General features: G+C 37.4%; 3 long non-coding RNA genes, 1 other non-coding gene and 1 pseudogene across 4 annotated transcripts; 1 reads left to right on the top strand and 4 right to left on the bottom strand.

The window, feature by feature from the left end:
• Positions 1-22407: 22407 nt before the first annotated feature.
• On the bottom strand, positions 22408-29068 carry LOC142458642 (uncharacterized). Its single transcript, XR_012786420.1, has 3 exons — positions 28971-29068; positions 23074-23127; positions 22408-22516 (listed from the first exon to the last, which is right to left on the bottom strand). It is a non-coding gene; the product is annotated as an uncharacterized LOC142458642 (long non-coding RNA).
• Positions 29069-30428: 1360 nt separating this feature from the next.
• LOC142460383 (U6 spliceosomal RNA) lies at positions 30429-30537 on the top strand. Its single transcript, XR_012786595.1, has one exon. It is a non-coding gene; the product is annotated as a U6 spliceosomal RNA (small nuclear RNA).
• An 18276-nt stretch (positions 30538-48813) lies between these two features.
• LOC142458373 (uncharacterized) lies at positions 48814-54627 on the bottom strand. The gene is made up of 3 exons (XR_012786414.1): positions 54533-54627; positions 53174-53227; positions 48814-48912 (listed from the first exon to the last, which is right to left on the bottom strand). It is a non-coding gene; the product is annotated as an uncharacterized LOC142458373 (long non-coding RNA).
• On the bottom strand, positions 51004-53085 carry LOC142460238 (heterogeneous nuclear ribonucleoproteins A1 homolog pseudogene; annotated as a pseudogene).
• A 2456-nt stretch (positions 54628-57083) lies between the features above and the next one.
• On the bottom strand, positions 57084-65794 carry LOC142458804 (uncharacterized). Its single transcript, XR_012786421.1, has 3 exons — positions 65740-65794; positions 62373-62477; positions 57084-57219 (listed from the first exon to the last, which is right to left on the bottom strand). It is a non-coding gene; the product is annotated as an uncharacterized LOC142458804 (long non-coding RNA).
• Positions 65795-72089: the final 6295 nt, after the last annotated feature.

Here is a 72089-nt window from a genome sequence, read left to right as displayed (position 1 = left end):
CTCTGAAAAGATTAGCTCCACCCAGTGCCTGAGAGTACTCAGGGTGTTTGTATTTGAAAAGTCTTACCTAAGGGGCCACTGTTGACAGATTGAAGGGGGAAAAAAGAACTCTGGATATTTGAAGTTTGAACAAGTGGTTTTGGTCAGAAACTGGAAAATACTGGAACCGTGAAGAAAACTCCTCCCTAGGACTGAACATTAAAGGGAGCCTGTGGCAGCCTGAAATGCTTGCTAGGTGACCACCTGGGTCCACTTGTTGAGTGGAAGTGGGAGAAATGCAGCAATAAAGAGACGGGTTGTATCTGGCCACTGACACCCATGGACTTGGTTTGCAGATACTAGAGAAGAGAGGAGAAGATGAGGGCAGTTTGACTGGTCTGATGTTCATGATCTAGCACAAGGGGCTAGGCTTGTTGAGAATTTGTGAGGGGGCCGTGGTCTAAAGGCACGGTGCCCAACGGGCACCCTGGTGAGGCTAAGTGAGGCAGCACACATTAAGTTAACCAGAACCTGACCAGATGAAAAGAAGATTTTTGAGCCTGTGAACTGGTGCCTATTGATGGCATGTCCTGATTTGACTTTGTTTATGGATGCAGATTTACAAGGTTTCAATTGGAATGAAGATTCTTCACATCAAAGAATGATTGTCTCCTTAGAGCACTGGGTGATGTAAGTGGGCAGTATAGAAATTGGATACCTAAAATGGGAAACATAAAGGCATGAAGTGCTGGCTTACAAACTTTCATAGGTGGGGGAATATATTCATAAGATTATAGGATTAAGGTATAGGTGTTCACATAAGGATAGAATATTGTTTTGTCACTTATAGACTATTATGTTTAAATGATGGTGGCACTTATTGAATTGTATGCATTTTAGTTTTATTCTATTAGGAACAGATATGATTTTATTATTGTTTGAAAATTGTATATAGCTAAAGAGTTGTATAAAAGTGTCAAATTGACAAGGGCTGGTCTGTGATAGTTATATAATCATTTGTCAATTTGAAAGGATTAAGAGTGAAGGGGTTGAGTCTAGCCTGTCAATCAGGTGATAACCAATGAAACCTCTCTATGGGCATGGCCTTCTCCTGAGGATTCTGGGAACTCTGGTATTCCTAGGAGGCAGGAGACACTCTCTTGTCTCACTCCCTACGAGATATCCCTGTGAAGAAGACACATGGAGAGAGGCTGCAGGAGGCATGTGGAGACCCCTGCCAGGGCTGAGATGCTTACACTGCCACTGGATCCACAAGACCTCCCACCCACTGTTCTGTGATCTTCCTGCATTCGGCATCATTGCATGTGTTTCATGAGTCTGAAGAGGACTTTATGAATTGTTATCGGACATCTGGGCTGGTCTAGGACTTGTGGACTTGATCTGGATGGGCTGGGATGTTTTCTCAATATTCAGCTGCTCTTGTATATGAAGTTCTTTCTTACACACATACATGTGAGTGTCTGTGAACTTGTTTCTCTAGTCTGCCCAGACTAACACAGTAAGTTTAAGTTGAAACTGAAGAAAATTAAAACAATTCCACTAAAGCCCAAATACGAGTGTATCTGTAAGCAAATGCTCATGTTCATGTGCACTGCATATATTCTTCTATAAAAACACACAAATAAGGCAAAGTTATGTATATTCCCTAAACATAACCAAACATGTGGTGGGATTGGTTTACTGGGCTTGAAGATTTAGAACAATAATATTGTGGGATAGCTTGTCAGATGACATACACAATTCCATAGTTTATAGTTTATGTTCTACATCTTACTCTTCTGAGTGGCCATCTAATATGCAACTATTGGCTTCTTCTTGTCTGAAACAAAGGAAACTTAATAAAACAGAAGATCCAAGGAAGAAACTACCCTGTAGGGCTGATAGCCTACATGAATCACACTCTCATCTCTCCTGAGATCAGAATTAGTTGCTCAACTACCATTAACAATCCAATTAGAGGCACAATAGATGGCCCTGAACAGAATGGGAGGAAAATGTAGAACAATACTCAAATTCTTAAAAAAAAAAAAAGACCAGACTTACTGTATCAGTGGAAGAGACTAAAGGTACTTGAGATAGTCATCCTGCTACTCTTTAAATTGAAAGTGAAACACTTTCTAGAGGCTTCCTTTCAGCTAAATAACAAATTATATTATAAAATAAACACTAGTACCAGTGAATACTAAGTTCCTTTAAAAAATCATTTATAGGAGACCAATAGGTCACCATTTACCCTAAAGCAAAGGTAAGTAGGTAAGGGAGGAGAGAGAAAGTAGATTAATGGAAGCAGAAGGAAGATGGAAATAATGAGAAGGCAAACACATTGTGGAAAATATAAGCATTGTTAAATGAGAACCTGTGTAAATGTTCACAATAAAACAGAATAAAATACCATTTAAAACAAAGAATGCAATAAAAAAACTGAATAACGGGCATAACACAACTATTGGCTGAAGTTGTACTTGAAATGCTGTCAAGTCAATTTAGTCATTAATTTACTGATATCCACACAATAGTTATGGAGCATCTTCTGTGTGTTAGACTACTGTTTACAGGGATCAGCAATGGATAAAACAAAAAATTTTGTATTTACAAAATGAAACATGATGTAATTTTACTTTAGGACTGAGTTCTAAAAATGATATCGTGATAGGTTTTTCATGCCAACATTGCACCTGTAAGAAAATATGGGTGGAGTTTAATGATCTTGTTAGGAATCATGACCAAGATAAACGGCTCTCCAAGGCTGGCTCCCCGCTCTCTCTCCTAGGTGGTTGGACCAGAGCGTTGCCTGACATAGCTGCCCTGCCTTAATATGTGTGCTGTGTTAACTGTGGGCCAACCCGTGGACCACAGTGGACGTGTTTCCTTGCTATGCTATGCTGTTCCACACTGCAGCACCACCCCACCTTGCTATGTCTGTTGTCTGCCAATCGACTCCACTCATCTTGTCACCACTCTAGACACTGCAGCTCCCCCGAACCACTTTGCATCCCTGCATCTTGAGTGAGGTTCCACCATGACCTGCTTTCCTATGCTGCATTACTGGCCTCTGCTAATCCTTGCCACTTCATCTTGCTCCGGTCTGCTTCCTTGGCCATGTGAGGCAGAAGGACCTTCGGTATATTAATGGTCCCATGGAAGTGAGTTGAACTGAGCTCACTGCTGCTGTGTGGACTAATTTGCTATTATATTCCTTTTTGCTATATAAACGTATCCATACAAATACGAGTATATTTACACAATTAAAAGTGTCCTGGTCTTGCTTCTCTAGAGAACCTTGCCTAAAACAGCTATTAAATGTTTTCTTTGGGTGCCACATAATCCTTATGTCAAAAATTCTCCCGCACTAGTTCTCAAGCAAGAGCTCTGCAAAAAGGCACTGTCGAAACCAGAGTGCTCACCATCAACTGGAAGGTGGTCTGTTAGATCTTTAAGCTCCTTTTCTGTGAGGTGAATTCCCAGGTTTTCTAAAATAGTCTTAATGTCATTCCGTTTAAGTTGTCCTCCTTAGGAAAGAGAAGGGGGTGGGACGTGAGGGAAATATTTGAAATACATTAATGATCTCTGTCATCATTATATATTAAATGATCTATTATTAGTTAAAAGCCAAGCAGGAAAAATAGAATAATTTTCTCAGTAATAGTATACTGTATTTGAACTTGTTAACAAAACTTTAGTTTAACATTGTATTAAAAACCCTAAATTCTGCCTTGAGAAGCTAAACCCAGGAAATAGTGAAGTTTTACCACTGAAACTAAAGATAATTAATTGAATACGTAGCAGAGAAAGTTTTAAAGAAGATTCTAAATTGCCAGAAAACTAGAACTTATTTATATCTGGTCTATCCATGCTGTGAAAATTGTATGATGATAAATTAATTTTGTTATTATTTTAAAGGAGAAAATTAGTTGTAAAGAAGAATACACATTGAACTCTTAAAACTTCTTAGGACAATTTCAAAGAGGGCTTTAACTGAACTTTTCTTGAAGTTGGTACATGAATTGGGGCTGAGAATCACACTCCAAAAAAAAACCCCACCTCAAATTCATTGCCATTGAGTCAATGCTGACTCACAGTGACCCTATACAACTGCCTCTGTGGATTTCTGAGACTGAAATTTCTTATAGGAATAGAAGACTTCTTCTTCCTGCTGTGGGGAAGCTAGTGGTTTTAAACTGCTTAACCTTATGGTTAGCAGCCCAATGTGTAACCAATATGCCACCATGGCTCCTCTCGGGCTGTGAATAAAACAGAAGAATATTTAATGTACACACACAAAAAAGCTAAAATAGGAGGCCTAAAGCCACTGCCATTGAATCATCCCAATTTAAAATAACTGTGCAGGACAGAATAGAACTGTTTTGTACAGCTTCCAAGGCTATAGGTTGTTTTTTTTAAAGAATTTTATTAGTAGCTCTTACAGATATTATTATAATCTGTAATTTAATTAGATAAAGTATTATTGTACAATTGCTGCCACCATTAATTTCAAACATTTTCTTTCTTCTCTAACCTTTGATATTAACTCCCCTTTATCCCCACCCTCCCACACCCTACTCCAGGAACCCTTATTATTATGTTATATATTATTACTAGCCGTATCTTACATCATCCAGTGCATCCACTCACCTACAATTCTGTTATTTGCTCCCCTAGAGCGGGGTTATACAGTCATCATTGTGATCGATTCCCCTTTTCCCCCTCTCTTTCAGTACCCTCAGGGAATTATTATTCCATTACTATTTCTGTAGGGTTTATCTATTTTGGATTTCATGCACCGAACAATCTTAATTATACAAATGAACATACACAGTTCTAACATGATTAATGAGATCAGACTAAGACCATACTAGTAAAGGGAGGAAATATCATGTGTTTAATTAGTGCTATACTGCATCCTGGATATATCATCCCTTCCATGTGGCCCTTCTGTGAGGGGTTGCCCAATTATCTTATAGGTGGGTTTTATTTCTTCTTTTGTCTACATTCCTTCACGTCAATTTGATTGCTTAATTTTGAACTTGTGCTACCCATTTCTGTAAAAACCTCATGATCACACAGACTGGTGTGCTTCTTCTATGTGGGCTTTGTTGCTTTCCTGCTAGATGGCTGCTTGATTAACTACAAGCCTTTAAGGCCCCAGATGCTATATCTTTTAATGGCTAGGTACCATCAGCTTTCTTCACCACATTTGCTTATGCACTCATTTCGTCTTCAGTGATTGTATCGGGAAGGAGAATATCATACAGTGCCACATTATTAGAACATATTGTTCTTATACTAAGATAAGATATAAGTATAGGCCCAAAGTCCATTAGCTTCTTTATTGTATATGTATATTCATATATTTATATATACATATATATAAACTTATACCTATATATAATTTTTACTTTCTTGTTCTTTCATATATTTCTTTTTTCCCTCCTGCCTTACTATCATGTTTACCCATCATTCACCTCTCAGTAATTCCTCTTGGATACATTTCAATTGATTAAACATGACCAGGAATGCTACACCTTCCTCACTATCAATTTTAGATTTCTTGCTATTCCCCAGTCCCTGTCGTTATTGGCTCACCATTTCCTTCCCCCTGTCTTCTCCTTTCCCATGCCCCCCTGGAACTGGCAGTCTTGTTGCTGTCTCTTTGTGATTGCGTATCCTGCCTATCTTAGATAGATAGACACCAAAAGAAAAAAAAACTAAAGGAAAAAGAGAGCGACCATACAAATAGTTCCAAGTCTAACTGTTGTCCTGACCACAGTAGAAGGTATCTTTTTATTAAATAGGGAGTAGGCCCTGCTATAATCCATCAGTCCATTCCCCCTTTCTTTCAGGGATCCATATCCAGAACCTACTTACCCAACAGCACCTATACCCTTTTAGTCCTCAGCATGTGTGTCCAAGAGGCACGCCTTCTACAAATTCCCATTGCTCTTCCTACAGTCAGGGATCAAGAGATCTGCTGTTCCCCCTCCTCACCCCCCACACCCCATTACACCTTTAGACTTTCGGTGTGGCCCCCTTGTGAGTACCCCCAACCAGTTCAGATGAGGTGCCAAGCACTGCTTCCGAGTCAGAAGTCTACCATCAGGATTCCTCAGGGACTTTGTGGCATTGCTCTCATTACTGCTCTGCTGCACTATCATCATGGTTTGCCCCCAGCTACAGATCTTTACAGAAGCAAACTGCCTTAGCTTTCTCCCTCATGGCAGCTAGTGAATTTGAACTAACCTTTTGCTTAGCCATCAGTACATAACCCATTATGTCCCCAGGCCTCTTTAAGAAGGAGACCTAACAAAAATGATAGGCCAAGCCCACTACTATTGGATATCTTATAGTGGCCATAACAAGGTCTCTGAGGCTGTGAATCTTTACAGAAGACAGCCTCAGCTTTCTCTGAATAGTGGGCTGGTGGGTTTGAATCTCTGACCTTTCTTCTAGAAGCCCAATACCTAATTCACAGAGTCACCAGGGCTCTTTAATAGGAGGCCTAGAGACTATACAAGATAGTTACAATGTCTTCATGGAATAGACCTCATAAACAGAACTACAGAGAGATTGAAAAATCAAGTTTCTGATGATCAATATCCCATTTCTAAGGTGATAATTAAGCTGGTGGAAACACACAGGAAGTGTTAGAAAAGGGGCACCATGGACCGCTTCCATATTGAATTCTTTGAAAAACATCCCTTGATCCTCTTCCATTGCTTAGAAACATCAAGAGGAATTCCTTCTGTGACTGGAGGGGGCAGGACCTCTAACTTTATCCTTCATTCTCCCTAATCCCTTCTCTTTTTCTGGAATAAGAACTAGGGAGACGTTGGGGAAATAAATAAACACATTTTGGCCACAAGCTTGTTCCCTCGTCCCCATTTTATCTGAACTGGACTTCAGCAAAAATATGTTGTCTTTAGAGAAACCATGAATTGGGTTGCTGTCTGGTAGATTTTGACTCAGAGTGACCCATGTGTGTCAGTCATAATGGCTGTGACCTTTTGGAAATATATTGTCAGGCTTTTCTCCTGAAGTCCCTGTGGGTGGGCCTGAACAATCAATCGTTGGTTGGTAGTGCTTAACCATTTGCACTACCACTCATCTGTCAGTTAGTTGTACTGTGTTTTGTGTGTTGCTGTGATCCTGGAAGTGATGCCACTGGTTTCAAATATCAGCAGGGGTCACCCAAAATGAACAGGCATCAGTAGAGCTTCCAGACTAAGAATGGACTAAGAAGAAGGTAGAGTCTACATCCACTTCTGAGGAAATGGGCACTGAAAACCTTATGGATAGCAAGGAAACATTGTCAAAGTTGGTGCCCCGAAGGTCCGAAGGCACTAAAAATCTGACCGAGGAATTGCTGCTTTCTCAAAGTAGAGTCAACCATAATGACAAGGATGGAGTCAAGTCTGCAGGAGTAAAGCCTTTAGGACCTTCATTAGTTGATGGGACACAATTCAAAATGAGAACAGCTGCAAACATCAATTAATAATTGGAATGTGGAATTTACAATGCATGAATCTAGGAAAATTAGAATTTATCAAAAATGAAATGGAAAACATAAAGATGGACATTCTAGGTGTTAATGAACTGAAAGAGACCAATATTGGCCATTTTGAACCAGAAAATCATCTGGTCTGCTGTGTTAGCAATGAGAGATTTAAGAGGAATGGTATTGTATTCATTAAAGGGCATTTCAAGATCCATCTTGAAGGACAATGCTGTGATAGGATAATGTCTAGCCATATACAAGGAAATACAGTAATACAACTATTATTCAAACTTATGCACCAACCACTTGAAATGGAAAAATTTGACTAACATTATCAGTCTGAGACTGATCAAATATGCAAGCAAGATGCATTGATCATTATCAGTGATTGGAATGGAAAAGTTAGAAACAAGAAAGAACAGTAGTTGGAAAATATAGTCTCAGTGATTGTAATGCAGCTGGAGATTGTATGATAGAATTTTGAAAGACTTCACGTGCAAAAGAATGAAACAGGACCCATACCTCACACCGTGTCCAAAAATGCGCTCAAGATGGAGAACTAATCATAAATCCTAGAACTATCAAGGCCACCAATGAAAAATATGGGCAAATACAAAGGACCCAATACAAATCATAAATAAATAAACTAACAACATAATGAAAATATGCTATAGAATAGGAAATAGAGGACTGGGACCTTGTAAAAAATGACATTTATGTAGCCTTCAGTATGGTGGCTCACAAAATCCTCACAAATGGATCAACAGGTAATATCATGATAAATGGAGAAATAATTGAAGTTGTTAAGCATTTCCTTTTGCTTGGATCCACAATCAATGCTTATGGAAACAGGAGTCAAGAGATCAAATGACTCATTGCACTGGGTAAATGTGGTACACAAAATCTCTTTAAAGGGTTGAAAAGCGAGGATGTTAATTTGAGGATTATGGTGTACCTGGCCATTATATTTTCAATCACTTTACGTGTATTTGAAAATTGGACACTGAATAAAAAAGACTGAAGAAGAATTGATACCTATGAGTTATAGTGCTGGGGAAGAATATTTAAAGTACCATGGACCGAGAAAGGAACAAACCAATCTGTCTTGGAAGAAGTACAACCAGAATGCTCTTTAGAAGCAAAGGCGGAGGGACTTTGTGTTATGTATATTGGACATGTTATCAGTAGAGACCTGTTCCTGGTAAAGTAGAGAGACAGAGAAAAAGAAGACTGTCAACAACATGGATTGACACTGACTGCAACAATGGGCTCAACATAATAACGACTGTGAGGTTCGTGCAGGACCAGGTGGTGTTTTGCTCTGTTGTACATGGGTTAGTTATGAGTCAGAAGTGACTCGACAGTACCTAACAAAATCAACAACCTCTATTTTAAGAGCCTTGGTGAGGCAATGGTTAAATTTTGGTTGCTAACCTCAAGGATGACAGTTTGTACCCAGCAGCAGATTTTCCAGAAAAATATTTAGTAAGCTGCTCTTGCAAAGGTTCTAGCCTAATTAATCTACTTTGTCCTATGGGATTGCTGTGTCAGAATCAACTTGACAGCAAACAGCAACATTTATATTTCAATTTATACTTTGGGGATTTAAGTTTTGAAAAATATTTGAGAACATGGCATCTTCTTCAGTGATAATAAGCAGGACATGTAAATAATAAGTTGAATTTATAATAAAAGATGATAACTTAAAAGTAAATTGATAGGAAGAGTGGCATCTTTAAAATTATGAGAATATAAATTTAAATATAAAATCTCAGACTGTGTTTGGCTCACCTTTGAAATTCTTCACACCATTCAGCAGTCTATTTTTATAAATCTTCCCAGTAGCTACAATGCAAAACATACTTTAAGTCACACAAAATATGATGTAACTTCATTATTTCAGGAAGAATTCTTATTATTTATTGAACAACTATGATTTTATCCCATTCTCCAGTTTAAAAAAATCAGAAGAGGAAATAAAAAGTATTTCAGTGTGACAAATAAGGCAATGTTTAACACCTGAGACCACTGTTCATAAGCTCCCTAGTGGAAATGATTCTTTATTTCTTTTTGAAACCTTTCTATCCAATCCTTTTAAAGTCTCTCAACCATCACTCAGGATAGTTTCGTCATTGGTCAGAGGGGAATATATTAAAATGATTTCTTATCCCTATGCCCTGATTTCGTTTAAAAGAACAAAATGGTACCTATATAATACAAAACTTATTTTTCTAATTGTTTTGAGTATTTTTTAAACAATTAAAAGAGATTCCCCCATAGTGTCATAAAACAGCTCTCAACAGAGGCATTTACATGACTCACCATCAACTGGCAGGGTTTGTAGCAGTTTCCTATGTTCTTTGTCTGTTAGCTCGATCCCCAGATTTCTCAGGATTTCTGGTACATTCTGCACATCAACCTTTTGTCCTTTGAAAATATGAAAATGCTATAATTCAAGAATTTTGTAGAATATGTAGTTCAAGTAACAAACTAATAACTTCTTAATAATTTTTTCTTGATTTGAAGAAATTCAAAGGTCTAAGATATATATATATCTGTATAGAACCAACACAGGACCATGTATAAAATTTGTTTCTTTAAAAATCCTGAAGAGTCTGATTTTCATAGGTTAAAGTAGAAGAGAACAAATTTTATTTTTCTCTGGCTAATTGGGATATTAGTACCAATGTATTTTTACTTTGTACCCAAACATACTATGTACACATTTCTCCTAACATCTGAAAATAGAGTGTTCTCTGTTAGTGTCCCTAGATCCAAAAAATAACCCACCAGACCATACAAACAACATATAAAACCTAAGATAACACTAACATATGGTGTACACAGACACAGTTCAAAGCTATGGCTCGGAGCTTCTGACAAGATGGCAGATCAGGCAGAAATGTTACCTGTATCCTCTACAAGAAATACACAAGAGACCAAATGAAATAGATATGGATAATAATTCTGGATCCCTGAGATTCAGAGGGAAGGAAGTGGATTAAATATAGACTAGGAAAAGAAGCTGAATAAAAGCTCTGAGAGGAGAGACAAAGAGAGCATGCTAATGGTCAGTGGGCCTGACACAATACAACCATTTCATCCTTTGCGAAGGGTTTCATCATGACAGCAGTCTGGCAGCATAAATGCCCACATCACTGACTGACTACCAGAAAGGCAGGAACCTCCCCTTTCTCTCACACCCTCCACATGACCAGAAGTATGGCCAGTCCCACTCTCACCCACCCAAGAGCTGGTGACACTCTACTCTGAAGAGGTCTGCTCTGCCTAAGTCAAAACTCACTCCCATGGTTCAATGTTTAGTCAAACCATAGTTAGGTCAATAAAACATCAAATCATCACCGCTGAGTCAAGGCTTGCTCATAGGGACCCTATAGGACAGGGTAGACCTGGCCCTGTAGTTTTCAGATACGGTAAATCTCTATGGGAGTACAAAGCCTCATCTTTCTCCTAAGGAGCAGCTGGTGGTTGCAAATTGCTGACCTCGTGCTTAGCAATCCAACGTATAACCACTATGCCACCAGGGCTCACACGCCTTCGAATGATCAACCATTTGAGGTCAGAAGGGCTACACTTACTCAAGGACAACGTTCAAAGGGGTTTGGAAAGAAGGAGCAATGAGAACAGGAAAATGAGAATAAGAGGGATAAAAGATGTTTTATTGCAGTCAATGAGATAAAATATGTATGGATTGTTGAAGAGAAAACTGCTCTACTTTGTAAACCTTTAGTCAATTAAATAAAATGAAAAAAGAAAATTCTGGCTTGATCCTGCGTGCAATTCCAGTGGACAGAGCTTGGCAAAGCCACTCCTGCTGTTTGGGGTGTGACCTCGCTCTTCAACTACTGACTGAAAGACTCAATACTGAATGCAAGTTTCTCTTTTTGTCTTTTTTTCATAAATGAAAACTCTTCTTCAGTTAGTAAAAACAGATCTTTGGTAAAAGTGCTGTGAAGTGAACGTTTGAAAATTGCAGGATGGAGTAGGGAGCGGGGAGGGTGGGGGAAAAATGAGGAACTGATGCCAAGGACTCAAGTAGAAAGCAAGTGTTTTAAGAATAACGAGGGAAACAACTGTACAAATGTGCTTGACACAATGGATGGATGTATGGATTGTGATGAGTTGTATGAACCCCAAATAAAATGATTAAATTTAAAATAAATAAATAATAATACATAATTTGGTAAAGTCTAAAAAATGGACGATACTTTTATTAATAAAAAATTCCTTCCCAATATTATGCAACTTATTGTTCATTTTGACAATAAAGAAGGAATCCTGATGGCACTGTCAGGTGAGTGTTGGATTACCACCAACAAAGTTGGTGGTTCAAATAACCAGCCACTCCATGGGGGAAAAATAAGGGTACATTCTCCCTTTAAGATATACAAGGGGAATCCCCTAAAACGGATTATTTCCAAAGTTATGTATTCAATTATTTTTTTACAAAACAATTTTACCACCTTCAAAGTACTCTCCATTACACTTAATACATTTATCAAATCTGTGATTCCATTCTTGGAAATATTCTCCAAACTCATCTGTTTGGATGGCTGACAACATTACCCTTGTTTTTTACTTCACCCCTTCTATGTTCTCAAATTGCTGTCCTTTCATGTCCCTCTTCATTCACAGAAACAGAAAGAAGCCACATCAAGCAAGGTCAGGTGAGTAAGGTGCATGAGGCAAGAGAAACATGCTGTTTTTTGCCAAACCTGGCACACTGAGATGGCTGCATGACTAGGTGCATTGTCATGGTGGCAAAACCACTGGTCTGCCACAAATCAGACCATTTTTGTCACACACATTCTTATGCAATTTTTTCAGAATCTCTAAATAGGATGCTTGATTGACAGTCTGATCTGGTAGAATGAACTCCAAATGCACTGAGTCGACATTTTTGTCTGTTCAGGAAGTTGACAAATGTCCAGAATGAGATTTGTCATCGATCCACATTTCACCTGTTTTGAAACAAGGAAAGAACTCATACACTTGAGTTTTTCCCAGAGTGCTGTTCTTGTAAGCTGTGTTCAACAGCATAAGTTTGTGTAGCATTTTCCCCAAGCAGGACACAAAATTTCACAGCTGCACACTGTTCTCTTAAATCGGCCATCAAATAAAACAAGGTTAAAGCAAAACTGCTTTTATGAAAAATTCACTATGACCAGAAAGAACCTTCCTAGCCAATATCACTGGGGGCACTAACTCAGAGTGAGTTGCTTGATGCTCACTTACAGGGAAAAATGCATACTAGAAAAGTTCTTCTCTACCCAGTGAAGTTCTGGTTTGCTTGTTTTTTGGTACCCCTAGTGGAGCCTAAAAAATTTATATAAAGGTTGCTCAATGTTGGAAGTGACTAGGTAGCTGTGGGTTTGGGATTAACAATAAAGAGGGTTATCTCATCTTACTTGATCTATTTTAATTTAGAAGTCAGATGATATTGATGTGAATGATGTTAGCAAAAAACTCCAGAAGGGTCGTAAGTTCTTAGTAAGTTTTAGAAATTTTGTGAACTAGATAGTTCATAACAAATTAAAGTTAGTGGGAATTCTATAACGCTCATTGTGTTCATGTGGAAGCTGTCCATAGATCAAGAGGCAGTCAGTCAAACAGAACAAGGGGATACTGCGTGGTTTAATATTAGGAAAGATGTTCGTAATAGTTAAGGTTTTAAGTCAACTTGGAAGGGCCAGGATTCTCAGTGGTCAGCTAAATGGTCAGGGAATTAGAAGGTACATGATTGGAAAATCAATGACAAGGAGGCAAGGAGAAGAAGAATGTGGATAGATCTCTTCAAATGGGTTAAAAAAAGTGAAGCCATGTGTGCTTTATGTGAATGTTCACCAAAGGGTTACATTGGCAGGGGAGGATTTTAACAAACAAGTAGATGGGATGACACCTTTTGTGGAAACCAGTCATCTTTCCCTGGCATCTGTCATTGCGCAATAAGCTCACACACCAGGCGGTCATTGTAGCAAGGAACATGGATTACTCATATATGAAGAAACTCATAGCGCCAGGATTAGAGGAAGATCAACAATTTGTGTTGGAAGAAGTACAACCAAAATTTTCCCTAGAAGTAAGGATGATGAGACTTTATCTTATTTACCAAAGACATGTTATCAGGAGGAATTAGTCCCTGGAGAAGGACATCAGGCTTGGTAAAGTAGGTCAGTGAAAAGAAGATACTCTTTAACAAGATGAAATGACACAGTGGCTGCAGCAATGAGCCCAACCATGGTAATGATTGTGAGGAAGGCACAGGACCAGGCAATGTTTCATTCTGTTGTGCACAGGCTAACTATGAGTCAGAACTGACTCGATGGCGCATAGCAACATTTAATTATGATACCCAAAGGCAAACTGCAGTGTATTAGAAACAAGTGCCTTATTAGAAAGAGGTAATGGTCAAAATTAACAAATCAGGAAGATAATATGAGGAAAATACTATTTTTAAATTTACTACAGCAAATAGCGTGGAATCTCGGTTTTTCTGTACTTTCGCTTACCTGTGAAAGCCTTTAATCCATCCAATAGTGAGCTCATTCCAACATTCCCATGTTCTGCAAGAAGAAATGCAAATAATAAAAGAAATAGCTAGGAGACCAAGGCATAATATGAAACAGGAATAATTTACATACCACATGATGTTCCCTACTTTTATCTTCTTTTTGAAAATGAATCAGAAGAAAAATATTATTAAGAAAATTATAATTTCATAAGAAATTATTTCTGTAAGAAATCAAACGCATTGGTCATGTGATTCAAAAACCATCTCTTTTCAAGGGTCTGCTTTTTAGTTCTTAGAATTTGAAGAACATTTCCTTACTTTAAGGCCACTAGAACAGGGATTAAATTTGGTATATGAGCCATCACAAAAAATGAGGTTTGAACAAAACTGCTTTTAAATGAAAAAATTCAATGTGATAGGAGAGAACCTTTCCAGGTGACGCTACTGGGAGCACTAACTCAGAGCAAGTTGCTCCATGCTTGTCTGGCGGGAAAAATGCATATGATGAAAGCTCTTTTCTGTGGAGCTTTTCCCCAGGTTTTGGGGGTACCCCCTCAGATGTATTAAATGTCTTACAATTTTGTCACTTATGTGCGCTTAGTTATCCACCATGGTAGTCAAGATACTGAACACTAACTCCGCAAGGATCTCTTCTGTTGCCCTTTTATAAGAACGCCCGCTTCCTTCCTGAGTTCCTTCATCTCTAACCCTCAACCCTACCTCCCATAAACTACTCATCTGCCCTCCATTGATAGAATGTCCAAAAATGTCATGTAAATGGAATCCTGCGGTATGTAACCTTTTGAAATCGACTTTTTTACCCAGCACAATCCTCTGGAGATTCATCCTAGTTTATCAATATCAATAGTTTATTTCTGTTTATAAAGAGTAAATACAGAGGGTATAGATGCACCTCCTCTTGTTTAACATTTACCTGCTGGGGGATATCTGGATTGATTCTAGTTTGAGGCTCTCACATATAAGTACAGTGTTTGTATGCTTGTATGTAAATATAAGTTTTCAATTCTGTAGAATAAATGTTTAGAAGTTTAATTGCTGAGTTATATGGTAGTTACTATTTAATTTCTAAAGAAATTGCCAAAATGTGTTCCAGAGTGTTTATACTATATTACACTCACAGCAGTGAGTATAAGTGATCCAGTTTTTCTAGCATTCTTAACAGCATTTAGTGTTGTGACTATTTTTAAATTTTAGTCAATTTGATAGAATTGTAGTTGAGTCAGTTCCAATTCATAGCAGTCTTGTAGGCAGAGTATCATAGGATTCGAAGGCTGTAAATCTTTATAGAAACCAAGTTAGGCTGGTGGTTTTGAACCGATGATCCTTTGATTGGCTTTGAGCTGCATATAGTTTATATATGGTACCTCCATAGATGTATTAAAATAGTTTATTATGATTTTAACTGATACTTCTATGGGGCTAAATATATTGAACATCTTTCATGTATTTATTTGCTATCTACTTTGGACATGCTATCAGGAGGTACCAGTCCCTAGAAAAAGACATCATGTTTAAAAAAAAGAAAGAAAAAGACATCATGCTTGGCACAGGGACTGTAAAAGAGGAAATTCTCGATACAGTGGTTGCAACAATGGGCTCAAACATGACAATTGTGAGGAAGGCACAGGCCTGGGCATTGTGTTTTGTTCTGCTGTACAAAGAGCTGCTATTATTTGAAACTGACTCAATAGCACCTGACAACAACAATTTTATAAAATGTTCCTTTCATGTCTTCTGCCCATTTGCTAATAGTACTATTTGTATTTTATATTGTTGAGTTTTGAGAGTTCTTTGTGTTTCCTAGATACTAGTCTTTTGTTGCATATGTGGTTTGCATATATTTCCTACCTGTCTGTAGTTTGTATTTTTATCTTTTGGGCATGAGTTTTCACAAAGTAAAGTATTTCAGTTTTGGAGAGGTTCAATTTACCTCATCAGTTTTTGATGAGGTTCATAGTTCAACAAACTATGAAGAGCCTTGAGAAGAATGGGAATTACAGGACACCTAATTGTGCTCATGTAGAGCTTGTATTGAAGCAAGAGGTAGTTGTGTGAACAGAGCAAGGGAGTGCTGCTGGTTTAAAATCAGGAGAGGTGTGCGTCTGGGTTCCACCTTCTCACCACACTTATTCAATCTGCCTGCTGAGCAAATCATCAGAGAAGCTGGATTATATGAAGAAGAATGTGGCATCAATATTGGAGAAAGACTTATTAACAACCTGTAATATGCAGATGAGGAGGACTTGAAGCATTTGCTGATGAAGATCAAGGATGGTAGCCTTCAGTGTGGATTACTACAACTCAATGTAAAGGAGACAAAAATCCTTACAACTGGACAAATAGGTAACATCATGATAAATGGAAAAAAATGAAGTTGTTAAGGATTTGTTTTGCTTGGATTCAAAATTAATGCTTATAAAGCAGCAGTCAAGATATCAAACTCTTTGCATTAGGAAAGTTCTCTTTAAAGTACTGAAAAGCAAAGAAGTTATTTTGAATATTAAGGTGTCCCTACCCAAGTCATAGTATTTTTCATTGCCTTATATTCATGTGAAAGTTGAACAAACATTGAATAAACAAGACTGAAGACGAATCAATGCATTTGAATTGTGGTTCTGGTGAAGAATATTGAAAATATCAGGGGCTGTTAAAAGGACAAATGCGCTTGTCTTAGAAGAAATATGGCCAGAGTGCTCCTTAGAGGTAAGGATGGGGAGCTTTTGCCTTACATTCTTTGGACATGTTGTCAGAAGAGATCAGTCCTTGGAGAAGGACATCTCGCTTTGCAAAGTGTAAGGGCAGCTAAAAAGAAGAAGGCCCTCAATGAGATAGATTGGCATAGTGGCTACAACAATGGGCTCAACCATAGGAACGACTGGGGATGGCACTGGACTGGGCAGTGCTTTGTTTCTGTTGTGCATAGGATTCTATGGGTCAGAACTGATTTGATGGCATCAAACAAAAATTTACTAAATTTTTCCTTTTCTAGATTATTTTAGTGTAGGATGTTTTTTAAAATTAGTTTGTAAAGATAACATAAACCCATTGTCTCCCTTTTACATCTCCTCCTGCACCATGTCCCTCCCTCCCCAAACTCTAATTCTACTTGCTGTCCCTGTAGGTTCATCAGTTCTGGGTTTCATCTACTGAAACACAGAAAAACATGTACACAACTTGATAAGCGTGACCTCCAATGACATAGTACCTCTGAGATACACCCTAATATGAACAGACAGAAACAAAACAAATAAAAAATACAGAAAGTGTTGAATACCAGTTCAGGGACAGCGTGCATCAGAGGAGAAATCAACTGACAAAGTTTTAACTGTTGAAGCCAGATTTATGCCTTTGATCTTCTATTCTCATCTCTTCATTTCACTCTGTTTCGTAACCACTTTCCTCCTATCCCTCAAGAGTGGATCAGAGGGAGTTCACTGGAGCCTTATCTCCCATGTATTTCCTACAAATTAATCTTGGGCTCCCACTGTCATCACAATTTTTTGACCCCTCCTTCAACTTCAGGTTATATGACTCACAGTCCTCCGGTGACTGCTGAGGGCGGGCTTCTTCCACGTGGACTTAGTTGACATCTCACTTAGATGCTGCTTGTTTGGAGACAAACCTTTAAGACTCCAGATGCTATTTTATCTGATAGCCAGGCACCATTTAATTTCTTTGCCACATTTTTCCATAGCACCTGCAAGAACTAATTGTTCTTAAGTGGAGCTAGGATTTAGTGTAAACCCAAAACCCATTCCTGGATCTATGCTTTTAAAAAATTATTAATTGGTAGTCAATGCATATATCACTCCATAGTTCAATCACATCAAGAAGATTGTGCAAGTGCTTCCACAATCAGTTTCTAAACATACCTTTTCTTCCTGGACTCCTTGGCATCATCCACCTCTTTCCCCACCCCCACCCCCACCCTGAAACCATTATTATACTTGCTGTCCCTATAGGTTCACCAATCCTGGGTTTCATTTACCGAAAAATAGAAAACATATAACACAACTTCAAGAGGGTGACCCCTAATGACAACACTTCTGAGATACACACTAATATGAGCAAAATCAAACAGGATGTCTGCCACTGGTTGGCTGGAAAATACACATCTTTTAAAAATATTTTATTGTGGGCTCATATAGCTCTTATCACAATCCATTGTGTCAAACACATTTGTACATGTGTTGCCATCATCATTTTCAAAACATTTTCTTTCTACTTGAGCCCTTGGTATCAGCTCCTCATTTTTCCCTCCCTCCCCCACCCTCCTTCCCTTATGAACCCTTGATGATTTATAAATTATTATTTTTTCATGTCTTATACTGACCGACACGTCTCCCTTTACCCACTTTTCTGTTGTCCATCCCCCTGGGAGGGGGTTATATGTAGATAATTTGATAGGTTCCCCCTTTCTCCCCGCCCACCATCCCCTTCCCCTCCAGTTACTCTCATTATTGGGTCCTGAAGGGTTTATCTGTCCTAGATTCCCTGTGTTTCTAGTTCTTATCTGTACTAGTGTACATCCTCTGGTCTAGCCAGATTTGTAAGGTAGAATTGGGATTATGATAGTAGTGGGGAGGAAGAATTAAAGAACTAGAAGAAAGTTGTAGGTTTCATTGGTGCCATACTGCATACTGACTGGCTCATCTCTTCTTGTGACCCTTCTGTAGGAGGATGTTCAATTGTCTACAGATGGACTTTGGGTCTCCACTCCACACTCCCCTCATTCACAATGATATGAATTAATGAATATCTTAATAAAGCAGGTAGAGCATTCCAGTGGGTATTTATTCTTTATAACTTTTTATTCACATTCTACATTTTACTCTCTATATTCCATATTTATATTCTTTCTATAAAATATACTTTTGTATTTCCAAATATTATATTTGAAAACATAATAAATGTATACCAACCAAAACCCCACTACCATCAAGTTAATTTTGATTAATAGTGCCTTTATATATGATATCTGACACTATTAATCTTTATGGAAGCAGACAGGCTCATTTTTCTCCCATAGAGCAATTGGTAGGTTTGAATCAGTGATGCTGTGGTTAACAGTCCAATGCTTTAAACCACATTACCACCAGGGCTCCTAATAAAGGTTTACATACTATCTGAATCAGTGGTTCTCAACCTTTCTAATGCCGTGACCCATGTTGTGGTGAACCCCCAGCCATAAAATTATTTTTGTTCCTACTTCATAACTTTTTAATTTTGTAATTAGTAATATTGCTAGTTATGAATTGGGTGACCCTGTGAAAGTGTCATTTGACCCCCAAATGGGTTGCGACTCACAGGTGGAGAACCGCTGATCTAAATAGTACAAACTATGAAAATAAATGGATACTTTTACAATGATCTATTCTGTAAATTCTATGTACCTTACACAAAGGGGAAATAATCAATGGCAACAGTGACACTAAATGCTATATAAATTAAATGAGTAGGTTTTAGATTAGAACTGAGACCAAAGAATTTTTCTAGAAGGTCTTATCCTGCTCATTTGAGATGGTATTACTTTGTGGTTCATTGCACTTCAGACTCGCCAGCCCGCTCAGAGGCAGCTGAAGCCAGGCATGTTAGCCCTTGGATCATGGAGTTTGGCCCAGGAGATGAGAATACTGCCACAGCATGGAGGAAACAGGTCATGCATGTTGCTTGGATCTTTCCTTGCTCTTGGCCTGATTGTGGTTGGCAAGTTCTGTTAGGACTTCATGGCAAAAGGAGTGTGTACCTGACCTGCCATTCCTTCTCGCCCCTTTCTGCTCTTCTTGACTAAAGTTAATTAAATGCACGAAGTTGGGTTAGTAGCAGTGATAATGACCATTTTAACAGATAATTGTTGGTATTTAAAACACTCCTCAACTTTCACATTTTTCCTTCTCATTATCATTTTGTATACTTTTCCCCTCTTACTTCATTCCATTCCATTTTCACTCTTCCTGTTTGTTTCTTCCCACAGCTTTTTCAGATCTGGTAGTGATTCTGAACAAACTCTCACCCTTGCTTAATGCTCAAGTGAAGTCAGTTACATCATGAGCTCATGAAAATGATTTTTAAAACACTATTTATTTGTCCTTAATTGTTTTTGGGGTCTTTACATATATTTCTAATTGCCTACCTATGCTAAATAAATGTTTTCAGAGGTTGATTAACTATTGACCAAAAAACTCCAAAAAATCCACCCAAACTCACCATTACCAAGTCTATTCCAATCCATAGAAACGCTATAGGGCAGGTTACATGTGCCCCGAGGGTTTCCAAGCTGCACCGCTTCAAAACACAAAACAAAAATCCCCAAAATATTCCCACCTAAGGTTATTAGAGTATTTTGAAAAGTGTTTGGGATATTTATATAACTATGCACCACCCAAAATGTTGCTGTTTTGTATAGATCACAAGTACAGCCTTCCTTAACTCCTTCTGCTATTTGTCATCGTTGTTAATTAAAGAGTCAAGTATGTATTGCATGAAAACATGACCTTTTTCTCTTAGTTTAAATAAACTCCAAGGAAACTGAACTTACAAATCACCTTTCTGTTTACCTAATATCTACTTTAGCAATATATTTTTATGCCCTTCTGATTCAAAAATTAAATAAAAGTATGTTTTATCACTGTTAAAAAAAGAACACGACAGAACTCCTGCTATTGAGTCAATTCCAACTCAGTGGCCCTATAGGGCAGGGTAGGACTTACCCCTGTGGGTTTTTGAGGCTGTGAATCTTTATGGGAGTAGAAAGCCTTGTCTTTTTCTTGCAGAGCAGCTTGTGGTTTTCAACTGCTGGACCTCAAGTTATTAGCCCAACATGTAACCAACTACATCACCTGGACTCCTCTGATTCATATTTTTTATAAAATCCAAGGTTTCCTGAGTAGCTAGAAAATATCTTAAACGCTCACCATCAAGGGGCAGGTTCCTTTTCAGATCATGGATTTCTTCTTCTGTGAGTTTCAATCCCAGGTTTCTCAAAAGTAGATCCAGCTTATTTACAGCAACCATTGCTCCTTGGGAAAATGGGGAATGTGAGCAAAGGTGAATGTATCCAAATCTCTTAATTTCTTTATTCTCCAATTATCATTTTAGCATAACAACCAAAGCTCTAGCGTTCTCAAGAGCAACAATGGAGTGCAAAACAGAACCTCTTTGCTTAGTTTGAGCTTGGTGACAGGCTTACACAACACGCATTCTTAAAGGAACGGAATCAGTTTTTTAACAATTTTTAACAATAGGAAAAATAAGTTAACATTTAACACAAGTAGGCTCATTTTCATTTACAAAATTAGTTGTTCCAACTTTTAACAAATCCCCTGAATCTAACTAAATCTCCTTTAGTTTTAGTGTTCACACAAAGACTCTGCTTTTGTGGAAATTTTCAAAATATTCCAAGTGAATGTACTTTGCTAACAGACTTACATAGGAGGATAAGAACGGTATCAATATTTAAAAGAGGTTGGCAAGATTTAAAATGTAATATCTAGGAAATGTCATCTAGCTTTTCATTAGGCTTTTAACTTACCATAAAAAGGCTTCAAGTCACCCAGTAATCTGTTCTTATGGACTTTCCCGTTAGCTACAAGAAACATGAATCAAGTCAAGTAATGTGGAAATTCAGCGATGCCGTAAAAGTCATAATTTAAGGTAAAGAGGATCTGTAATTTTACATAGAAAATATCCTATTACTTTTTTAAATGGTGTTGCCAGTCATTCAATGTAGTCCTTTTATGCAATTGTTGATACCTAGGAACATTATTGCTGGCAATATCCAATACCTTAACACACACTGATTTTTTTAATTCTTTCAGTTTTCTCATTTCTCTCTCTTTTTTTCTCTATCTCACAACTCCCAGTTAGCCTTTAGATTTCCTTCTTACTGGAATCAAGAGCTACAAAAGATATTTCTTAACTTTGATAGTAGGGTTTGTGAATAATGAAAAAACTGAATCTCAAATTAAAATATCCTTAATCAATAGATTTTTTAATGAAAACTTGGATTGGTCAATTTTTCCTTTGAGATTATGTATAATCATTGGCTTAATAAATTTATGCACATGCATAAACTTGGCAGTATAAAATAGATGTCCTTTTTTATTCTGCCAACCTTCGATTCTTGTTTTTTAATTGCTTAGCCCTCTTTCTGCTCTTCTCTTTTTTCAATTTCAGCCTTATCAATGTAGACACAAACCCCTTGGTAACTCATATTAACAAACTGGAATGTATTTTCATATTAGGCATATGTGTATATATATTTAAACACACTCATGTATTCCAATTGATTTTTCTATACCATTAAATTAGAATGTTTATAGAAAGTCTGACAAGGAAAATAAAAAATATATAAAATAAGTACTTACCATTCATTGGTAGATTTTTTATCATCTTCACAAGTTCCTTATCTGAGAATATTATTCCTATTTTATCCAGAATATCTCCTATATCACTGACATCAACTTCTCCTCCTTCAACATAATAAAAATGATCACAGATTTATATATTTAAAAACAACTAATACCTTTAAAGCTACAAAGAAAAATCATTGATAACTATTAGCTGCAACTATAACAGCTGCATAAGCAAAAGAAAACAAACAAACCTCTAAGAACTGTCCTTCATTATCAATAATTATCATAAAATAAAGTTCTTTACTCTTAGGAACATAATATACATACTGATATAATTTATATAAGTCATATTTTAAGTATATGATCTAAATATTTTTAGGATTCTATTTCTCTACCCGTTTCTTGATATGAGAATCTTTATCTTTATGAAAATTTTGTTGTATCATCTGTTGTGTTAGTTTAAGTTTCACATTCAGGAACAGTATCTATTATTGGCAAATGTTTCAGAAACAAAAGAATATAGTGCTAAAATGTAAATAAGAATATCTACATATATTATAATTTCTGGCATTTATATGAAGATATTTATCAATACAAAGGGGAAAAGGCAATAAAAAAGATAATGAAGGAATGATGAGACTATATTAAAATATAATTTAGTAACTTGTATTAACCTGTAATTGTTTCCACTGCATCCATCAATTTATTGAGACCAAATTTCCCACTAGCTGTAAGAAAAAACATCAAAATTAGGATACAAAAAATACTATTAAGAATTAAGCAGATTAAATTAAGAAATAGATTTTACCCATATTTTAACTAACCAAAAAATGTATGTGTAATGGATGACAAGAATTCATTCAATAGTAGCTAGTGCATTGACCCAAGAACACCTCCTCTGGTCTTAATAACAAAGAAACCCATTATCATACAGTCTATTCCAACTCAGAGTGACAGTATAGGACAGGCTAGAACTGGCACATAGGGTTCCTAAAGCTGTACTCTTTCCCCCACACCTTTCTCCCACAGAGCTAGTGGGTTTGAACGGCCATTTTTCCATTCATACCAAGCACATAACAAGGGCTCCTTTCTGTAGCTTGGGCTGAAGGAATGTTAGAATGGGTTAGTTGTAATGTTTTGATTCTCAGTCAAACCTTCCTTATAACTAATACAAGCAATAAGTTTTCCCAGTATTTATGTTGAAGGAGATACTTGATTTTTCACTATTACTATCTTTTAATAATTTTTTATTTAGTTACTTCAACTACTACCATGGAATGACTAGTAATATGTATAGGTTTTTCAATCTTTGGTTATTAAAATATCTTTAAAATTTGGATACATATTTCTACAGTGGTTACACATTGGACTGATAACTGAAAAGTCAGTAGTTCAAAACCACCGGCTGCTCCACAAGAGAAAGATGAACTTTTATACTCTCCTAAAGAGTTATAGTCTTAGAAATCCACCAGGAAAGTTCTATCCTGTTCTATAGGGTTGTTGTTATGAGTTAGAATCGGTGAGTTTTGAGGATTTGGAGGGTTTTTTTGCTTCAAAAAAATCTCTTTTAAAATATTAAAAAAGTAAAGTTGTTACTTGATAAATAAGGTGCACTACACCCAAGTTATAATCTTTTCAATGGCCTTATATGCATGAAAAACTTGACAATGAAAAAGAAAGAATTAATACATAGGAATTGTGGTTTTTACAAAGAATATTGAATAAACTATGTACTCCAAGAAGAAAGAACAAATCAATTTTAGAAGAAATACAATAAAAATATAATCACTTACTTTGGACACATCATCAAGAAAAAATAATCACTAGAAAAATTATGTTTGGTAAAGTAGGTATTTGGTGAAAATCAGAGAAACCTACAATGAGCTGGATTAACACAAGGGCTGTAACATGGGCTGAAACACAGTAATAGCTGGTACTGGCAACATTTTGTCCTGTTACACATAAAATTCCCGTCAGTCAGAACCAGCTCCATGAAAGCTAACAACAACTAGAAAAATAATTTTGGGGAAGCAAAAAAGCCCACATGGAAAAAGCACACCGGCCTGTGTGATCACGAAGTGGGGATGGGATCAGGTACCAGAAGACCAAAAAACAATTACATTGATGTGAAAGAGAGGGGTCAGAGTGGAGACCCAAAGTCCACCCATTGATAATTGGACATTTCCCTCACAGAAGGGACACATGGAAGGGATAATTCATTCAGGGTGCAGCATAGCACCAATGAAACACACAATATTACTCTACTTCTTTACTGCTTCTCCCCAACCCCACTATCAAGACTCCAGTTTCTTTACTGCTTCTCCCCAACCCCACTATCAAGACTCCAGTTGTACCTCATAAATCCTGCTAGACTAGAGTATGTACAGTGGTACAGATAAGAGCTATTGTTACAGATAAGGACTATTGACACACAGAATCCAGAACAGATAAACCCCTCAGAAACAGTAATGGGAGTAGTGATTCCATGAGGGTACAAGGAGTGGGGAAATAAGAGGAACTGATAGCAATAAGGGGGATGAATAACATAAATGTGAGTGAAGGGACACAGCAGTTGGTATAAGATATAAATAATAATAATAATAATATAACTTATTAAGGACTCAAGAGGATGGTAGGGTGAAGGAGGAAGGGAAAATGAGGGGCTGATATCAAAGGGTTCAAGTAGATCCACAAGTAGAAAAATAATGCTTTGAAAATAATTATGGAAACAGATACAAGTTCACTTGATATAACTGATAGATTGTTATAATATCTGTAAGAGTCCCTAATACAGTGATTTAATATTAAAAAAAGAAAAAAATTTAACAAACCATTAGTCGAACCTAGAGAGTTATTAAAACAGAGATGTCCCAATATCAGAGAGGATAGCCAACCACATCAGAGTCAGCTACATAATTAACAAAGCCTAGGGCAAACTTATTTTCATCAGTAAAAGTGCTTCAAGACCTAGTCACTTTTAGCAAATAGAGTTGTGTCATCTGTGTATTGCAAGTTGTTAATAAACCTTCATCCAATCATGATGCCACATTCTTCTGACATACATTTTTCCTGATTTTAAACTATGCCATATGCCTGCTGATGAAGATCAAAGATTGCAGCCTTCAGTATGGATCACAACTCAATGTAAAGGAAAACAAAATCCTCACAATTGGACTAGTTGGGACCATCACGATAAACAGAGAAAAGATCGAAACTGCCAAGGATTTAGTCTTCCTTAGATCCACAATCCAGACTCATGGAAGCAGCAGACAAGAGATCAAATGATGCATTTCACTGTGTATATTTGCTGTATAAGATCTCTTTAAAGTGTTGAAAATCAAGGCTGCTACTTTGAGGTCTAAGGTGTACCTGACCCAAGCCATGGTATTTTCTATCACCTCATATGCATGTGAAAGTTGGGCATTAACTAACTTGAACACTGAAGAAGAGCTGATGCTGAGTGAAGAATAGTGAAAGTGCCATGGACTGTTAAAAGGACACACACTTCTATCTTGGAAGAAATACGGCTGGAGTATTCCTTCAAAGCAATACTGGTGAGACTCTGCTTTACATATTTTAGATAAGTTGTCAGGAGAAACCAGTTACTGCAGAAGGACGTCATGCTTGGTAGAGGGGCAGTGAAAAAGAGGAAGGCTCTCAATGAGATGAATTCATACAGTGGCTGCAACAATGAAGTCAAGTGTAGGAACAACGGTAAAGACAGCACAGTACTGGGCAGTGTTTCTTTCAGTTGCACATAGGTTACTGTGGGTCAGAACCAACTGTGCAGCACTTAACAACAACAACAGTGCAAAATGAACGTGCAGAACCTCTTCTTCAAAAAGCAAGAAAAATTCTTTTTCTTTCTTTAGTTATCCTTTCTCAGTTGTGGCATTTTAAAATTTTATATTTGATGTTGAGCTTTCTAGAGCACAAAGTAATTGTACCCAGTGCAGATTGTCACAAAAGCTTACTGGTTCTACTTTATACTCTTGGGTTCACCAGCTTTAAGGCTACTTATCCTACCTGTTGCCAGAGAGACACACCTAAGAATCAAATCGGGCATCTCCTCTTCATATGAACCTGTCACCTTGACAGAATCAGTGGTTGACTCCCAGTAGTGTAACAAGCTTCATATTGGGCCACACTAAGTACCTGAATGGAGGACAAAGGGCTTGACTCTAAATACACAGTAGTCCTGCTAGCCCAGAGCAGTAACAGCTTCTGTCATGGTCTTCTACATGTACCTCACACCAGCATTGCCTGTTGGGGGAAAGGGCAGCAATGGCTACTAGTTGTATGTTTCATTGTTGCTACATCGCACCCTGACTGGCTCATCTCCTCCCCGAGACCCTTCTGTAAGGGGATGTCCAGTTGCCTACAGATGGGCTTTGGGTCTCCACTCCGCACTCCCCCGGCTCATTTACTATGGTACGATCTTTTGTGCTGATGATGCCTGACACCTGATCCCTTCGACATCTCGTGATCGCACAGGCTGGGGTGCATTCTTGGGAATCTTATGGGAGAGTTCTACTTTGTATTGTGGTGTCTATTAAGTGGAATTGACTTGATGAATCGGGTTCAGTGCAAAACTAAAGCCATAAAGACTTAAATTCCAAGCATGACACACTTCTAAGCTTTAAGTCTTATACAACTGCACTGGTTGCACACCATGAAGATGGCCTGATTCATAAGATTATACCCTGAAAAAGAGAGAAAGAAGGTCCACGGTAAAATAGAAGGCAAATGACTGATTCTTCAAAAGTTTCAAGAGGAGGACTAATGAAACAAACTATAATCTTTTTTCCTTAGAGGTTCAATAAAATGCTGGATGACCTTTTTTTGTATAGTGGAAAGCCAATGAAACAGAATGAAATAAAAAGCAATGAATAGTAAAGACATATTCAGTGAGTAGGACGTGATACTGAGACTGAACGGGAGTTTGTGTGTTAGGGTTCTCTAGAGAGACAAAACCAGATTGCTAATAATTATATATATATATATTTATATTTATATTTATAAAGATAGATTGATATATAACACAAGAAATGAACTGTTAAATTATATAGATAGATTGATATATAATACAAGAAATGAACAGTTAAATTATAAGGCAGTACAAATGGCTCAGTACAACTCACTCCTGTGAGAGAGTTATGAGACACTGGCAGTCCTTCAAGTCTTGAGGGCTGCCACGTAGTTCTCTGTAGAGAGAGCTTTCTAAGACTTAATTTTAGTGACAGGTCTAGCGGAAATAATGGGTGGTGAGGGTGTTTGCTGGGTGCTCTCAACAACATCTCTCTCAGGCAATGCTACTGATGCAGCATATCAACTTGAATAGTTTGGCTAATCTGCTTAGGTGTGGGTTGTGAATTAATACTTTCAGCTGGGAGGGGTGGATTTATTGACTGGGGTGGGTCAATTGTTTCTAAGGGCTCAATATCCTCTTCTTCTGGATCATCAGCCCATATGTTCCCATCCCATGTTTCAGGGTCCCAACTTTTCCCAATCAATGCCTTTACTTTGGTTTCAGAAACTGCTCTAGATCTGCAATTCAAAAAACCCATGCCTCTATCTGGAGACCAGACTCAGATTGGGTAAAGGAAGCAAAGAAGCCTATGTTCTGCAGTAGAGCAAGTTTTCCCACCATGGAATTTTTCCAATTATGGCAGAATATTAAGTACTCAGTTTTAAACATGGTAGGTAAATATAGCAGGAGTGTTAGACACACTAATCTAATTCAGAAAGAAGAGGTCTAAAAATCTTCAGCATAGAATTAATAGGTGAAAATATTCCCCTATGAAAATGTGTAAAGATAAAATGAGTAATGGCCATTTTAGCATAATACTGTTCACGGAATAACTGTTCACTGGAGATATTGCCAATATGTAGCCTCCCTCCTTCACCATTTCACTCCAATTCCAAATTTTTATTCTGTCTCATATCCATTTCCTAAATTGAGAGTGGTCTTGGTTATATTCTAAGCAGTACTAAAAACACAGATTGGCAAGAGTTTATGGCTCTTGATTTCTGAAAAAAGACTATCTTCTTTTATAATGGAACTATTTTCCCACTTATGAGCACTTGGTGTTAAAGACAGCTAAATACCCATCACTACTCTTATTTTTGTCTCATAATGTTGAAGTTTAAATGGTCTTCTAACCTACTCTCTTGGTAGTTAGGGGTAGTCATCGGACTAGTTCTCTCAAAAGGAATGGTGGTGAAAGCAGGTGTCACCTCACCCCTGCCCTTTGTGCTCTCTTCTATAGACCATCAGGTAGAGGCAAGCCATGAAACCCTAGAAAGACCCCAAAATGGAAAACCCATGACCCACCAACCACACATGCTCTGACCTTGAACTTTTTATAAGAGAGAAAATAAATCTCTACTGTGTTTGATAATTATATAATGAATAAAATTTTAAATTACTCAAAATAACACTTTGAGATTGACTCCTTTCCTAATCTTTACAAAATGATTTAAAAAGACAAAATCAAAATACCACTAGTTAATTCTGTGGTACCTGTCCAACATGTACTTTCTATGACCCATTGTTAGCTACAAACCTCACCCGTAAGCGGCAGGTTTTCTACCAGAGAGTCACGCTCTTTTTCTGTGAGTTCAATCTCCAGGTTTTTCAGAACAGTGTCTAGGTTATTGACTTTAACCAATCCTCCTTAGGAGAGAAACCAGGAAGAAACATAAGAAAAATTTAATGATGAACATATTCAGGTTTAAATTTTATCTTATATGAATTTTAATATGATAAATATAAATAAAAGAGAAACATACTCTTATTTAAGGAGCCCTGCTAGCATAGTGGATTAAGAGTTGGGCTACAAACTTCAAGTTCAGCAGTTCAAGCCCACTAGCCAGTATTTGGAGAAAGATGAGGCTTTTGGCCCCTATAAAGATTTGCAGCCTTGGAAACCAAAATGGGCAGTTCTCCTTTGTTATATCAGACCACTTTGGGTCGCTGTTAGTCAGAATTGACTCAATAGTAGTGAGATTAAAAAAAACATACTCTTATTTGCATTAGCAAATAGGGGATACAATTCAGCAAGTCCTCTTAAATAATATCAAGAAAAATTTAAATTAACATGTCCCACAATTTCTCATGAGTATATTTAGGTTTGACAGAGGCTACATCTACATATGTTTTTATCTGCATTGAAAATATATTCATGTATATAGCAGAGCATACAGGGGGCAACATTATGAAAGCTTTAAAGCCATAGTCAAACCTTAAGGGAATGAGTTGATAGGTCTGGGAACTAAGGGTCATCATTTCAGAGGACATCAAAGTCAATTGGCATAGCGTGTTGTTGTTAGGTGCCATGGAGTTAGTCACCACCTAGGCACAGCAGAAGGAAAACACTGCATGGTCCTGAGCTCTGCTCACAATTTTACATATGCCTGCGCCCATGGATGCAGTCACTATGTCAAGCCAGCTCATTGAAGACCTTTCTCTTTTTCGCTGTCCTTCCATTTTCCTTCTCCAGGCACTGGTCTACAGAAAGTGTCTATATCTTCCTTTAGTAAGTAATGACTATGGTCTTAAAGACTCAGGAGTGGCCAGCTAAAAAGCAAACATTGGATTCTCCCTGTTCAGAGCAAAAGAGAGTGAAGAAAATCAAAGATAAATGGAAACACTTAGTCTAAGAGACTAACGGCCCAAATCATGACACCACTCCCATCTGCTCTGAAAGGATCACATGACTGCGGCTGACTGTCGTTGTTTCAAGGGCCTGGAATGACAAGAGACAGACTGCTATCTGCAATAGATTCCTTTGAACAAATATTAAGCAGCAAAATCAGCAACCATTCTCTCCCTCTCTACCTTATCTTCTACTGATTAATGATTGAAGCCAGAAGAAGCATCAAAGCAAGTCATGATCCATGTATTTTTCTACTTTAAAAAAATTACCTCAGACAAGAACACAGGATATAAAATAATTTAAAGAATCTTAATTAATAAAATAAATTTATATAAAGATCAGTAAAAAAATCTTTCTATAATATGCTGCTGGTACTCGCTTCGGCAGCACATATACTAAAAAATTGGAACGATACAGAGAAGATTAGCATGGCCCCTGCGCAAGGATGACACGCAAATTCGTGAAGCGTTCCATATTTTTCACGCAAAAAAAAATATGCTGCTGTTGGACTAATTCCACCAAACACTGATAAATATTGTTTACATTATTTGCTATATATAATTAGATTTAAATCATTATTTGGGAGTGCTCTTTAGAATTACTCAGTGAATATGAATGTAGATATAGCATGGGCAATTAAAGTAATACTAATGAATGTAATGAAATTAGAAATCTAAGTATCAAATTGTTGACCCAAGTGTGGGAGCTATGGTGGCACAGCGATTGAGCATTCATCTGCTAACCTAAAGGACGACAAGCCCATCAGCTGGAGCAAAGATCTAGCAATATGCCCTTGATTCTGATCTGAAATCCTATGAGGCAGTTCTAGTCAATCCTGTAGGGTCATGGATTGGATGGAACCAACTCTATGGTAAACCACAACAACCACCACAGACACCAGTCAAAATCCAGTGATTTAAATGTACATACTGATGATTTTTAGCAGATTTTTATGCTAACCAGACATGGTACATACCTTTGATAGACATCACCCCTTTCAATAATCTTTTCAGAAAAACATTTCCAGCACCTATAAAAAAAGTCACAGTTTCTATGAGGAGAAAAAGAATGTGGACAGGCATGAAATCATTGAACAGCATGGTGAAGAGAGTTTCTTAGACTTTCCCCCGGAAAATCTGGCCAGCCTTCCCATGAAATAAAAACCATCGTAGGAAAAAGCCTTATCTTAGTAAAAAACAAAACTTCTGCCGTGTTTGGGGACCGAGAAAACTGTAAAGACGACTCTATTGTTCGGAGACAACCACTACTCCTTGGCGTCCCTTCACCTCTGACTTCTTTCTTTCCTCTTACTTTTCTCTCACTAGTTCCCATCCCTTTCCTTCACGGCATTTAGTCCGCTCCGTTATCCGAAAAGGTAAGATTATTGAATCTGCATCAGCTCTGATGGCACCATTTAGGGTTGAAGAGCTTGGTGATCCTCAAGTTACATCAATCTGACAGTGAAAATGCCTTTCCCAGTTATTTCAGCACTTCTTAGAAGAAATAATTAAAGCAACAACATCTTAGAATTGCTTACAACTTAAAGACCAAGCTCCCTGGGAGGCCCCAGTAGCATATATGACTTACCATCTATTGGCAGTGTTTCTAGCAGCGTCACAAGATCTTTTTCTGTGAGTTCAATCCCCATGTCTCCCAGCACTTTCATCAGATCATTGACATCAACCTTTTCCCCTTTCAAAAAGATAGGAATGTCAGTGCATGGCAGTTGTTGGAACCACGTAATAGTTCCAAATAATAAAGTTTGCATGGTCTGTGCTATATCATCTGCAGCAAGCAATAGTGAACAGGGAGAATGTGATACATGCACAGAAATCTAGGGAAACCACGCACAAATCTTTGTACCTCAATTTCATAAACAAGAGACTCTCTTGGTGATGGATATAATGCAACAGAGAAGTAATTTTGTTTTGAAGACTAGCCAGGACATTAGAATAATATAGTTAGTACAGGAGTGTTAAATTGTGAGACTTTTTCTTTCACAATGATACAAATAATTGGATCACTATTAAACTTTAGCTTATTATTCACTATGCTTACCAAAATGTGCTAGAATTTGAATATTGGTGAAATAAATCATGTTGTTAATCTTTACAATTTCCACATTGTTCATTTAGAACGTTAATTGTATATTTTATGTGTGAATATTTTAAATCCGCTCATGGAAGCAGTCGTGAGGAGATCAAACAACGTGTTACATTGGGTAAATCTGCTGCACAAGACCTCCTCCGAATGTTAAAGGAAGGGAGGTTACTTGAAGGACTAAGGTGCTCCTGACCCAAACCATAGTGGGTCCTTGTATAAGGAAGACTAAAAAAGAATCAACGCATCTGAATGCTGGTGCTGGTGAAGAATATTGAAAGTACCACGAAGTGTCAACAAAACAAGCAAATCTGTTTTGGAAGAAATGCAGCCAGAATCCTCTTTAGAGGCAAGGTATGGTGAGACGTCACATACTTTGGACATGTTGTCAGGAGACCCTAGTCCCTGCAAAAGGACATCATGCTTGGTCAAGGGACAGTGAAAAAGAGGAAAGCCTTCAACAAGATGAATTAACACAGTGGCTCTAAGAGTGGTTCGAGATCAGAACAATTGTGAGGACAAGACAGGACTAGGCAATGTTTTGTTCAGTTGTGCACAACAACATATTTAAAATCCCACTGTGTATTGTAAATTCCAGTACAGTCCTTTGAAAGCAAGTATTTGAAGGTAAAGTAATAAAATAAACACAATATAACTCTTTGGGTAAACTGAAAAAATGTTTTTAACCTAATGCAATTTTATAGAACTTTGTCACTCACCAGTAAAAGTCTGCATTGCATCTAGCAACTCTTTCAATTTACCTTTTCCATTATCTGTTAAGAAAATTGTACAAATATAGATGACAATGACACTCATGACAAATATGAAATGAAAAGATAAAGCACAATTTGTGCACTTAAAATTGTTACCCTGCATTCAACCCTTTCCTGAGTCATAAATTCTAGATGAAGCTTGCTGCAGTTGTTACTCATTGTGGACTCTGGAGGAACAATGGTGAAGGGTTCTAATGCTAGCCAGAAGGTCAGTAGTTTGAACCCACCAGTCTCAATGTGGGAAAAGGCACATCAGTCTGCTTCCTTTAGGACAGCAGCCTTGGAAACCCTATGTGACGTTCTACTTATCTAGGTTTGTTCTGAGCTGAAAGAGAATCAGCAGCAGCGGGGTTTTGTTTGTTAGTTTATGTTTTTGTTTTATTGGGGGCTTCAACAATATTCCATACATCAATTGTATCAAGCATATTTATACATATGTTGCCATCATCATTTCCAAACATTAGTTTCAGTTTTCTAATTCATGTGGTATAGAAAATGAAACCTTGGGTAGCTAAGCGTAAGATACAAAATTTTCCATGAGACCTACTTCACTCATTCCTATGCTTGGAACATTCTGCGCTCCTTAAGCATAGGGATTAGGTTTTACATTCTGTATATGTGCTGCCGAAGCGAGCACAGGTTTTACATTCTGATAAACTAAATGTTTCTACTTGGATTTTTAAAATGATATCCTAACATAATGAAGTGATAGTGGTTCCTGACTTTTTCTGACAGAGACCCTTTATTCTCTATAATAAAATTATCACTCCACTATTATCTAGAGGTTATTTCAAAGGCAATAATAACATATACATTTGAAAATCCATTTTAAAATGACATCAGCATAAAGGGTATTATAAAGGTATATATAATTCATAAAGTGGAGATATTTTAGTATTTATGATTTATTTTCCTTGGTTGGATGGAACACAAGTGAAAAATTTGTGTGCAGGGTAAAGTCTTGATTTTTGTCCTGTTGTACAAAAAATATTTATTTCATATTTTGCAAATTCTTATAGTTATAACCATGATATTATTGAGTAAAATTATCAATCATTTTAACAGTTTTACTGATAATATGTAAATAGAGGAGTTTACATAAGTATTATTTAATAAAATAACATTGTTATTAAACCTAGGCTGAGAGGGATTTTTCTAATTTTTCTCCTGAATCATATCAGACTATTATAATGTTTTAAAGAAATTTATTAACATAAATTCACATATCATACAATTTATCCCTTTAAACTATAGAATTGTTTGTTGTACTAAAATTCAATTTTAGAACATCTTTGTCCTTCGAATGGAAACTTCATATCCATTGGCTTGCAGTCATGACTCCTTTGTCTCATCTACTGCCCTAGCCGGTCACTAATCTATTCCTTTAATAGATGTACTCAATCTGGCCTCTCAGAGAAATGGAATCATGCAATATGTGGCCTTTGTGACTGGCTTCTTTCCCTTAGTATGTTCTCATGGCACACTGCATTTCAGTCTTAATTCAGCTTGAAATGCATTTCAAAGTTTGTTTCAAGTTTATCAAAGGGATGCCGTTGGTTCATGGAGTCTGGCCTAGGAATTGGGATGTTATGTGGCTTTGTAAGTAGGGGACCATCCTACACATCCTGGCGTGGATACTAGAAGGCCCTAGACTCTGAGAAAGTGGGTGAACACTGTCACACATGCCTATGGAATGCACTCCTCATGGGGATCATGTCTCATCTTTGACATTGCTATTGCTCTTCCTATAGTTTCCCCTGTAACCTCCCTCCACCTATGTTTCATGCTACTTTGCCCCCAAGTGTTTGTTTTTACCCTCACTTTTTATACTCCCAACTGGTCCTGCCCCTTTTTCAGCACTCTGTTGGGTCCAAAACTAAAGGAGGTATTGATGGACATTACTAATATGGACAAGCGAGGATATAACCTTACTTTCACTCTGCATTCATTGTTAGGTTTTTGTAAAAGGCCCCTGTGTGCAAATGAAACTTTCAGAGGAGATTCCACAGAAGCTCACAGTCTCAGGTTGTCCTGAGCAGCTCACAGGTTTAAATGCTCACCATCCACAGGCAGGTTCTTTTTCAAATCTTTATTTTCTACTTCGTCGAGTTTCATTCCCATGTTTTCCAAAACAGTGTCCAGTTTAGTGACATCAACAGCACCTCCTTGAAGAAAAAAAAGAGGAACATCAGCAAAATAGAGTACCGCAACTGTAAGGTATGATAAGAACTATGGACGAGAGAACGTGCCCGATGGTTGCCACTTTCACATTGAAACAAGAAAAAGGAAACTCCAAAGCAAAGGAAAAGCTCTTTTTTCTATGGCTCTGCCCCCACCCCCCTCCACAGTAGTTTGTGTATAAACTTTGGTAGACTTTGCAAGTGAAACATCCTGTTCTGAAGTTTTCTTTGTTGGAAGCTACATACCATGTACATGATATTCACATTGTCTGGCTAGTCAGCGTGTCTTTTTCTTTTCAAATCAGATTAAAATTAATCTTTCCATGTCATTTTTCTTGTTAGTACTATTTCCTTATTATTCTAGTACTAACTTGATGTTAATTTTTTGGCTTGTGTGCTCCTAGATCATACAATGGAGCTTTAAAAAGTTCATGGCAAACTATCTTTTAATCCCAATTTTCCAATGAATTTTTTGAAGCCCTGTCATACATCCTAGAAGCAATGGGACAAAATGGTATAACAAGACGTTTCAAAGAAGACTTTTTCTTTCACCTACCTGTGCTAATAAAATATTTTTCTATTCAAGAGTCTTGACTTCATACAGGTTTTCACTGAAATCTCAAGGTTAAAGAATGATAAGAGAGACTATTTGGCTGGATATATTAAAGATGGTCAATGGAAGAAAGTATTCATATGGTTTAATGCACACAGATGCATAGTGGTGCATGATTTTAAATTTAAAGAACACAAAAATAGAGATTCAGATTCATCTACCTTTTCTTATATTTCTGACTCACTTTTAAAGGCTTTCACATGGTCCATCAACCTGTTCCAATATACCTTTCCATTACCTGGAATAAAGACACAAAAAGATCACATCAATGAAAGAATAATTAATATAATACAAAAGCCAATTTATCCAGCAAAGGTCTAACTTTACTTGCAAATTTAAAAAAAGGAAAAAATGAAGTGGAAAGTTCTAAACCGGTCCCCTTAGCCCTAACGAGCAGCATTGTTAGCACTCTCCGTGATAACAAAGCCTTTTAACTTTTCTTTGTTTTTCTTTAATCTTACAATTCCCCTTCTAGTATATCTCCACCCATTTTACCTCCTACATCTTCCTAACGAGAGAGTCATTATGAGTCAGAATCGATTTGATTGCAATGAGAGAGTTAATGTTGTTTTTTAAAAAACTATCTTCCTGATTAGTCTATGAGCTCTGGTGGCATAGTAGTTACATGTTGGCTCACTAACTGCAAAGGCAGCAGTTCAAAACTACCAGCCACTCCAAGGGAGAAAGACAAGCTTTCGACTCCAGTAAAGAATTATAGTCTTGGAAACTCACAGGGGCAATTCTACCTTGTCTCATACAGTATCTACGAGTTGGAGTCCTCAAAGGCAGTGAGGTTTTTGTTTGGTGTGTTTATTTCATTTGGATATTTATTCTTAAGGATGCTGTTAGACTGGAATAATAGTAAGAAGAGGCAATTTTCTGTGCTGATAGTGACTAAAGGGGCAAATGATCCAATAAATAGAATTATATACTTGGGTTTACTTCGTATGGTAAGGGAGTCAAAGGCAGATAAACAAAGCAAAACAAAATATAGATCCAGGAATGGGTTTGGGGCTCACTCTAAATCCTAGCTCCAACTTAAGAACAATCATGGCCCTGCTGATTGATACTCACCCTCAGGAAGGTATTTTTGGTGTGTATGTGGGGGAGGGGTTGTTTGTATTGGTGTTTATCTCAGACTGTGTGTCATTGGAGGTCACCCTCTTGAATTTTTTTTAATTGGCTGCACAAAACATTTTTTTAATCTTTTTATTGGGGGCTTGTACAACTCTTATCACAACCCATCCATCCATCCATCCATTGTGTCAAGCACATTTGTACATTTGTTGCCATCATAATTTTCAAAACATTTTCTTTCTACTTGAGCCCTTGGTATCAGCTCCTCATTCCCCCCCCTCCCTTCCCATTCTCTCTTCCCTCATGAACCCTTGATAATTTATAAATTATTACTATTTTGTCATATCTTACACTTCACCCACTTTTCTGTTGTCCATCTCCCAGGGAGGAGGTTATATGTAGATCCTTGTAATCAGTTCCCCCTTTCTACCCCACTTTCCCTCCACTCTCCTGGTATTGCCACTCTTTTCTGTTTTTCAGTATATGAAATCCAGGATTGATTAACCTAAAGGGGCAGCAAGTAGAATATGGGTTTCTAGGGGACTGGGGAAGTATCATGGTGATGGTGGGGGACAAAAATGGGAACTGACATCAAGCAGTTCAGGAAGGAAGAGAATGATTTGAAACTGATCGTGGTAGAAATTGTACAAGACTGCTCGATGTGACTGAACCATGAGATGATATGACATTGGTATTAACTCCCAATAAAACGGTTTTGAAAAAACACACCTGAATAATTTCTGTTAAAAATTCTCTTTAAAAATGAATGAAGATATGTAACTTTTCAACAAACAAACACAATTCTAAATACCCATAAGAAGAAAAATTGTTATTTACAGTTACAATAACTACATTGGTATTATACGTGCTCACCATCAACTGGTAGCTTTTCCTTTAGTTCCAAGCATTCCTTTTCTGTGAGATCTATCCCAGCATCTTCCATAACATATTCTAGATCATCCACATCCACTTCTTCTCCTACAAAAAAGAAGATGAAAAAGTTGAATATGATCTAAGACCTCCAAAGTATGAAAAAAACCCAAATAATTTGTCTATTCAACAGCAGTAACATACTTCTGAATTGTCATTTATGACAGAAACACAGCTATTTCCTTACTGTTAAATATGCAATATCTGTAATTATGGGGTAAATTAGTTTCTATATTTTAAAAATTATGATTATTGTGGCTTTAGTTTAATTTCACAACTTAAACATGTAAACCCATGGTAATGTGTATTATTTTTGAGAATATTTGATTCTATTATGGTTTGGGCAATATACCACAAAGAAGAAGGAATTTCCTGTCAAGGAATTACATTGGCTAAGTATGAATCATTTAATGCTAGAATCGTCCATATAATTTATTATTCAAATAAGGACTACTCAAAGTGAAAGAGTAACAAAATAATTAGTTTTACTTAGTATACAACAGGGCTAAATAATAACAGTCTAAAGCAAACTAAACTGTATGCTCACCCTATCAATAGTTAAACGTCTGTCCAGAAGACAACGCACTTCTGTAAAAAGCCAGGATAAATATTATAGGCTTGCTATTCTTACTATTTCCATCAGAACTGGTTAGCTCTGGTGCTGTAGTGTTACTCATAAAAAATCAGGAATTAGTGTGGCTGTGTTCCAATGAAATTTTATTGGCAAACGCAGGAAGCTATTTTGGACCAAGTGTGTGTGTGTGTGTGTGTGTGTGTGTGTGTGTGTATGTGTGTGTGTGTATATATATATATATATACAATCTTCAATAATATGGCAGAATAAAATGCAGCAAAGTGATAGTTGGAAGTTAGCATTAAAAATAATTTAGTATAAAAATCAAAAGTTAAAACTTAAATACTTCTTCACTAACCTGTAATGTTTTTCACTGTATCCATCAATTCATCAAGTGCCACCATCTTATTAGCTAGAAGAAAACTTAAAATAAGGTAACAACGCCAAAGATTCACATACAAACAAACAATAAGAGGACTAATATGATAAATCAAAGACCACATCAGACTTAAGTATAATAGGAACTCTATGACTCCACATTAGATAAGAGGGCTGGGGGCGGGGTGGGGTTGGGTCTTTGTAAAAGTAGAATCTTGCATAGGGAAGTTTATTTTCAATTTGGCATATTTTTTGAAAAATTTTTGAGATAATTCCACATACAAACCTATGAAAATATATAGTTCCAATTGTAACATCATATATAGGTATAATACAATATCAAAAACAGGACATTTTCTTTTTTTGAAATAATTTTATTGGGAGATTGTAAAACTCTTATCACAATCCATCCATCTATTGTGTCAAGCACATTTGTACATTTGTTGCAATCATCATTCTCAAAACATTTGTTTTCTACTTGAGCCCTTGGTATCAGCTAATTTTCCTCCTCCCTCCCCACCTCACTTCCCTCATAAATGCTTGATAATTTATAAATTATTATGATTTTGTCATGTCTTACACTGTCTGACATCTCCCTTCACCCACTTTTTTGTTGTCTGTACCCCAGGGAGGGGGTTATATGTAGATTCTTATAATTGGTTCCCCCTGTCTACCCCACCTTCCTTCTATCCTCCCAGTATCGTCACTCTCACCACTCTCACAACTGTCCTGGATTCCCTGGATTCTCAGTTCCTATCTGTACCAGTGTACATCCTCTGGTCTAGCCAGATTTGTAAGGGAGAATTGGGATCATCATAGTGGAGAGGGGGAGGAAGCATTTAGGAAGTAAAATTGTATGTTTCATCGTTGCTACACTGCACCCTGACTGATTTATCTCCTCCTTGCAACCCTTCTGTAAGGGGATGTCCAGTTGCCTACAGATGAGCTTTGGGTCCCCACTCTGCACTCCCCCTCATTCACAATGAAACAGGGCATTTTCCTTGATAAAACTCACAAATCTTATTCAAATTTCCCATTTTACTTGTGCTCATTTCTATGCTTCTCTGTATAATAAAATCACCTTTATTAATTAATTAAATTCATGTACACTAATTTCATCAATTGCATTTGTGTACCCACCATATACTGAAGATATAGAACATTTCCACCACCGCAAAAATCCCATATATTTGCCCTTTTATAATCATGTCCCCAATCCTCTACTCCTTCCCCCCATGCATTTAACAGCTAGCAACCAATAATCTGTCCTCCATTCCTAAAATTTTGTCAGTTCACAACATTATACAAATGGAATCATACTTTTAGCACAGTTTTAAATTTTAATTAATTTTTACTAGGTAACATCAACATGATTTATATAGGTCAAATGTCATGAAATATGAATATAGTGGAAAATATTTCTCCCTTACAAAACTCCCATTAGTCAGATAGTTTTCTTTCCTGTAGGTAATCAACATGATTGCCATTTTTATCTGTGTTTCCTTATTCTCTTTTAAAATAAATCATTTTACTGGGGGCTCTTATAGCTGTTATAAAAATCCATACATCCATTGTAACAAGCACATTTGTACATATGTTGCCATCATCCTTTTCAAAACATTTTCTTTCTACTTGAGCTCTTGGTAGCAGTTCCTCTTTTTTCCCCCTTCCTCCCTCACCCTCCCACCCTCAGGAACCTTGATAAATTATAAATTATTTTTATTATTTTCATATTGTACACCATCTGCTGCCTCCCTTCACCCATGTTTTTGTTGTTTGTCACCTGGGGTTGGGGGCGGGTTATACATCGATCATTCCAAGTATTGGTACTCCTATTACTTTTCCTGAGGAGTTTATCCTTCCTAGATACCACGTGTTGAGAGCTCTTATCTGGACCAATGCATACTCTCATCTAGCCATATTTGTAAGGTAGAATGGGGTCATGATAGAAATGGGGGAGAACACTAAAGAACTAGAGGAATGTTGTATGTTTCATCAGTGCTATACTGCACCCTGACTGGATCATCCCTTCTTATGACCCTTCTGTGAGGGGTGTCCAATTGTCTACAGATGGGCTTTGGGTCTCCAGAGTGGCCCCCTCTTTTGCATCAATATGATTGTTTGTTTTGGGGTCTTTTGATGCCTTATACCTGATCCTGTTGCCACCTAGTGATCACACAGGCTAGTGTGCTTTTTCCACATGGGCTTTGTTGCTTCCCTGCTAAATGTCTGCTTGTTTATCTTCAAGTCTTTAAGACCCCAAATGCTATATCTTTTAATAGTTGGGCACCATCAGCTTTCTTCACCACATTTGCTTATGCATCCATTTTGTCTTCAGCAATCATGTTGGGAAGGTGAGTGTCACAGAATGCCAAGTTATTAGAAAAAAGTGTTCTTGCATTGAGGGAGTACTTGAGTAGAGGAATGTGTTAGTCTGGGTTGACTAGAGTAACAAATCCAGAGATACTCATATGTGTGTAATAGAGAACTTTACATCAAAGAGTAATTATATATTAAGAAAACATCCCAGTGAAGACTTATGATCAAGTCCATAAGTCCACTATTAGCCTATATGTCCAATACCAGTCTATAATTTCCTCTTCAGACTCAAGCAACACATGCAATGATGCCAAATGCAAGAAGATCACAGGCCAGTTGGTGGAAAGTCTTGTGGATCCAGTGGTAGTGGAAGCATCTCAATGCTGCAGGGTCTTCACATGGCTCCTCCAGATCCAGGGCTCTAGCATAGCTCCACGTGTCTTGTCAGCAGGAAGATGAAGCAGAGAATTTGTTTATATCTGGCCTCCAGTGAGCTATTGATCTCAGTGGCACTTCCAAATTAGGTCATGAAGCTGTGAACCGATTGACAGGCTAGACTCCACCCCTCTGCAAGTTGACACCACATTATGTAACTACCACAAGGCCCAATGTCTGTCGCTACCTTAATACTTAATATATAAATATATGTACATAGACCTCTATCCCTATCATTATATGTAAATATATTTACATCTATATGCGCCCATATTTATAACTCTATAAATGTTTTTTGCCTCCTAGTTCTTTCCTCTATTGCCTTTTACTTTCATCCTATCCCACTATCATGTTCAACCTTCATGCTCTTAGTAATTCCTCTTGACTACATTGTACTTGATCAAACTCCACCAGGCATTCTACACTCTCTTGCCATTGATTTTAGATCACTAGTTGTTCTTTGTCCCTGGGTTTGTTGGCTCACCATCTTCCTTTCCCCCACCTCCCATGTTCTCCCCAGAATCGTCAGTCCCATTGTTTTCTCCTTGGAATTGTTTACCTTACCTATCTTATATAGATAGATCTAAAGAAAAAAATCAAAAGCCTATAAAATGGTTTCAGGTCTGACTTTTGACCCTTATGAAGGTTTCTGATGTGTTTCTTAAGAGATAATCTATGCATATATGCCTATACATATAGATTTATTTATTTGAAGGTCATATAAATTTAATGGATCCTCATAATTATGAAATAATATAAATTTCTCAAAATGGATATAAAATACTTAATAATTTTAGATAAATTATATTTTAAGAGGATGTATATTATTTGTTCAAGCATATTGACTGGCCTTTCCCACCAAGCCTCTTACGGGAAAACTATACTTCTTTTCCTAGAGATATCAGGTGACTTATTTTGGCCAATGAAATGTTTGTGTCTCTTCTGAGTAGAAACTTTAAGAACTACCTCATGATTCTACCATCTCCCTTTTATCAAACATAGGAGCATGTCCCATACATGGTCCCCTCCTTCAGTCTGTCCCAAAATGGAGGGAACACAGAGCAGAGGGAAAGGCAGCTAGTCTGCAGTCAGTGTTTACCGTTGAGTGTGACACACTTGCTCAAGCTTCATTGTCATAAGCAATTGAGATGTTTGAGCTATTTGTTACTGCAGTATGACTAGCTTTAGTTGACTTGGAGATATTAGAACCATAAATGCAGTGTTGCCTTCAAAAGGGCCATTGTAGGTATTGCTGAAACCCAAGAGAGGATGGAGCATGATAGTGGGACAGGAGGAAAGTCAAGGGAAACAGAGGAAAGAGCTGGGAGGCAAAGGGCATTTATAGAGGTCTAGACAAAGACATGTACATATGCAAATATATATATGAGGATGGGGAAATAGACCTATGTGCGTATATTTATAGGTTTAGTATTAAGGTGGCGAAATGACATTGGGCCTCTACTCAAGTACTCCCTCAGTGCAAGAATACTTTCTTCTATTAAATTGGCATTCTATGATGCTCACCATCCCAACACAACCTCTGAAGACAAAGCGGGTGAATAAGCAAATGTGGTGAAGAAAGCTGATGGTGCCTGGCTATCAAAAGATATAGCATCTGGGGTCTTAAAGGCTTGAAGATAAACAAGTGGCCATCTAGCTCAGAATCAACAAAGCCCACATGGAAGAACACACCAGTCTGTGGGATCAGTTATCAGGCATCAAAGAACAAAAACTCATATAATTGGGTGCACACCTTCATGATACGATCGCTGAGGACAAACAGGTATATAAGCAAATGTGTTGAAGAAAGCTGATGGTGCCCAGCTATCAAAAGAGATAATGTCTGGGGTCTTAAAGACTTGAAGATAAACAAGCGACCATCTAGCTCAGAAGCAACAAAGCCCACATGGAATAAGCACACCAGCCTGTGCGATCATGAGGTGCTGAAGGGATCAGGTATAAGGCATCAAAGAACAAAAATATCTTACCATAGTGAATGAAGGGGAAGTGCAGAATTGAGACCCTAAGCCCATTTCTCAGTCACTGGAGATCCCCTTGCAGAGGGGTCTGGGGAGGAGATGAGTAAGTCAGGGTGCGATGTAGCACCAATGAAGAATACAGCTTTCCTGTAGTTCCTAAATGCTTCCTCCCCCTTCCCCACTATCATGATCCGAATTCTACCTCGCAAGTCTGGATAGAGCAGTGGATGTACAGTGGTGCAGATAGGAGCTGGAGGCACAGGGAATCCAATGCGGATGATACCTTCAGGACTAGGGGTGTGAGTGGCAATACTGGGAGCGTAGAGGGAGAGTGGGTTGGAAAGAGGGAACAGATTACAAGGATCTACATGTGACCCCCCTCCCTGAGGGATGGACAACAGAAAATGGGGTGAAAGGAGACGTCAGACAGGGCACAATATGACAAAATAATAATTTATAAAGTATCAAGGGCTCATGAGGGATGGGGGAGCGAGGAGGGAGGGAAAAAAATAGGACCTGATATCGAGGGCTTAAGTGGAGAGCAAATGCTTTGAAAATGAGTGAAATGAATGTACAAATGTGCTTTACACAATTGATGTATGTATGGATTGTGATAAGAGTTGTACAAGCCCCTAATAAAATGTTTTTAAAAAGGGGGGCCTTTGTTACCAGATGGAGTTATTTAAGAAATGAAGGTTTAGTGAATATACTGCCACTTTTAAACTTAACCTAAACAACTTCCTTCTACTTTCTATTATCTAGACATGCAAATGCACTCTTCTCTCTGTAATACTTAGCATTAATAAGCAAATAGATCGACAAGTATTAATAAGCAAATAGATAGACAACTAAAAGTATGATCTTATTTTACTTTAGGAATGAATTCTACTCAAAGGTACCAAATATTTACTTTTAGTATCAAATAATCCTGATTTCAAAAATTCTCATGTATTCGTTTACAAGTAAGAGCTGTGCAGAAACCAGAGTGCTCACCACTGTCTGGCAGATCATCTGTAACACTCTTATGCTCATTTTCGGTGAGGTGAATTCCCAAGTTTTTAAGAACAGTATTAAGTTGATTTCTTTCAGCTTTCCCTCCTTAGTAAAAGTGAAAGAATTAATAAATATATGAGAAATATACTACATATTATGTTCTAATAGTAAATAATATATGGTCATATTTAATGTATACTATATTAAATTATAGTGATTTACATTATTATATAAAAGTTTACTGTTAGAATTAAAAATTAAAAGAGAAAATATAGACAATTTCTCAGTAATATTATTACTCTTACACATGTATTAAAAAAACTTTAGTTTAACATTGTATTAAAGAACTTTTACTTTCTTTTTAACCTAAATCCAGGAAATAAGTTGTGAATGAGTTTTTCAACAGAAGCTAAAGACAACTATGAATGCATAGTGCAGAAGGATCCTGAGAATTTCTTCAGTTGTGTGAAAACTTGAAGGATTTCTTTTATAAATCATGCTATTGATAGACGCCATTGAGTCGGTTCCAACACATAGCAACTTTATGCACTGCAGAACAGAACACTGCCTGTCCTGCACCATAAACCAGTTATAGTTATTTATAATGGTGATTAAAAAGAAATTGCCCAAATAAATAAATAAATAGGTTGTCCTATGTCTTGTTTACTCATACTGTGTATAGATTTTTAAAAATTATTTTAAAGTAGAAGGGTATTTGTATTCATATAAAAGAATGTACACTTATCTCTATCATACTTATTCCTATTAAACTTCCTGGACAGTTGTTAGAGGGGATTTTGGCTAAAAATATCCTGAAGTTGATGCATAAGTTGGGACTGAGTAGAAAATTGTCATTCTAAAGCCTTAAGAATTAGTGGTTATGCACTGGGCTGCGATCCTCATGGTTGGCAGACTGAAACCAGCAGCAGTTCCACAGAAGAAAGACTAGGCTTTCTACTCCCCTAAACAGTTACAGTCTTGGAAACCCACAGGGGGTTGCTAATGACAAGAAATAGAGGGAGGGAGGGAGGGAGGGAGGGAGGGAGGGAGGGAGGGAGAGAGAGAGAGAGAGAGAGAGAGAGAGAGAGAGAGAGAGAGAGAGAGAGAGAGAGAGAGAGAGAGAGATGAGTTAGGTCAGCAATTTGAAATCACTGTGGAAGAAAGACAGGCCTTTTATTCCTGTTAATGGTAGTGGAATAATTTGGAAAAGGCTATCAATGATGGTGTACACACAAAGAGTATAATCAGTGGCACTGAATTATACATACAAAGTTGTGGAATTGGAGAATGTTTGTTGTGTATATTTTTGCCACATAGAAAAAAATGACAAGAATAACAATGAGTGTAAAGAAGAAAATGTTCTAGAATGTAATGTGGTAATAATTTTCCAACTCTTTGTGATGTGATTGAATTATTTAATTGTCTGACATGTGGATGAAGTGCTAATAAAACTGTTTTTTAAAAAAGAATAACATTCTCAGAAACCCACAGGGGCCATTATACCCTGTCTCATAGAGTCATCCTGAGTCAGAATTGACTCAATGGCAGTGAATTTTTTATTAGTTTGTTTAAAGAATTACAGTCTCAGCAACTCAAAAGGGCAGTTCTCAAATGTCCTAGAAGGTCTCTATGTGTCGGCTTCGACTTGATGGCAGTGAGGTGTTATGCTTTAGTGTTAAGGGATTCGGAAAAAGCAGATAACATGTGCCAATAGAATAGATGGAGAAACAAAACTACAGAGAAATTGACAAATCGTGCTTTGGCTATTAATGGTCCATTTTTAAGATGACAATTAAGCTAATAAAAACACAAGAAACTGTTATAAAATGGGTAGCTTTGTAGACAACTTCCACATTTTTAAGAAATACCAGTGACCACTTTTCTGGAAATAATGCCTGTAGGTGTTCTTTTTGTGGCAAGACACTTTAGTTTTACGTGGCAGGCCTCTATTTCCCTCATGCTCCTGATTCTCCCCTGCACTCTTCCTCCTCCTCGTCCTTCACCTTTTCTTCTTCCCCTTCCTCCTCCTTTTCCACCATTTTCCTCTCCTTCTTTTGACTAAAGGACAAGGGGGAAAGTGTGCCTTTGTCTACAGTATTTTTCTAATCTGGGTACAACAAAAATCGATTCCACTTAGGAAACCAAATGAATGTTAGCTAATGGATTTAGTTTTATTAGAAACCAATATGCTCAACCTATTTGGCAACAGGCATAGTGGAAGTCAGCCAGAGGCATCTCAGAAGAAAGGCCTGGGAATCTACGTCTGAAAAACTGACAAGTTCCTATCACCACATGTAAGCAGAACTGTCATGAAAACACTTCCTTTCACATCACAACGGAATGCAGGTCTATAAGTGCCCTTAGAGCAATTCTTGTTTAAACTACCCGCCTCTCCTTATCAAGAGACAGCGTGAGTCTTTCTCTTAGGGACAGGAGTGCTCATTTCCCACCCCGCTAGGCGGGCAAGCTGGAGACAAAATCCAGTAACAGGATCATAAAACAAGGCGCCTGAAACTTTACCTAAATATACTTTTGTTTTACTTCTGTCAATACTACTTAGCGCTATATGTATTTTAACTTGTTTTTTTTTCTCCCTGCTTTCTGTGTTCTAGCCTCCCTGAATAATATAAAAGAGGCTTGGCCAGGGAAGACAGGTACTGCAACCTGGTCGAAAGTTCCTTTTGAACATCCTTCACTGCAGTCTGGGCTAGCCTGATAAAACAATAAAGACTTCAATAATTCTAATTAGAAATTGCAGTGATCTTCTTTTATCCAAACCCGCAACAAAATCAGCAGTTGAAAACCCATGAAGTACACACAGTTCTACTCTGGCATACATGGGGCCACCATGCGTTAAGGCAATTGGTTTTCATTGTTGTCAATTTTGCTTGCTTAGTTAATTTTCAGAATAATTACCTATAAACAGTCTTCATTTTTATGGTATCCACCTAGTCTTCAATTTATACTTTGGAAGTTTACATTTTTAAAATATATAATATTGTGAAACCCTTTTAAATAAACATTTAAAAACAGAATATTTATACAGTAAAATACATTTATAATGAAAAATGCTAAATTTAAAACTCAATTCACAGGAATGGTAGGCTTGATTTTAAATATCTGATGATATAAATTTATACCTAAAATCTCAAACTGCTTGTAACTCACCTTTGAAAGACTTCACACCATCCATTAATCGATTTTTATAGCTCTCCTTGTTAGCTACAATGCAAATAATATTTTATGTCATACAAAATATGATATAGATATTCATAAATATGGTATATATATTATAAAATTTCACAAAGAACGTTTATGTTATGGATAACTTCTTATTTATTTTCTAGTTTAAAAATAAAATCGAGGCTATGACAACTATTTCAATGTGACAAAGTAAGCTTTTTCAACATCTAACACAATTGTTAACCTGCTTCCCTATAGTGATCATTCTTTGTTGCTTTAACCTGTTCCATTCAAACCTACTAAAGCTTGTCAACCCCATCCGTTTCCTCCATGTTCTTTCTTAGGACAGTTTTGTCCTTAGCCAGGGGGGATTACATTAAAGCAATTTCAAATTCTCAAGGAATCCAGACTTTCTGAAACTATTAAGGCCGAGTGAATCCTCCCCAACACCCGCCCCCTCACCTTGAAACTATTGCTCTAATGATCTTTAAACCTTAAATTTAAAATATCCAAAAAAATTTTTTAAAAATATCCCCTGGAATTGTTTTAAAACCAAACAATAATTTAGCGTTATTAGTAAAGTATGTGCACCTCGAGCATGATGGTCTTTTAAATTATAATTTGGGATCAAATTAACAACAGCCACTCTAAAAAATTAGATAGGAGCCCTAGGGCAGTGGTTCTCAACCTGTGGGTCATGACCCCTTTGGGAGTCGAACAACCCTTTCACAGGGGTCGCCTGATTCATAACAGTAGCAAAATGACAGTCATGAAGTAGCAACAAAAATAATTTTATGGTTGGGAGGGTCACCACAACATGAGGAACTATTAAAGGGTCACAGCATTAGGAAGGTTGAGAACAAGGCACTAGGGGATAGTGGATTTGTATTAATGAGGGAGTAGTAACTCAGAAAAAAATGGTGAGAATGTTTGTACAGTTTAAAGAAGGTAATCAATGTCATGAACTGGAGCATGTTTTTGCTGTGTATAGTCTCAACAACAAAAGGGGAAAAATAGTAAAAACAAAACCAAATAGCTTAATCCTTGTAACTTGACCTATATCTTAAAAAGAACAAAAGGTTAGCTATGTAATTAATATAAATCAAACTTTTCCTAATTGCTTTAAGTATTTTATTTAAATTCTATCCAGATAAAGTTTAAAAAGTTCCTCAGTGTCTCACAAAACTGAGCTCTTCAAAAGTCAACAGAGACTCACCATCAACTGGCAGCTCTTGTAGCAGCTCTGTTTGTTCTTTGTCTGTTAGCTCAATCCCCATGCTGTTCAGACTATCCAGGAAATGTTGCACATTAACCTTTTCTCCTTTGAAAAAAAATGGGAATGCTGTCATTCAAAAATTGTGTAGACTAATTATTTCAAATTAAAAAACTAGTAATGTTTAAACAAATTTCTCTCTAGCTTAAGAAAGTGTAAAGGCTTACTAAGATACCTATATACATTAATACAAAGTCAGAGAAAATACATGTGAAGTTTATTTATTTAAAAATCATGAAAAGTTAGAATCCTCTAATCTGTGGACTAGTCAATATAGAAGAAAGCCACTTTTACTGTCTAGCTAATTAAGATATAAAAATCAATTCATTTATACATCTTACCTTTAAAGATTCCCTAAATTATATAATTTGATCTTAATATTGACAATAAAGATATTTTATTTGATTGATTCTGATTTGGGAATTGCTAAATAATATTGAGGTAAATGGTACTATAAAAAATACCAGAGTACTTGAGTTGAGGCCCAATATCCATCTGCAATCTAAATTCTTAACATATAGATGTGACTACATAGTTCTACTCCCCTCTCATTATATATATATTTATTTATTTACATATGTACATACCTATATTTAGTCCTCTATAAATGTCCTTTGCCATCTGGTTCTTTCCTCTATTTCTTTTCACCTCCCTCTTGTCCCACCATTGTGTTCGGCCTTCATTCGGGTTTAGTAATTCCTCACTGCTACATTGTCCTTGATTGAGCCCCACTAGGCATCCTACAACCTTCCTTCCATTGATTTTATTTCACTTGTTGTTCCCTAGTCCCTGGTTTGATCTCCCCCTCTACTTTCTCTGCCCTCTCCTTCTCCTGTATCCCCCAGAACCATTGGTCCCATTCTTTTCATCTCCAAATTGTTTATCCCACCTATCTTATCTAGATACATGGAGTCCGGCTATCAAAAAACATAGCATCTGAGATCTTAAAGGTTTGAAGATAAACAAGCGGCCATCTAGCTCAGAAGCAAAAAAGCCCCACATGGAAGAAGCACACCAGCCTGTGTGATCAGGAAGTGTCAATGGGATCAGGTATCTGGCATCTAAGATCCAGAATAAAACCATACCCAAGGTGAATGGCGGGGGGTGGGGGGAAGCATGGAGTGAAGATCCAATGCCCATCTGTAGACAATTGGACCTTCCCTCACAGAGGGGACATAGAGAAGAGATGAGCCCATCAGGGTGCAGTATAGCACCAATGAAACACACAACTTTCCTCTAGCTTTTTGGTGCTTCCTTCACTCCACTATCATGACTGTAATCCTACCTTACAAATTGGATTAGACCAGAGCATGCACACTGCTACAGATAAGAGCCCGAAACCCAGGGAATAAAGGATAGATAAACCCTCAGGGCCAACAAGGAGAACAGAGTTACCAGGAGGACTAGAGGAGGGTGGGGGGAGAAAGGGGCAATTGATCATAAGGATCAACCTAGAACCTCCTCCCATGGGGACGAATAACGGAAAAGTGGGTGAGGGGAAACGGAGGATGATATAAAATATGGAAAAATAATCTATAACTTACCAAGGATTCATGAGGGAGGGTGGGTGAGGGAGGGAGGGGGAAGAAATGAGAGCTGATATCAGAGGCTCAAGTGAGAAGAGAATGCTTGGAAAATGATGATGGCGGCATATGTGCAAATGTGCTTGCCACATTGGAGGAATGTATGGATTGTGATAAGAGATGAAAGAGCTCCCAATAAAAATATTTTTTTAAAATACCAGAAAGCTCACAGGTGGTTTAAAATTATAAATTATTATTTATAAAGGCAAACGATAGGGTTTTAGAGTTAAGTGTTTTATTTCCAAATCTTGCATAGGAAACTTAAAATATTTCAAATTAAATTTCTGTCAAAAGCCTGGGGTCTTTTTTTTTTTTCCGATATTGGTGATGAGCTTTATTCTGCTTTCAAAGCAGAGCCCAGTACCAGCAACAGCATGCCCTCCTCTGCCTCTTTAAGCCATCACTCTCTGAACTTCTAAGTGGGCCCATTGATGTTTCCGACCTGTCATTCTGTAAAGCTTTCAACCAAAACCACTCTGACAGCACAGCAGAATTCAACGATTCTGACTCTGGCATTTCATTGAACACAAGTCCCAGCATGGCATCACCGGAACACTCAATGGAATCTTCCATCTATACAAATACACCTCTTGGCTTCAGTGATTCCTTTTCTCATGAATTTATAGAACCTTCTGCTACCATATCCACCACTTCCACCAGCAGATCCATAATTACCACCATAAGGACTGCCAGAGCTTCTTCCACCAAAACTAGCCCCCCTTTTCATGGGTCCATAATTTGTTTGCTGTTGTCCACTGTAATTTCCAAAGTCATTATAGTTCCCAACACCATAGTTCCCATCGCCAAAATTTCCTCCTTCATTGTAATCATCATATCCTCCACCTCCACCACCATATCAACCACCTTGGGTTTCCATATCCTGGTGCTCCACTACTATAGCCACCTCTACTACTATAACCAGGACCTCCGCCATAGTTGCCACCATCACCTCCAAATCAATTATAATCACCATCACCTCCTCCATAACTACCTCTGCTGCTAACACCTGCACCACCATAGCCTCCTCTTCCACCAAAGTTCCCACCGCGGCCTAAGTTCCCTTCACCACCTCCAAAGTTTCCTCCACGACCCATAAAGTTGCCAGATCCATCTCCAAGACCTCTCTGTGATCCAGCAGACTGCATCTCTTGTTTTGAAAGAGCATTTTCAGTTAACAATTATGCCCATTAATAGTGTGGTATTTCTGAATAACAATCTTATCAACTGTATTATGATCATCAAAAGTTACAAAAGCAAATCCTCTCTTTTTCCCATTCTGCCTGTCCTCCATGACTTCTGTGGTTTCAATCTTGCCATACTTTTCAAAGTAGTCTCTCAAATTATATTCTTCTGTGGCTTCTTTTATACCACCAACAAAAATTTTCTTCACTGTTCAATGGGCACCAGGCTTTATAGACTCCTCTCTGGAAACAGCTCTCTTTGGTTCCATCAACCTCGTGTGGCCAGGCATCCATTGCTGCATCCAACTCTTCAACACAGGAGTTAGTCACAAAACCAAAGCCCCTGGAACATTTTGTTTGGGGGTCTCTCATCACCACACAATCTGTGAGTGTGCCCCATTTCTCAAAATGTTCTCTTAAACTATCATTTGTAAAAGAAGGACAATGGGCCTCCACTCAAGTACTCCCTCAATGCAAGAATACGTTCCTCTATTAAATTGACATTCTATGATGCTCACCTCCTGGTACAATCACAGAAGACAAATAGGTATATAAGCAAATGTGGCAAAGAAAGCTAATGGTGCCCGGCTATCAAAAGATATAGCGTCTGGGGTCTTAAAGGCTTGAAGGTACACAAGCAGCCATCTAGCTCAGAAACATCAAAGCCCACATGGAAGAAGCACATCAGCCTGTGTGATCATGAGGTGTCAAAGGGATCAGGTATCAGGTGTCATCATAACAAAAATTCATATCATAGTGAATGAGGTGGGGAGTGGAGTGTGGAGACCCAAAGCCCATTTGTAGGCCACTAGACATCCCCTTACAGAAGGGTCTCCAGGAGGAGACGAGCCAGTCAGGGTGCGAGGTAGCAATGATGAAACATACAACTTTCCTCTAGTTCCTAAATGCTTCCACCCCACTATAATGATCCCAATTCTACCTTACAAATATGGCTAGACCAGAGGATGTACAGTGGTAGAGATAGGAACTGGAAACACAGGGAATCCAAGGTGGATGATCCCTTCAGGACCAGTGTTGTGAGTGGTGATACTGGAGCGTAGAGGGAGGGTGGGTTGGAAAGGAGGAACTGATTATAAGGATCTACATAAAACCTCCTCCCTGGGGAACGGACAACAGAAAAGTGGGTGAAGGGAGATGTCAGACAGTGTAAGATATGACAAAATAATAATTTATAAATTATCAAGGGTTCATGACCTAGGGGGGAGTGGGGAGGATGGGGAAAATGAGGAGCTGATGCCAGGGGCTTGGGTGGAGAGCAAATGTTTGAGAATGAGGGCAATGAATGTACAGATGTGCTTTACACAATTGATGTATGGATTGTGATAATAGTTGTATGAGTCCCCAATAAAATGATTTAAAAAAAAACAACAACTATCCTCTGTAGTTTCAAAGCTCAATAAACAGTTTTCACAGCTGCTCAGGTTCCTTTGGATCATGACCCTCCTGCCCCCTGGCAATGACGGCGATGACCGGAGTTGGGCAGGGAGCCCTGGGGTCTTATTTTTATGATAACTTTTCACTCACCTGTGAAAGCCTTTAACCCATCCAACAACTTTCTCACTGTAACTTTCCCGTAGGCTATAAAAAGAAATATAAATAATAAAATAGGAAGAACTAGGACCAGAGATACAGCCAATATGCAGTTTATAACTTTCAGTGACAAACAACAAAAATGTTTTTATAATCAAAAACTACTGTGATTGGTGAATTGTTTGTTGCTGCAACTGTACTAACCCTAGCTGACTGATAAAGCAATTACAATCATAAGTGTAGGCAGGCCTTAACAGCAGCACCTATACTGTGCAGTGATATCTCTGGCTGGACTAAAAACCAAAAGTGCAGATTACATCAACATCAATGGATAACTCTACAAATATATATTCTGTAAATAATACATACCCTGCACAAAAGTAATCAGTAGCAACAACGGCACCAAATGAAATATAAATTAAATGAATAGGTTGAATATAAGCACTGAGACCAAAGAATTTTGCGAGGTTAAAATACCTTATTTTGCTCATTTGAGATAGAATTACTTAGTTATTCATTCACTTCAGAGTCTCCAGCCCATTCAGGGCAGTTGAACTGGAATTCAGCCTTGTATCATGGAGGTTGACCCAATAGAAGGGAATTCTACTGCTTCATGGGAGATAAAGGCCATGCATGCTGCCTGAATTCTTCATTGCTCTTGGCCTGATAGTTGCCAGCTTCTATTAAGACTTCAGGCCAAGGGAGTGGGTGCCAGGACTGTCCTTCTTTCCTTCCTCCCTTCTGTCTTCTTGTCTTGTGCTAATTGACTGGATGAAGTAGGATGAAATAGTGCCAACAACCACTTTAATGGATAAAGCTGTCTGCACTCAGTGACTGGAAAGGACAGGGTAGACGTGCACTGTGGGTTCCGACACCGTCAGTTTTTATGGGAGGAGCTGGTAGGTTCCAATTACTGACCATGCGGTTAGCAGCCCAACCAACACTTAACCTGCTTCGCCACAAGGGCATCTCAGACTAACAACAAATAGTGGTTGGCATTTAAAGCACTCCTCAACTCTAGCATTCTCTCTTCTCCTTGTCATTTTGTGTAAACGTGTCCTCTACCTCTCTTCTATTGTAGTTCGCTCTTTTCTGCCCTCTTATTTGTTTCTCTCTCAACTTGTCCAGATCTGGTAGTGATAGTGAATAAACGTATCCCTGCTTACTGTTCAAATGAGGTCAAGTTACATCTTGAGCCAATAAAAAGGCTAAAAGAACATTCGCCCTTAGTTGCTTTCTAGTTTTTTCATACATTTCTCATTGCCTGCCTAAAACAAATAAATGTTTAATGGGTTCATTTGTACTTATATACAAGGTTTTCCTAAGTAGTTAAAAAATATCTTAAAGGATCACCGTCAATGGGCAGGTTCCTTTTCAGATCAATAATTTCTTCTTCTGTAAGTTTAAATCCCAGGTTTTCCACAATTTGGTCCAGTTTTCTGACATCAAGGATCCCTCCTTCAGAAAACAAGAGGACTATGAGCAAAGCGCATACATCCATAGCTTTCAATTGCTATGTTTATCGTGTTCAGCATGAAGCTCAAAGCTCCAGAGTACAGAGGGGTTACAGTGCTGTGGAAACTAGAATGTCCTTCCTTACTCAGAACTCGACAGCAGACTCACACGCCCATTCCTAGGGGGTTAGTCATAAACTAGCTTATTGCAATGGGAACATTAATTTAACACTTTTTACCAATAAGTAGATTCATTTTTATTTACTTTACCAGATTAGTTATTTCAGCACTTAACTAATTGCTTGAATAATTCTTTCATTTCACTGTTGAAACATAGATCTGGGGACTGGGTTGTACCCTATCAAATAGGAAAAGTTTCCAAAAAGTTAAATGTGAAGATACTTCATTAATTGAGCTTTATAGGGAGATTGGAATGGCATCCATATTTAAAGATTCACATTTTTCATATCTAGAAAATAGTATATGTGCTTCTCAGATTTATCTGGTTTTCAATAGGCTTTTAACTTACGACTAAGAGACTTCAAATCATCCAGTAATCTGTTCTTGTAGATTTTACTACTAGCTGCAAGAAACATAAATCAGGTTACACACAAGGGATATGGAGATTCACCAATTCAGCAACAGTCACAATTTAAGGTAAGGGGAATCTGTAATTTGTTCTAAAAGTTTCCAAATATTTTTTTAAAGGGATGTTACCATTCAACATAGCTCATCCATTCGATTGTTGGAACCTAAGAATATTGTTGCTGGCCATCTACCTTCTGACACTTCAGTACTGTTTTTTTAATTCCTTTGTTAAATATTAACTAAAAATTAATGGCCACTCATGCTCAGTCAAAATCTTTCTGAGAACAAATAAATCAAAATGGCCATTATTGCCAACTATAAACTTTGACTAAAAATAGGGACTTTATCAGAGTGTTCTTCTATCCATGAAAGCTTCCAAAAAGAACCTGGCATTTAAAAATGTTTGAGATTCGCCATGTTAGATTCAATCAGACAAGTATAACTATGGATCCAGTGATTTTAAAAAAACCTCCTGAATTGTAAAATTATCCTCTGGTTACGGACATGCCTACGAGTCAATCACCATGACTGCCTCACTGAGCAGCCCTTCGCTACCTTCAAAAACTCTGAGCTGCTTGGTAGAGACCTTGCTACTGTCCGCTTGGATGCTGCCTGTTTGCAAACAGTTCCTGTTGAATAAACACTCAATGAACTCATTCATCAAACATTTCCTTTTTACAAGTTTCAGTCTGATAATTTCCTGTTTCTGATACTTTATACAATTTCTTCACAATAGACTCAAGGATGACAAATTTCTTAATCTTGAGGTCCAAATTTGTAAATAAACAGCTAAATTCCAACCTTAAAATACATAGTTAATGAATATTTTAAGATGAGAAGGAATCATTCATTTCCTTTAAAAGTAGTTTATATGTAATTTACGTAAGTTTACATAAATGAATAAATTAATTATATGATATACAAGTGTTGTTTTAAAGTCTAATTTTCCTTCATTTTAAAATTTCTCTTCTTCTCCCTCCCATTTCAGTCCATAAGTTCCTAGGTAACTAATGCTACAAGCTAGAATATATCTCTTTATATTAGGAAAGTGTGTGTGTGTGTGTGTGTGTGTGTGTGTGTGTGTGTGTGTGTGAGAGAGAGAGAGAGAGAGAGAGAGAGAGAGAGAAAGAGTATTTGGATTTGGGAAAATTATTTAAGAGTATTTTGGTGGCATCAAAGTGGAATATTATATAAATATTCACAAACATGATTTTTAAATGTATGTTTCTTATTATGATCATTTTGATATTTTAAATACTTACAATTAAATGGTAGATTTTTTATTAGCCTCACAAGTTCCTTATCTGTGAATGTTATCCCCATGTTCTCAAGAACATTTTCCAGATCACTGATATCAACCTCTCCTCCTTCAACATAATTTAAAAGGTGACAGATTAGCATATTGATGGAGATTTAATATCTCTGAAGACAATGAAAGATAACCGATGCTTCTTATTCAGTTTCAGCTATATTATTTTCATGAGCTTCTAGGAAATCACACTAAAACCTGTTCAGCATTACCAATGGTTGCCATAGAAATAGACTTTTTTTTAAAAAAAGAAGAAGAAATAGACTTTCTTCTTTACCCTTAATGCAAGGATAGGCATAGTGATATGGCTTGTATGATGTCTCTTTGGCTACCATCTCTCCCTTAGTCTCCTTTTTACCATCTCTCCCTTAGTCTCTTAATAAGGAATATCTTTATGGAAGTATCATTTGATGTGCCAATTTAAACTTTGATTTTGAAAATTGGGATTAAAGAATATAATTGGCAAATGTGCAAAAAACAACTGAATTTATTACAAGATTATTAAATTGCAATTTTACTGCTAGTATGCAGCTATTATACATTACAAGGGAAAGGGCAGAATAAAAAGACAATGAAGGAATAATGGGTTATATAATAATATAATTTGGTATCCAGGCATTAGACTTCTAATTCACCTGTAGTAGTATCCACTGCTTCCATCAACATAACAAGGCCAACCTTCTCATCAGCTGTTACGAAAAAAATATTGATTAGGATGTGGACAACATTACAAAACGATAAAGGAGATAAGTTAGAAAACATATTCTACTTATATTTTATTTAAGCCAACTCAACGTTGATATGCAATGGGTAACAAGTGTTTCTATGGTAGTTGTAACATTGACTCAAGAAAACTACATTGTCTCTGTTTTAGGTTGTAGATATGTTAGGATAGGCTAATAGGGTTGGTAAGAATCTCTGGCAGCTGTTATTTTGGGGACAAAGTATTCACAGGAAATATGAAATAGGATCCCTGGTAGTATAGTGGTTATGCATTGGGCTGAGATCTGCTGGGTTGGTACTTCAAAGCTTTCAGGAACTCCATAGGAGAAAGAAAGACTGGATAATCTACTCCCATAAACATTTACAGTCTTGGAGACCCACAGTATTGACTCAATGACAAACTGTTTGGTTATTTTTACTAGTAGTTAAAAAACATTTCAGCTACAAACACAGAATAGCTAATTTTACGTATTTTTTTCAATCATGTTTCCAATAAATCTATCAAGTTTGGGTTTGTATCTCTAACTTCTTATCTTTGGGGAAAATAAACCACTAGTTAAAGACATAGAGGTAGAAAAACATGGGAACCGTTCAAAATATCAAATACCAAGTAGATTTGATCAATCCTATCGTGCTCTCTAAATAATTGGCAAGGCATATTCCTGGTGGCCCAGAAGGTTAGGCATTGGGCTGCTAACTGCAAGGTCCAAACCTACCAGTTGCTCTGTGGGGAAATTTAAGGTTGTTTACTTCTGAAAAAATTTACAGAAAGCCTGTGTGGGGTCGCTATGAATTGGGTTGACTAAATGGCACAAAATTATGGGAACCCAAAATGTCAGCTTGTCGAACTGTGGTGATTTGCATGTTGCTGTGAAGATGGAAGCGAGGCCACCAGTATTTCAAATATCAGCAGAGTCACCCATGATGGACAGGTTTCCATAGAATTTCCAGATTTAGACTGAGAGAAAAGAATCGGTGGTCTATTTCTGAGGGATTAGCCACTCAAAATTTCAGGATTAGTAGCAGAACATTATCTGATACAAAAGATGATCCCTTCAGGTTGGAAGGTACTCAAAATATTCCTGAGAAAGAGCTGCCTCGTCAAAGTAGAGTTGATCTTAATGCCATGGCTGGAGTAAAACTTTCAGAATCTTCATTTACTAATGGGTCATGAGCTCACAATCAGAAGAAACAGCAGCAAACCCCCATTAATAATCAGAAAGTAGAATGTACGAAGTTTGAATCTAGGAAAATAAGAAGTCCTCAAAAATGAATTGTAATGCATAAAAATTGATATCATAGGCACTAGGTGAACTGAACTGGACTGGTATTGGCCAGGATAAACAAATGAAAGACAAAAGGCATCACAGTAACCATCTTCAGGATAATTTCAAAATTTTTATATGGTAGGTTAATATATAATATAGAGACAGTTCAGTTAATACAACTAGTATGCAAATTTTCACACCAATTACTAAAGCCAATGATAAAAAAGTAGACAAACAAAAAAGACAACATATGTTTACAAGCTTATTCAGCCTGAAATTGATCAAACATTTAACCAAGATACATTGATTATTACTGGTGATTAGAATATGAAAGATGGATATAAAGAAGGATCATTAGTTGGAAATTATGGCTTTGGTGATAGAAACAAAGCTGGAGATCACATGATAGATGTAGAACAATGCTTTTTTAAATATAAATTGATACTATAAATTGACCTCACCACATGGAAACCACAGGAATCAAATTGACTACATCTGTGGGAAGAAGTGATGAAAAAAATCCATCATCAGCCAGAACAAGGCTGGGGTTGACTGTGGTACAAATCATCAATTGCTCATATACAAGTTTAGGTTAAAGCTGAATAACATTAAAACAAATCCATAAGACCTAAACTATGACTTTGAATATATTCAACCAGAATTTAGAGACCATCTCAAGAACGGATTTGATGCATTGAAAATTAGTGCCAGAAGACCCGACAAGCTATGGAATGGCATCAAGAACGTCATACATGAAGAAAACAAAAGGACGTGAAACATACAGGAGAAAAAGCAGCCATCATGAGAGTCTCTGAAACGTGCCTTTGAAAGTGTAAGAAATGATGAGTAAAGAGCTGAATGGAAAATTTAAAGGGCAGCTCAAGAAGACAAAGGAAAGCAGTAATATGAAATGTTCCAACACCTGGAATTAGGAAACCAAAAGGAAGAAAACATTCAGCATGTTTCAAGAACAAACTGAAGAAAAAATCTAAGCCTCAGACAATATTGAAGGATTCTATGGTCTAAATATGACATGATGCAAGAAGCATCTTCAAAGGAAGATGGAAAGAATGCAAGGGCTCACTGTGCCAAAAATAAGTGAACAACAGTCTCACATTTTAAGAGGTAGCATATGATGCAGAACCGAGGTATTGAAGGAAAAACCCAAGTTGCACTGAAGGATTTAGTGGAAAACAAGGTTCCAGGAATTGATGGACTACCAATCGAAATGTTTTAAAAAACTGATGTAGGTAGCACTGTAAGCACACACTAGTCTATGCCAAGAAATTTGGAAGACAACTACTTGGCCAATCAATTGGAAGAGATCTATATATTTGCCTATTTAAAAAAAAGGTAACCTAGCACAATGTAGAAATTATTGAACAGTATCATTATTAGCACATGCAAGTAAAATTACCTCAAAGATAATTTAAAAATGGTTGCAGTAGTACATCAACAAGGAGCTGTCAGAAATTCAAGCCAGATGCAGAAGAGGACATGCTACAGGAGAATATTATTGCTGCCAGTAGATGGAACTTTTTCATCAAAGAGATAATAACTGAAAATAGAAGACTAGATAATCGTTCTCTGGGAGTTATATAAAAGTGAAATGTGTAATGGATATTTCAGAATAGTATGGAAGCCCTGGTGGCATATGGGTTATGCACTGGACTGCTAACCTCAAGGTAAGCAGTTCTAAACCACCAGTTACTCCTCAGGGGGAAGATGAGACTTTACAAAATATTTACAATCTTGGAAACCCACCTACTCTGTCCTATAGTCAATACAAGTTGGAATCACCTTGATGGCAGTGAATTTTTGGTTTGGTTATTGTTGAGGCATAAGTATCTAGTAAGGGTATTAGCAATATGGAACTTCCACCATTGTTTATTCCATTTCCCGAAACTTTCATTCTGCTCCATGTCCATTTCAAAGGAGCTTTGATGGCCCTATTGGGTAAGCATTGAACCACTAACCACAAGGTTGGAGGCTAAAATTGATGAGGTCTGAGGCAGAGAAATGAGACTACCTACTCCTGTCTTGATTTACAGTCTCAGAAGGCCTACACGGGGTCTCTACAAGTCAGAATCCACTGGATGGAAATGGGCTTGGGTATTTGAGTGTTCATTTCATAATTTAAGGATGGTGTCTATTTTTTAGCAATGATAAAACCACAGAAGACATGACTATTGATTTCTGGAAGAAAATAAAAAAGAAACGCTCTATTATTACAACTGAGCTATCATTTCATTTTGGCAAAGTTCCCCAGCATTCCTAGTTTTCTCCCAGGATGGAGAGTTGTACATTGTAATGGTTGCCCAGTCAGAATCCTTTTCCTGGCTTCCCCTACCCCTTGCTGGAAAGCAACACAATGAATTCTCAAAAAAGGAATTGTAGTAGTAACAATAGACCTCCTACCTTATACTCTCCTTTCTATATCATCAGTTAGATATAAGTAATTGAAATGCTAAAGGAACCCAAGATGAAAAAAACATGTATCTTTATCTTATTCAAGAAGTGTGACTACTCACCAACCAACATACTTGATTGTAGTCACTTTATGTTTTAAATTTCTTTTTTAAAAGAAGCTTATATCATCTTAACTACTACTTAACTCCATTTAAACAAAATTATTGGTATCCTCTAATACAAGTCTAACAATACAATGGGGTACCCCCCCCAATGGAACTTTTTTCAAAAGCTATGTATTTAATTTTACAAAACAATCTTATCATTTTCCAAGTATTCTCCATTACACTTAATACATTTGTCAAATCTGTGATTCCTTTCTTGGAAACATTTTTCAAACTCATCTGTTAGGATTGCTAACAATGCCTCTCATTTTTTTCATCACCTTTTCTACATCATCAGGTCACTGTTCTCATATGTTCTTCTTCATACATGGAAACAAAAAGAAGTTGCACGGAGTGAGGTCAGGTGAGTCAGGTGAAAAAAGAGAGGCATGCTATTTTTTTGCCCAAAACTGGCACACTGAGATGGCTGCTTGAGTAGGCGCATTGTCTTGGTGTCAAAACCAGTCCCCTGTATGCCACAAATCAGGCCTTTTTTTGTTACATATTGTTACATAATCTTTTCAGAACCTTTAAATAAAAAGCTTGGTTAACAGTTTGACCTGGTGGAATGAACTCCAAAATGTACTATGAGTCAACATTTTCATCCATTCAGGAAGTTGACTGATGTCCAGAACAAAGTTTGTCATCAATCAACATTTCACCTTTTTTCCCCCCTCTTCTCACTTTGATTGGGTGCTCTCACATCTCTTATCATAATCCATACATTCATCTAGTGTGTCAAGCACATTTGCATATATGGCATCACCATCTTTTTCAAAGCATTCTCTTCCACTTGAGCCCCTGATATCAGCTCCCCATTTCTTCCCCCTCCATCCCTGATGAACCCTTGATAAGTTAGAATATTATTTTCATGGCAGTTCACCTTTTTTGAAACATGAAAACCACGTGTACACTTGAGTTTTTCCCATAGCGCTGTCCTGTAAGCTGTGTTCAATATCACAACAGTTTCTGAGGCATTTTTCCAAAGCAAAATACCAAATTTCACAGCTGCACAGTTTTAAATTGAACATCACACACACACACACACACACACACACACACACACACACAAGAGGTTTGAGTGAAACTGCTTTTATGAAAAAATTCACTTCCCAGGTGATGACATTGAGTGAGCTAACTCAGAGTGGGTTGCTTGATGCTTGCCCAGCAGGAAAAATGCTTATGACGCAAGTGCTGCTCCACCCAGCACAATTCCGGTTCTGGGCGGTACCCCTAGTATGAATCCCTTTGTAAGACCATAGCATCAACAAGGCTCACCTTTAAGTGGCAGGTTTTCTGTCAGACTATCTCGCTCTTTTTCTGTGAGTTTGACCTCCAGGTTTTTCAGAACAGTGTCTAGATTGTTGACGCTAACCATTCCTCCTTAAGAGCGAAGCAGAGAATAACCATGAAGGGAAAAAAAACCCATTATTTCAAAATAGTTATACATTCAGACATAAATATTATCTTAGATGCATTTTATTATGATAAAAATGTAGTTGCATCACTTATTTGTACGCATGAATAGCATACAAGGTTGACTCGGCAAATCACCTACAATAATGTTGAATTAGAGAAAAATGTTTTTTCAATCGAAGTATCACTTAGAGGACTGTGATTGTGTGTCTAAGATTACTATATGCAGTATTGAGCAATAATAAACTGTCATAACAGAGGGCCAAAATATAGATAGGTAGATAGGTCCCCATGGGGCATAAAGGAGACAGATGAAAAGAATTTTATGCAGGACTGTCCCCAAAACATAATCAAAGGAACATAGAATGATAATTCACACATCGTACTAATGTTCCATTTTATTTCTACATGTAAAAAAATTAAATATTAAATTTAAATCTTAAATATTAAAAAATAGTTCTAATAATAGCTATTATAATTATATCTAATAGTAGCTCAGCATGCTCTGAATAACACATGTTGCTGACTAAAAAGTGAGGAAAGAGACGTTGGTGGCACAATGGTTAGGCCCTCAAAAGGCCATACAAAAGGACAACCATTGGGACCCCCAGCTGCTCAGTGGGAGAGAGACGAGGCAGTTCATTTCTATAAAGATTTTCAGTGATGGAAACCCTATGGGGCAGTTCTATTTGAGTCAGAGTTAATTAATAAGTTTGGAAAACCAAGAGACAATCTGCCACCTATGGGTGATTCCTTTCAAAAACTACATCTTAAGCTGTAAACTTGTATTCTTTCTTCTTCCCTCTCTAATTGTTTCTCTTCTATTGTTCGAAGGGATTACGGGAGGAGAAAGAAGCAGACAGCTTAGTCTGAGCCTATTTATCACCCTACATTAAAAATAAATAATGGGTCATCAGAAAAGAACATTCAGAAAATAAAGAGCCTTGAAATAAAATAATTCATACAGTTTGGGGAAAATTCATAGAATACTGGTTAATGTACTCTATATCACTTGCTGTATATAAGAAGATTTCAATGTATCCTATAGGTTGCCTGTTAGAAATAGTGATTCTTTACAAAGATTGTTGTTGTAAGGTGCCATTGAGTTAGTTCTGACCCACAGCAATCCTATGCACAACAGATACGACACTGCCCGGTCCTGCGCCATCCTCACAATTATTCCCATGCCTGAGCCCACTGTTGCAGCCACTGTGTCCGTCCATCTCCTGAGGGCCTTCCTCTCTTTCGCTGCCCCTCCCCTTTACCAGGCATGACATCCTTCTCCAGGGTCTAGTCTCTCATAACAACATGCCCAAAGTAAGAAAGATGAAGTCTTGCCGTCCTTTCCTCTAAGGAGCACTCTGGCAGTACTTCTTCCAAACAGATTTGTTTGTCCTTTTGGTACTTTCAATATACTTCACCAGTGTCACAATTCAAATGCAACAATTCTTCTTAGGTCTTCTTTATTCAATATCCAGCTTTCATATGCATATGAAAAAACAAACAAACCTCTGAATGCTATTGAGTCAATGTCAACTCATAGCAACCCTATAAGACAAGGCAGAACTGCCTCTCTGGGTTAACCAGACTGTAACTATTTCTCTCTCACTGCCATTGAGTCAAAGCTGACTTAGTGTGACCCCCCCAATTTGTTTATGAAACTGTAACTCTTTTTGGGAGTTACACCACCAAAGTTTTATGGGAGTAAAAAGTCTTGTTTTTCTCCCGAAGAAAGACTGGTGGTTTCAAAGTGCTGAGCTTGTACTTAGCAGTCCAACATATTGAAAACACGATGTCTTGGGTCAGGTGCACCTTACCCTCAAAGTAACATCCTTTTCTTCTCCATACCCTAAAGCAGTGCTTCTTGACCTTCCTACAGTTCCTCATGTTGTGGTCCCCCAACCATAAAATTATTTTCGTTGGTACTTCGTAACTGTAATTTTGCTACTGGTATGAATCGGGTGACCCCTGTGAAAGAGTCATTCGACCGCCCCCCCCAAGGGGTCATGACCCACAGGTTGAGAATCGCTGCTCTAAAGAGGTGTTATGCAGCAGATTTACCTACTACACTTCATGTTTTGAATCTCTGCTGCCTCCATGAGTATCGATGGTGGATCCAAGCAATACAAAATCCTTGACGACTTACCTTTTCTCTATTCATCAAGATGTCCCTATCGGTCCAGTTATGAAAAATTTGGTTTTCTTTACATTGATTCATAATCCACACTGAAGGCTGTAATCCTTGCTCTTCATCAGCCCTAAATCCTCACTTTCAGTAAGCGAGATTATGTCATTAGAATATTGCAGATTATTAATAAGCCTTCCTTCAATCTTGATGCCACATTCTTCATCATATAATCCAGTTCATTTGGTGATTTCCTCAGCACATTATTGAATAAGTATGATGGGAGGATACAACCCTGTAGCACAACCTTTCTCTATTTTAAATCATACATTATTGCCTTGTTCCATTTGCTCACCTGCCTCTTGATCCATGTACAAGTTCTGTATGAGCACAATGACGCGTTCTGGGATTCCCATTTGTCTCACGATTATCCATAGTGTATTATAATCCACGTAGTCGAATGACAAGGCATAGTCAGTAAGGCACAAGTAAACATCTTTCTGGTATTTTTTGCTTTGAATCAAGACCCATCTGACATCAACAGTGATCTCCCTGCTGCACGTCCTCTTCTGAATCTGGCCTGAACTTCTGGCAGCTCCCTGTCAATAAACTGCTGCAAGCATCATTTGAGGATCTTCAGCAAAACTTTACTTGCATGTGACAGAAGGGATATTGTTCTAAAGTTTGAGCGTTCTGTTGATTCACCTTTCTTTGGAATAAGCACAAATATGGACCTTTTCCAGTCAGTTGGTCAGCTGGCCAAATAACTATTCCAAATTTACTAGCATAGACAAGAGCGTGCTTCCAGAGTTTCTTCAGCTTGTTGAAACATTTGATTTGGTATTCCAGCAATTCCTGGAGTCTTGTTTTTGGCAAATGCTTTCAGTGCATCTTAGACTCCTTCCTTCAGCAACATTAGCTCTAGCTCATATGTTACCTCTGAAATGGTGGAATGTCCACTACACATATATGGGTGATTCCAGTAAATAGCTGTGTAATAAATGTGTGTCTAAATATTGGAATATTGACACAAGCCAAGTCTAATAATATAATGTACATGTTGATTATTTTTAGATTTTTATGCTAACTTGATGCGTTACATACCATTGATAGACATCAAGCCTTCCAATAATCTTTTCAGAAAAACTTTTCCATCACCTATGAGAAAAAGCACAGTTTATTATCATGAGAAAAAGAATGTAGACAGGCATAAAGTCATTGAACAGCTGGGTGAAAAGTTTCTTATGCTTTCCTAGGAAAACCTGGCCAGCCTTCCCATGAAATAAAAACCATCGAAGGAAAAAGAGGCTTGTCTAAGTGAGAAAAACAAAGAAACCTCTGCAGTGTTTGGGGACTGAGAAAACTGCAAGGAAGACTCTACTGTTCAGAGACAACCACTACTCCTTGGTGTCCCTTCACCTCTGACTTCTCTGCCTTCCTCTTACTTTTCTCTCAGTAGTTCCCACCTTCTGCCTTCATGGCATTTAGACCTCTCAGCTATCTGAAAAGGTAAGATTACTTCATCTGCATCAGCTCTGATGGCAACATTCAAGGTTGAAGAGCTTGGTGATCTTCAGTCACATCTTTCTGACAGTGACTGTGTCTTCCCTGGCCATTTCAGCACTTCATAGAAGAAATAATTGAAGCAACAACATCTGAGAATTGCTTGCAACAACTTAAAGAGCAAGCTCCCTGGGAGGCCCCAGAGGCATATAGGACTTACCATCTATTGGCAGTGTTTCTAGCAGTGTCGCAAGCTCTCCTTCTGTGAGTTCAATCCCCATGTCTCCCAGCACATTCAGCAGATCATTGACATCAACCTTTTTCCCTTTAAAAAAGATAGAAATGTCAGTGCTTGGCAGTTGTTGGAACAAAGTAATAATTCCAAATAATAAAATTTTCATGGTCTGCTATATCATCTGCAGCAGTGAACAGGGAGAACATGACACTTCGCAGAAATATAGGGAAACCACGCACAGATCTTTGTTCCTCAATTCCATAAACAAGAGACTCTGTTGGTGATGAATGTGATACAACACAGAAAATTTTGTTTTGAAGACTGGCCAGGAGATTAGAGTAATATAGTTGGGACATGAGTGTTAAATTGTGCATTTATTTTCCTTCATATTAGTGGTGCTAATATTTTAGCACTGTTAAACTTTAGCTTGCTATTTACTATGCTTATTAAAATGTGATAATATCTGGATATTGGTGAAATAAATCCTATTATTAATTTATTTAAAATATTTCCACACCTTTCATATAGAATTTTAATTGCATATTTTGTGTTTGAATATTTCAAATTTAATTATGTAAGGTAAAGTCCAGCATAAGACTTTAAAAGGAAGTATTTGATGATAAAGTAATAAAATAACAATGTAACAGATTAGGTAAATTGACAATTTTTAACTTAATATGATTTTATAATACATGTCCACTCACCAGTAAATGTTTGCATCACATCTAACAAAAATTTCGATTTAACTTTTCTATTATCTGTTAAGAAAAACATAAATCAAATACATATTTTACAATGACACGCATGACAAATATGAAATGAAAAACAAGCGAAATTTATGTTCTCAAAAATGCTCCCTGCTCTCACCCTGTCCCATTAGAACGTTTAGATTGTAATTGCTACTGTTTTGATTCATATGGAACTCTGGGAGCACCGTGGCTAAGAGCTCCAATGCTAACCAAAAGGTCGGCAGTGTGAACCACCAGACACGGTAGGAAAAGATATGTCAATGAAGTGACAGGTTTGCTTTGTCTAGGGGTGCTGTGCGTTGGAATAGAATCAACAGCAGTGCTGATTTTTGTTTTTAATTCATTGTGATATAGGAAATGATGCCTCTGGAAGTTAATGCTAAGAAACAAAATTGTCACCTTTTCTATGGGGCCTGCCTTATGCAATGCTATGCCTTAGAACACTCTCCACTCTTTACCTTGAGCACTGGGATCAGGATTTACAATTACTCTATGCAATTACTGGTGCAGTGGTTAGACACTGGGCTGCAAATTGCAAGGTCGGGTTCAAACCCACTAGCTGCACTGTGGGGAAAAAAAGAGGCTTTTTTCCTAATGGCAGTAGGCTAAGACATACCAATGTTTCTACTTGGATTTTTAAAAAAATAATCTTATGTAATGAGATCAGAATAGTTCCTGATATTTTCCTACATTCTTATGCCTTTGTTCTATATAATAAAATTAATCACTACTCCAGTAATTAGCTAGAGGTCATTTAAAAAGTAAAAAAAATCTATATAAATGTTTTAAAAGTTATCAAAATGACATAATATAACAAAAGTAGCGTTAACTCTGAAAATGGGGTATACTAGAATTTTTTATTTATTTTCCCTTATTGAATGGAACACAACTAAAACTTTTTGTGTGCAAAATACATTCTTCATTTTTACCCTGTTGCAAACAACTGTTTAAATATAAGTTTCAAGCTATTGAGAAATTCTTTTACTTCTAACCCATGACATTATTTTCTACAGTTACTAATAGTTTTAGGTGGTTTCACTGAGCATGTGTAACTAGATGAATTGCTAGGAAAAAAGTATCAATTGTCTACATTGTCATTAAATCTAGGGTGAAAGAGATTTTTCTCATTTTCATCTGAATCTAACATAATAGAGCAGGATATTATTAATATTTAAAGAGATTATTTACATATATTTATATAACATTCGATTAAATTTTAGATTGCTTGTACCACAACTCAATTTTAGAACTACTTTGTCCTTCAACTGGAAACTTCATATCCATTAGCTTGCAGTCATGACTCCTTTGTCTCATCTACTGCCCTAGCCGGTCACTAATCTATTCCTTTAATAGATGTACTCAATCTGGCCTCTCAGAGAAATGGAATCATGCAATATGTGGCCTTTGTGACTGGCTTCTCTCCATTAGCATGTTCTCATTGGCACACTGCATTTCAGTCCTAATTCAGCTTGACCCACATTTCAGAGTTTGTTTCTAGTTTATCAACGGGGGTTTAAGCCATTGGTTCATGGAGTCTGGCCTGGGAATTGGGATGTTATGTAGCTTTATAAGTAGGGGACCATCCCACACATCCTGGCGTGGATACTAGAAGGCCCTAGACTCTGAGAAAGTGGGTGAACACTGTCACACATGCCTATGGAATGCACTCCTCATGGGGATCATGTCTCATCTTGACATTGCTATTGCTCTTCCTATAGTTTCCCCTGTAACCTCCCTCCACCTGTGTTTCATGCTACTTTGCCCCCAAGTGTTTGTTTTTCCCCGTCACGTTTTTTGCCTTTAAAATGTTTTTTTTTAATTACTGGGGGCTCTTACAGCTTTTATCACAATCCATACATATTACCCAATGTGTCAAACACATCGGTACATATGTTGTCATCTTTTTCAAAACATTTTCTTTCTACTTGAGCCCCTGGCATCAGCTCCTCATTTTTCACCTTTCTTCCCCCACCCTCCCCTTGATAATTTTTTTTTCATGACTTATACCGACCGCTGTCTCATTTCACCCACTTTTCAACTGGTACTACCACCGTTTCAACACTCTGTTGGGTACAAAACTAAAGGAGGTGCTAATGGATATTATTAATATGGACAAGCGAGGATATAACCTTACTTTTGCTCTGCATTCATTGTTAGATTTTTGTAAAAGGCCCCTGTGTGCAAATGAAACTTTCAGAGGAGATTCCACAGAAGCTCACAGTCTCAGGTTGTCCTGAGCAGCTCACAGGTTTAAATGCTCACCGTCCACAGGCAGGTTCTTTTTCAAATCTTTATTTTCTACTTCGTCGAGTTTCAGTCCCATGTTTTCCAAAACAGTGTCCAGTTTGGTGACATCAACAACACCCACTTGAGGAAAAGAAAATAATCTCAGCAAAACTGAACAACTGTAAGATATGACAACAGCTATGAACAAACAACTGTGCCTGGTGGATGTCATTCTCACCTTAAGAATAAGGTCCAGTGTGGTATGTTGTGCAGAAACGATTAGATCTATGATTAGAATTAAAATTCCTTCCCAGTTTGGGGGAACAGTCAATATAATCCTAGGCCATTTTCAAAAACAGAAAATTAAAGTCTTATATTGATGCCGAAAGTAACGTTGTTCTTTTGTGTGTTTGTTTCTTGAATGAACTGATGGCTGTCTTTCCTCTGAGGAAATCTAGGTAATGTCTTCTCATTATTCCTTCACTTTTTTTTTTTTTGACTAGTCAAGTGCAGTAGTGAGGGGGGGTAGACAAATTCCTGCACTTTTTAGGGTATAAACTATTACAGAGATACAAAACTGCTATGATCTCTGTTTACTCAAATTTCAGGAATAAATGTTGTAGATTCGTGGATAAGGCTCTGGAATCTCTCTTTATTCCTAGTTGTCTCTCACTTTCCCCGGAGAAGTTGGTCTCAACTATGGTATAGATAGTGCCCAGGCATGTTTTTATGCATATATGAAATGATTTTATATAATTTAAAAGTTTATATAAATAAAAATATCACAATGTGAGTTTCTTTTTCCCATTTACATTTTAACTCAGTTTTTTCTTAAGATTTATCCAGGTCAAAACATGCTTCATTCAATTCATTCATGTGTCATTCCTTTGAATTATTGTTAACTCTTCCATTATTGTGTTAAGTCACCATGAATTTATCCAGCCTGGGCTCTAAGTAGGAACCAATTCATGACCCTGAACACATAAATGAACATTCAGGTTATTTCTAATTATTTGCCATTAAACACAGCATTAAAAGGTGCATTATGATTTATGCGTGGTTGTGGTCAAGAGCGTCCCTGCTATACACTTGGCAGCAGAATTATTAAAGTAGAATATGCACATTTTCAACGTCTTGAGATTTTGCCTAATTGTCTCTGCAAGTTTTGAGCCAATTTCTTTTCCTACCAGCAGTGCCTGAGAATTTCTATTTTAACATATCCTTTCCATCACTGCATATTGTTTGAGTTTTACCATTTTTGTGAATGTTGTATGAGTGATGTGGTCACTTATTTATGAAGGCATATGCTTAGAAAGATCTTAGAGACCTGAATTCACTCACATTTGGCTGAACAAGAAAGCAGAAAACCAGGCTATTTACTGTCAGAGGGTTAAAGGCACACCCTGACCTACATGAAGATCCCTCAGCAAACCCAGAACATATATCAGCACAGGAATGAAATAAAATATCTGGCAAGTCAGCTGACCACCAAACTTACTGAGCAGACACTTTGGAACAATCATAGCCATTGGAAAGGCTGCTGAGTACAATGCTGCTCTAACTATACGGGCTCTCCCATGAGTTAGATCAGCTTGATGGCAACTGGCTTGGATTTTTCCATATGCTCAATTATGTGCCTAGAAAGGATATTCACTCTGTAGTTACTGAGTACAGGATTTATGTTAAGTACATTAGTTCAAGATTTTAAACCATACTGTTTAAATCTTTGTCGACTTTAATAACCTATGACTGGTTGTCTTATTAATTACTGAGAAAGTTACATTAAAATCACTGCCTAATATTATGTTTATCTCTTTTCCTTGCACTTGAGTAATTTTCATGTTGTTATTAGATGCACAAAAATTGACTTAATACCTGTGAGGAGGAGGAAATATTGTATTTAAGATATAAAATTTTAAAAGTTTATGGGAACCTATTTAGACTTTCTTCTCAGAATTTCATTTTGAAAGGATTATTTGTCCCCTGTGTAATGTGCATCCTTTTATTACTTATTTTTAAATCATTTTATTGTGGGCTCTTACAACTCTTACAGCATTCCATCTATCAATTGTATCAAGTATATTTGCAAATCATCATTTGTTGCCATCATCATTTTCCAAAACATTTTCTACTTGAGCCCTTGGTATCAGCTCCTCTTTTTTCACCTGCCTTGCCCCTCCTCCCACCCTAATAGATCATTGATAAATTATATATTATGATTTCACATATTCCACTACATCAAAAGATGTAGCACCTGGGGTATTAAAGGCTTGAAGTTAAACAAGTGACCATCTATCAGAGAATCAACAAGCCCACATGGAAAAAGCATAGCACCCTATGCCCGCGGTTCTCAACCAGTGGGTCGCGACCCCTTTGGGGGTTGAACGACCCTTTCACAGGGTCGCCTGATTCATAACAGTAGCAAAACTACAGTTATGAAGTAGCAACAAAAATAACTTTATGCTTGGGGGGTCACCACCACATGAGGAAGTGTATTAAAGGGTTGCGGCCTTAGGAAGGTTGAGGACCACTGACCTATGCCATCATGAGGTGTCAACAGGACTGGGTAACAGGCATCGGAAGACCCAAAACAAACAAACAAGCAAATACAACCATATTGTTGAGAATATGGGAGATTGGAGCAGAGACTCAAGTTCATTTTAAGAAGGATTTTATAAGTAATAATCTAACAAAACATGAAATGAGAATGAGCTCTCTTACACTCTAGTTATTACAATCCT

This window comes from Tenrec ecaudatus, chromosome 10 (genome assembly GCF_050624435.1).
Source record: "Tenrec ecaudatus isolate mTenEca1 chromosome 10, mTenEca1.hap1, whole genome shotgun sequence".
Lineage (NCBI taxonomy): Eukaryota > Metazoa > Chordata > Mammalia > Afrosoricida > Tenrecidae > Tenrec > Tenrec ecaudatus.
This window is presented reverse-complemented; position numbering and strand designations above follow the sequence as displayed.